General features: G+C 41.3%; 1 protein-coding gene across 1 annotated transcript; it reads right to left on the minus strand.

Annotated features, from left to right (window-relative positions):
• Positions 1-12817: 12817 nt before the first annotated feature.
• Positions 12818-47821, minus strand: TACC2 (transforming acidic coiled-coil containing protein 2). Its single transcript, XM_009979705.2, has 13 exons — positions 47427-47821; positions 42239-42299; positions 40999-41206; positions 36892-36953; positions 35945-36060; positions 34986-35157; positions 26641-26784; positions 25635-25711; positions 21607-21650; positions 15378-15538; positions 15098-15204; positions 13861-13981; positions 12818-12883 (listed from the first exon to the last, which is right to left on the minus strand). The coding sequence occupies exons 1-13, from the start codon at positions 47819-47821 to the stop codon at positions 12818-12820; spliced, it is 1734 nt and encodes a 577-aa protein (XP_009978007.1).
• Positions 47822-72089: the final 24268 nt, after the last annotated feature.

Here is a 72089-nt window from a genome sequence, read left to right on the forward strand (position 1 = left end):
ACCCAAACCATTCCATGATTCCATGAAAATGATTTTGTACTCTGATAATTCAAGAAAAATACTAAATTTTTATACATTCATGCCTTATCTTCTAGTTTAAATACCAAACCAACAGGACTTATATCATGCCTGCGATCAATATTTGTTTTCATGTACTGCAGCAAGGTGTCAGAGACAGTAATTTTTTGCCATTCTGTCACTCTGGAGATGCTCGGGGTGATGCTCTCCTGTCGAGAGACACAGAAAATAAACCCTGAAAAGGGAAGTAAAGTAAAATCTGGTCTGCAAGTCAAAATACTGTTTGGTCATCAAGGTCACTACTGTGAGTAAACAGCAGTACGAAGGTGCTGGCACAACTCAAGTAGCAGCAGCCTAGTGTGCATCTTAGGGATAGTAACATCTAAAAAGCACCATGTGCGTGATGGCGGCCAAATTTGCAGCCTCCTGGCTGCAGTTCAGTTGGAAGAACCGTGTCAGCTCAAATATGATGCGAATACCGTTCACACTCACTTGGATTTAGTGTGGTTGTGTGGAAGAGCACTCCCAGGAAGAAGGACACCCACACACATGTGATGGACACCTCCTTCCTCCACAGTAGTGCTGTAAAATGGCCCAACTGTTCTTCAGCCCAGCAAGAAATTTTACAGCTAGTCTAAGGATAAGCCATGCAAAATTCGGTTCATTCTCAAACTAATTCAGGTGTTACGACACGCCGAACGTCTGAAGCGTTATCTGAATCTGGTCACTGGATTCAGAGCGCAGAGGAGTGTTTCCACTGACACCTTCACGCTACAGACCAGCTCATCCCCTTCCTTGTAGTGAGATAATTACTGTAGGTGGAGAAAGTTTGACAATATGCAGATTTTCCTTCTATTGTTGCTTTTAATTTATTTTTTTTTACGTTCAAAAATATTTAAATTCAAAAGATCCTCAGCTTTCAGAAACAAGACGTTGCATCCCAACTATTCAGGACATGAGATGCTGAGAGGAACACACACACTATGGCAGGGATTACTTTTCCTGCCTGGGATATGGATTTGTAGACTGCTTTCATTCCTGAGCTAGCTTTACCGACGTAACAGTAATTCTATCATCACATATAGAAAATGACACGCTTCAGCTGTCTCGAGAGAACAGCTTGGCTGCAGAATTGAAGGTATTGCTAGGGAAGTGGTCCAGCAAAAAGCATTTCACGGATGCTGAGCAGCAAACGCACGGCTGGCGCAGCTCCTGCTGCCCGCCAGCCCCGTCGCAGTGCTGGGTTAGTGAAAATTGGTTATTGCTGCCATAAACGGCCCTCTGTGGCATTTTTCTCATGTGTGTGCGTGTGCTGTTCCCTTGCCATCAGTGAGATCATTTGACTTCTCATGGGTTAACACGTTGCTTTGTGCATACTGCTATTTTTAAAAGCAATTAAAAAGCTGAGCGGTATCGCACGGCGCGCTCCCGCAAGTCTCTACTAATCAAGGTGGTCACCTGCAGCTAACTGTAGTGTTTTTGATTCCGCTGAGATATGCAATTCTAGCTCAAGGAAGCACATTTGAACTATATTTTTTGGTACAAATATACTACAAAGCAAATAGCCCTTCCTGAGAACTGCCTTGATTCACCAGAGCCAGCGGGGCTGAAAGCTGTTTTCGTTTTGTCCTTTCTTGAAGCCCTGACCATGATCTGGAAGGGCTGCAGCTTCTGTATCACCCTCCTCCTTCCCAGACCTATTTCTTCTCCCGGTTTTTATCACAGCCCAGTGTCGAGGATCAACAAATCAAACATGGAGTAACACCTCTGGAGGTTTTTTAATGGATCCTGTCCTTCTGTGGGTGTGAGAAGCAGGGCTGCTCCCGTTTGACTAGATGATAATGCAAGAGCAAGTGTTTGACATGACTTGCAGCCAATATTCCAGGACAAGACCCATCATGACCCACCACAGCCAAACCTCCACCAAAACCATGCTTGAATGGGCGTTCCCAGACCACAATGAGCTTTATTAGTGAATTCCTGGTGAAGTGAAGGTGGCAATTCCTTCATATGGACATCTGTGTTCATAAATAAATCGTGTAGGAAAGCCTATGGAGGTATGGCTTTTACGGGTGGTCCTTCTCTGTCTTGTTCCAGCCCTGCTTTAGTCCCCCTTTTTTCCACTTTTTGAGGAGCTAGTTAGTTTTCTGATGTGTTATTGCTCCACTGCAAAAGAGCAGAAATGCAGCAGCAGTGATAAGGTTGATGGCAAAGGGAGGTTGGCACTGGCCAGCCGTTAGGTCACTTGGTCTCCAGTGCCCCATGACTGCTCGAAGAAGCTGAGATTGAGATCAAGCTTTCAGGAGCACATCTACAAGCAACGCAAAAAGCTCCCATAGTTTCTGGATTTAAAGAATTAGATCTGATGAAGATCCCACAGAAAGATCACACTTCAGGAACACTTATAAGGAAAAAGGAAAAACTTGCATTAAAGTCCTGCTCGGATCAGGGAAAATAAAGTGCAATTTCCAAGGTTCATCTCTCAGGTCACCATTTCTGACTTTGACCAGGATCTTCTGTGATCTGCATGTGGGCAAAAAGAGTTCCTTTGGATGGGGTTTCTGGGTATTTAACCTTCGAGAAGAAAAAAGAGGAGGAAAACTTAAATATTAAGAGTTTTCAGATCTGCAGAAGGACTTATGTGCCTGTTTCTTTTTTCCAGTTTTCTTAGCTGACCTCAGTAAACACCCCCACCTCCCTCCAAACCTTCCCCCACCTCTGCCTTTAGCCTGTTACTGTTGCAAGAGCATTATCCAAAGCTCAACATATTTGTACCATTTTTTTTCCTATTGTAAATTTCTATTGTTTCTATTTTTACCCAAATAGCAAAACCATAAGATGTGCTTGTCTTACCTGTCCAGCATGCCACCCTTTTTTGAAGGCCACAGTGGTAGGAACATCTGAGGAGCTCATCCCATCTGCCCCAGCCTGGACCTGCTGTACTGCCTGGAGACACTGGCGTGCCTCAGCTAAGGGGCTGGAGACAAGTTTTCTGTTGACTGAGTGGAATTACATTGATTAGGTGACACCCTAAGGAGTTTCCTTCATAAATTATGCAGCAAAGCGGTGAAGGTGATTTCACTGCAGAGAGAATAAAGAACGAACGCGCTGATGCTCAACAAGAACTCCCTGAACGAGCCCCTGATTTGGCACTGCGGCTTCTTTAGACTTTCCATGCAGAACTAGCAGAGTCTAATCCGATTTAAAATGCATCCAAATTCCCAGCAGCAACCAGCAGGAAAGTGGGACAAAGCTGACATCCAGACGGCCGGCTCTGAGAGGGGACCTGGAGCTGGGACAGGGCCGAGACACCTGCGGGTTGGTGTCTGTCTGCAGGCACCTCGCTTCAGCCGGGGCAAGCTTCCAACCACAGCAACATCGCTAAACCGTGTCCTAATTTCAGCCATCGGCTCCAAACCCGTTCCCTCTGCCTGACTGGGGCTCGTGGCCACCTTGACCTCAGTTTCCCAGTTAGGAAAATAACATGAATGAAAACGCTTCCATAGTTACTGGGCAAATCTAGTGCAGAATTGTTTAAGGGGGGAAAAAAAAAAAAGAGAGAACTATTTTAAGGACTATTTTAAGCGCTGCAGCTGACTCTGTATTTCTCAAGACCAAAGCAGCCCGCAGACCATCTGTCTCCTGGAGAAATGGTCTCTGAGACTGGGCACAGAAAGATCCTCAAGCACACCATGACTTGGAAATCAGCTCCAAGATGGGGAGGACTGTTTTATTTGCTGGCTCGGGACACCCCGTCCATGGGCTAATAATCCTCTCTTCATCCTCCTGACGAGAGCAAGCCGAAAGAGAGGTCACCGGGATTTGCCCCAATTAGCTCAGGTTCTCAGCGTGGTCTGGAGCCAAAGTTTGGATAAGCATGAAGAGCTTTAACATGGATAAGCCATGTTAAAGGAAAGGTCAGGTGAGATCACTAGACTAGATGATATTTTATGAGAAAAGTATTATTTTCAGTTTCCACAAGGGATCCTGATTTTGGAGCAGGCAGAAGATGGCTTTTTCTGCGACTGCTTCTCTCTAATGGTAACAGGAGGTGTCAAATCAAAGTTCTCTTTTTTTTCCCTACCTGTCATCATCCTCAGAAGAGCCTCATCGAGGCCAGCTCTGAAAGCCTTATAGGCTTGCACAGTTCCTAAAATATCACAGCTGAAATTGCCAGCAATTGGTGAAACCAATTTTGAATGCAAAATCGTCCTCGTTTCAAGAGCAACACCAGCAACACACGCAGAATTTTTTCATGCATACATCCATCTTGGGGCCAGGGTTTTGACTTTCATTCCTTTGATTCAGAAGGAATAATCATAGAATGATCATAGAATGGTTTTTAGAAAGGGACCTTAAAGATCATCTAGTTCCAACCCTCCTGATCTACTAAACCTAGAAAAACCAACAGAGCAGAGCTGTGGTGGGAAAATGCTTTAGCAGAAGCTCCTCCCTGTCCTAAACCTTGGGGACACCTCACCAAACCAGCCCAGGCACAAACCATTCGTTTTCATCTGCTGCACAAGCATCACCGAACGCAAAGCAGCCAGGTAGATCTCTCCTCCTACGCTTGATTACAGAAACACTAATGAAGCTGCTGCCAATGCCCCACAGGCACAGCCCTGCTCGGATGACTTCCCCATGAACATTTTTCCTGGCTCAGTTAACTGCCCCTCTCATGGATTTGCTTCATCCTGGTGACTGATTTGCTCTTTCAAGAGTCATATTCATCGAAACTGAATATTTAACAAAACCAGACATGTTTATCCAATACGAGGATTGGCTGCGAGAACGTGGAAACTGAAATGATGGAGACAGCCAGATACCCATAAGCACTGTTAATGGTACAGTACAAGAGAAATGTCCAAAAAGATGGCTCCTGAAAGCAAAGCTTAACCCTTAGAAGGACTAAATGAGGGGAGAGACATCAACTCGCTGCTCTTACCTGCCCACGTACAGCTGATGGTGACACATATATATGAGAACTTGGAATTAATAAATACACACTTTGGATATTTTCTTGTCATGTGATAAAAGTCCTCCAAAAGCTGCAAAGGGAGATAAGATCAAGTTGCCAAAACTTGAGGTGAAGAACATCCTCAAGACGACAAAAGCTCTGTCAAGGCTGGGAGAGCACAGGAGCAAAACCACGCATCAAAAATTTGTCTTTAAGCAAAATCAGGCTGAAGAGACGCCAGCCAGCCCAGCGGAGGTCCGGGGCCAGTTCTGCAGACACTGACCCTTTTGCACTGAAAATCAGAAACTGAGGATGTCCAGCAATGCTTCAAATAACATTATAGATGTCTCAAACGAAGGTGGTAGGAATCAGCGACTGCATTTGCCTTGATTTTTTTTGGCCAAGTCTCTGCCAATGTTCAAACACCTCCCACCTTGAGTGTTTGAAGCAAAAAATGGAAAACATTTCGGTGGGGATGAAGGGCAGGAAAGTCTTTAGAAAAGGGAAACGACTTTGAGTGGGAAATTCCCCTTCACCTTTCAAACATCATCTCCTACTTACAAGTCTTTCGAGCTAGCAGCTAAAGGGTAGGTTTTGAAAGAAATATTGCCTGCGGGGCTACACCAGGTTATTAGAAAAGGGGTAAGCAATTTTAGTAATATTTAGTAAATTCACAGACCACTGGTGCAACGTGCGGAGCAGAGGAGGGTTGGCTGGCTACAAAATGCTCAGCATCTCCTCCCACTCTCATTCCTCTGCTTTAGTTTTGTTCCAGAAATGTGCATTACCCGTCTCCCTTGGAAACACGTCCCTATGGCAACGTATAGGAGCATCTTGACGTAGACATGCTGATACTTTGACAGCCCCTTCTTTTTGTGACGCTCCTTATGGGAACATCCTGAGATTGTCAGAAAGATGATGTGCCATCACCTCTATCCAAGACACCATTTGGATGATTTTCTACTGAGAACTTGGGTTTGCAGTTTTTCGCTCTTCTGGCTCTTGAACTCTCAGCCTGTGTATCATGACGGCAATTTTATCGGAAATGTGTTGCAAAATCTATGTGTTTACCTTCATCAGCAAAATTCCACAACCTCAAATGAGATGTTTTTCACAAGACCTACTTTCCATAAAGCCACGCTGCCAAGTACCACGTGCTGCTTCTGTAGTTCTTTCTAAACTCAATCCCATGTTGGCTTTTCTCGTTTTGCTCACAAAGTTTACTTGCACCTACGCCACCAACACGATGAATTTCTAGCTGCGCTCTCTGTACATACTCTTGCTTGGATTAACACCGTTATCATTTTTTTCCACTTGGTTGGGAGTAAACATGCTAATTCTAAGCACGCCATAAATTTATGGATTAAAAATACCCCATGCACTGCTGGCGTTGGACGATAAGAAGGAGTGTGTGTGTATGCAGGGTGATAACCTTGAGCTCCATGAATTGCAGTCAGGACTTCTGATTTCTAAAGCATAAAATTCCTCCCCAAGGGCAGTCACCAGCCACAGCCAACAGCTCTGGGTTACGTCCTAAACATCTGTAGGTTGAGACCTTTTGGAGTGATGCTCACAATGCAGTCTGTCACAGCTGGGCTTTCATTGCACACACAACCATGACAGCACAAGGTACAAGGGTGTTCTTTGTTGTAATCCCTATGGAACAGAGCCACATGTCTAACACTTCACATGAAAAAAAGGTTAAAAAAGAAGCTGTGGTCTGCAGCACCAACATGTACTTAAAACTTCTGTCATTAAATAGCACAACTGGTATTGAGGTCATCTTATCTGATCTGGTTTTAAAGCTTACAAGCTTCCAGAATTGCTTATTCCGTACCAAGAGCAAGAGACAACTTGGACCCTTGCTCTCACTGTGGGAAAAGTCAAGTGTGGATGAATATTGACACAAATTAAATAGTACATTTGCACAGTATAAGGGGCCCTTTGCTCAGATGTGCCCTCCTGGTAGCTCCCCAAATACTCTCGTCATCTTTGAAAAGACTGGGAAAATAAGGAAGCGCTGTCTGTACTGCCGAAAACAAGAGGATATACAGAAATCATGGAAATTATGATTTGAGGCTATCTATGTCCTACAAGCTACAGTTATAATTGAGAGTTTCTCTCAGTTCTAAATCAGAAATTACAAATCTCTTGCTCTCGAGATCCTTTCTTGAAGGTGAGAGGCTAGCAGTAAACTCAAACCCAGTACTTACCCAACTGATCCACTACACAGATCCAACTGCTACAACAGACAAAAAAAAACTCCTATCATTTTTAGTTGCAGCAGAAGGTGCTTCATTACCAGTTTCTGGTCCTTTTGTCCCAACTGTCTGTCAACACAAAGGAAGGCAGAAAGAGCATGTCACTGTGCTGGGAATGATGAGTGGGTTTTGAGACTTCAGAACAACCACGCTAAAGACAATTACTTTCCATTTTACGTATAACTGGGAATAGCTCTGCACAGTCATGGCAATGGAAACTTTAAAATATTTTCTGTATTTTTAATGGGGTTTAAAAAAATATTCCTTCTATTTTGATCCACTTTTTCTCTGCTTGTCTTCCTGTTAATGTTTATGACAAGACAACATTGTGAAACACCTCTGGTAGCAGCAATCCATAAATACGGTTTATCATTCCTAGATATATACATAGATGAACACTTCAGGTTCATAATTAGGCAGGGAAAATGTCAGACCTGTAAAAAAGCAAAACACAGCCCGTTACGTGCTGGGTGGCAGAATCAAACGGAAGCGGTGGGAGGCCGTGAGCTGCCTGAAGATCTGCGTCCTGGCTGTAGTCAGGAGCGACAGATGGTGTTTGTCAAGAGGATAGAGCCTTAGCTTCTTATTTTATCGTGGAAATATCACAGTGAGGAAAGTATCAACATTCACTATTTTATCTACCAGATTTAAGAAATACATCCCACAGTAAAAAAGCCAGCATTCCTGCGGGAAAACAGATCGCCAGATGCAACTGGAAATTCCTGACTAAAAGATGCTGTTTTGTTTATCAAGAGACACTGTCAGCCATTGCATACATTTTATTTTCTCGTTAAGGAAATGCGCTGAGCATATACAGAGATTACATTCAATACAGATTTATCATTACAGAACAACCAGAAAATAAACACACAACCAATACCTAACTCTTGTGGCAGAGCAGGTGGAATGAACTGGTTCAAGCTGAGAACGAAATGAAAAATACTTCAAGAAACTCCAGTGATTTGTACACAGATGAGATATTTAAGTTGAAATTAACACTCTCAGCCAAGATCTGTTGCATTGCTGCAATCTTTATATTTATAAGCAGCTTTATCAGCCTCGTGCCTAGAAACTAGAGCGTAGACCAGAACTACCTTGTCTGGGAGCCCTTTCAGACAAAACCAGAACAGTCCCAGTCTGAAGCCACAATCTACAGGAGATGATGAAGGATTCAGACAGAGGAAAGAGTATAATAAAACAAGGAGACAGTTTGGTCCCTGTGACAGGCAACAGCTACAAGGCGGGCTATAGTTACACTCTACATGGAGGTTTCACTGATTATTTTACTTGAAGAGGCTCTCTAGAGTTTGAAACCTTACTAAAATTTTTGTGAATGTGCAGAATTCTATGATACGCTGCCTGGAATTGATTTTTCAAAGAATTATACTGAAAAAAAGTCACAACACAAAACTAGTAGAAAAACTACTTTGCCACGTAGTTTGTGAGTTCCATAAACTTGATGAGTAAATCTTTTACCAATAGTTTGTGAGTTCCATAAACTTGATGAGTATATCTTTTTCCACATGGGTAACTAAAACTAGAACTGGAAAGACCACCTCTGCTTCAATGACACCAGCTGGTCTTGAAGCCAGTCTTACGCATGTTATGTGCCAGAGATTGGACCAGATCATCGCAGCTGGACATTAAAATCTACAAATATCACTCATCTGCTTGTCTGTCCCTCTGAGTTTTGAATGAAAGGAGGAACCACGCTGCTCTCCGACATCATAGACCCAAGATCCTGCTGAGTGCTATCACATCGTGTGTTACTTCTCCTCTTGCCTAGTTTCAACATGACCACTTCAAAGGACTGTCTGCCTACTAGCTAGTGATGCACAATGCCTTCTAGGATGTGGCCCATTCTGGACATTTACTTGGTAAAACTGCTATCAATGGGCTTATTAAAGATGTTGATTTAGTTCCTTACATCTCTAAAGATCTCCAAGTAATTTCATTCACTTTTCAAAAGGAAAGGGATGTAGAAACTGCCATAGATTAACTCAATCACGTCATTGAAGGGGCAGCTATATACTGTTACTCCCAAAGAATGAAGTTGAGGATAGTGAAGAATTAACTACATAGTTGAAACTGCAAGAAGAATTTGGATAAACGAAAATGTTATCACTCAAATTATAATTTGCCTGCAAGACACGGATTAACCACTTGTTCTCAAAACCAGCAGTAGAGATAGAATGAGGTGATTTTTGGACGGAGTTTACCAGTTCAAAACAACTTCCAAGCTCTTTTTTTTTCTTCTTTTTTGAATGTTGTGGTAAGATTCTCAAAGGATCAGAAAAGAGAAGAGCGGAAGGTGTTTTTTTTTCCAGGAAATATACATAACATAACATACCTCCATGCATTGTTCTCTTAATGACCTTCTCTTACCAGTTTGCATTAATACTAAATCATCTTTATTTCAAGTTTTCTGGCTTTGTCCAGTTCGCAAACGTTCTCTGAAAGACTAACTTGCTTGCTAGAATTTTCAGTCACTTTGTGTTAGAAAAGTTTAGCTTGCTTTTCAATGTCTGCCAACAGTAAACACCATTTGGAAGATTTGGTCCTTCACCCTACTACAAGGCTACTTGCCGCTAAGATTTCTCCATCTCTTTGTACATACTGTCTAAATTGTAGGAAAATGTTATATATTTGCACAATGAGCTCCTTATGATGAAGAAGAAGAGGGCAGCATTTCTTCCATACAGGTCAAGACATATTTAACAGATGGAACAACTTTTATCTGAACGTGTCAGGTCTGCCTACTGCTTTTTGCCTACCAAGAAACATGGTAAATGGAATAACGTGATTAGGAAACATAATAAACTCTTTCTATAAAGGCAGACTTGTTGCTTCAGGATACTCTTTTTCCCTCCCCCTCATGTCAGCTTCAACAACGGGTGCCACAGCAATGTAAAGCCGAGGAGAGAGACGTAGCTCGCGGAGGTGGTGACTCTTGAAGCCAGGCTTTTTGCATTGCAGTTGTTAGAGTAGCAGCAGTGAACGCTCACTCCAGGCGCTCTGGATCCGTCCCTCCTTGCCCGCTCGCAGAAGGACCTGAACGAACAGGACTTCATGATGCCACCTAGAACAGAGCCACGTTGAACCCAGACGGACCTGCATGTCCATGGTCACCTGCTCCTGTCTGCATCCCCTCAGCACGAACCTGACCATCCAGTACTGAGCAACGACATTAGGTTTGGCCCTTCTTTACAAGTAAATGAAGACAATTGCATCACATTACACTAACAAGCTTCCACTTAAGTTAAATAATTGTAATTGATCTTAGGTACAACTGATGCACCTTAAGTATCTCTGAACTTGCTCAAGTGCGGCGCCCCATTAGTTTCTTTCCCTTCCTAATTCCTGGGTAAGTAATTTAACTTTAAAATGACAGATTTAAGTAAGAAGTGGGCAATACTTAAAGTGCTTTTTTACAGCTTTCACGTAGAGTGGATAGGAACTGTTTGCTACTACTTACTTGCTTGTCCTCTAATGACGGCACACGCATCTGAATGCCCTGGACATTGCTGAGTTCCTTGTCTGTTACAGTCTTCATCACTAGAACCTACACAGGTGTAACACTGCAGTGCTCCGCCTGGCATTAAGGAAAAAAAAAAAGACAACTTATAACAGCAGTGTTTTGAGTTTACAAAAAAATATTTTAAAACATTGGCCATGCACTCTTTCTAATTTTGTTTAAAGCACATGCAGAAACTGGAAAAAGGTTTAAAAACTAGAGATTCTGCAAATACTGTCGACTTTTCTTTTTTAGAAGTGGTCCAGCTACTGATTTTAAAGGTATTTTAAGAAGCCACTTATGTTGTTAAAATTTGCCCTTAAAATAATCCAAGAATACCCATGTTCTGTAATTGCATCCACACCTTCCAAAAAAACATTTTCAGAGCAGAGCCCACTGTAACAACATGGAGTATCATGGCTTTTTCCCCCTCCTCATGGTTTTTGGTCCACAGTACCATGAAAAAGTCCATTGCAAATACATAAAATCTTACTATGATCCATATTTCATTTTCTCCTAGAGTATCGATTCAGCTGGAAGGCACAACAGTGTACCTTAAGAGTTTTGCTTTTGTTTAAATGTTTCAACCATAAGTCAATCCTCTTTCTCCTCCTTGGCTCAAACTACATGGTCTTTCCAAAGGCAAGCATGAATTTGAAGTATATTTACAATACCATACCTAAACATGCAGAGCAGACGGCATGTTTGCTGTCCATAGGGACATGTGCATTTAAATTTGTTAGCACTCATATTTATGTTTACATGACATAGCAGAAGTGAAACTCTGTGCTGCTAACCACATACACAAAATAATCTGCAACCAAACCAACCCAGGAGAGAAGCCCAGAACAGCAAAGAGGCTCAGCCACACCTGAAGTAGGAAATGAAAAAGCAATAAAAAAGGCAAGAAAAGGGAGTCGACTTACTTTTGAGTACAAAAAGGGAGCTGACAAGAACCAGGCTGAAGACTGTCCTCATCATGGAGATACAAGAGATGTACCATTAGCCAAAGAAAGCAGTTTGTTTGCTATTAAAGCCTTAATGCTTATCTTACATACCTAATCCTCTGCAGAGGATAACTTATAGGATAAAGAGGTGTGCGAGAATGCTACTTATCTAGCTTATTCTGGTTGTACTTCTAATCACACCTACTTCATCTCCACAAACCCTGCAGGCAAATTCTTCCAGCAGCAGCAAGAAGAAAATGTATTCACCTTTCAGTGACAGATATGCTTAAAAACCACCATCCCATCATCACCTGTCACAGCCTCCGACTCCTGCAAACAGTCTCATTACATTTGCCTATGGGATTTGCTGGATCAGGGTCAGAGTATTAAGAATTTTGGAGGATTAAGTCTATGCCTGAGACCTGAGTGGTCCAAATCTAGCACATATATATATATTTACAGAGAGAGCAAGATAAAGACATAGATATGTGCACATAAGTAGTATATTCTTGTGACCCATGAAGTGCTTTCTGCAAAGGAATTCATTAACAACAGCTGCAGTAGCTGGCACTGCACATGAAGAAGGCAAGTGAAGTACATAAAATAGAGCCATACTTATCTTCAACTTTCAACGAAAAAATTTATTTACAATAGAGAATTTCATTTAAGTGACATGCATTTTCTTTTTTTTTTCTCATTTTTAATTTTATTTTACAAATCAGCAAATGCAGATAAAGTTTACACTCCTTAAGGCAAGAGTCCCCATGCAAGTAATACATGTTTATATTAAATCCAAAAGACATCCAACATGGGAACTCATGTACAAAGGGAAGGCTAGGATCAGCAATTTGTAATTTCTTAGAGAACTTGACAATCTCCCTGATACAGGAACTTTGAGATCAACTTGCTATGAATTATACTATGAAAATGCAAACAATAGCAAGAAATTCTGATAGTCATCTTAGTACTGCATACAATTAAATCAACTTTTATTTAGAAAGAAAATACAGTAGTGCATACGAAAAAGTGAAAATATAACCTGTCCACATAAATGTATGGACATCAGTGTGCCAATGGTCATATTGCACTCAATATCGAAGTCCAGAAATTTGGTTAAAAGTTAGCTTTTCCCCATTTTGGCAATCAGTTCATCACAAATCTTTGTTAATTCTTCTATCTCTTTATTCTGGAAAAGAAAAAGCAATATTAAGTATTACGAAAAATACTGTTGCATTAAGACAAGTTGTGGGGCTTTTTTTAATTATCCAACCTCTGGGAGAAGCGTGGGACAATTAAGTTTTCTCCAATACTGAGAACAGAAGATCTATACATAGATATATGTATATACAGAGAAATATATAGTATATATGAATACATAGAACAGCTATGTATAGTGCATTCAAACAATATGCTGACTTATTTCCACATACAGCTCCTCTGACTGCAATAAATACAATTTAGCACTCACGCAGACAGCTTTATAGCAGTCATTCCTATAATGATAATACATAGTGTAAATCTGTTTCTAGGCTGCACTTTTATAGCATTATTTTCACTCTGTTTCCCAGGGGCTCTAAGCAAGGATGAGCTGTACTACACTGAAAGCAAACTTCCTTGATGAGCTAGAGAACATGAGATATAAATAGGGAATTCCTGCAGTCACTTTTGCCCTAAATCATAGACATCTGTATCTGATAATTTTGCCTATATTAAGAGTGGATGGACATAAGGTAGGATTGGAATTATAGCTAAAACTAAAGATGGAAGCAAAAACTGAAATAAGAACTAAACCAGAAAGATGTTAAAACAAGAGAACCAAAGCAAACCATGGGCCCTGCTTGGTACACAGGTGCACCATGAGCTTTGATCAAGCCTCAACTGGCCCCGAGCGCTGGTCAAAGCCTGGCAGATGGGTCCACTTGCCTGAACTGCCTGGTGCAGGCAGCTGATTTTGTTGTAGGGGTCTGGGCAAGGCTGCTCTCCCTGGGGCCGGGGAGCTGCCAGGCCAGCTGGACACGAGGAGCAAGACAGGTCCTTGGGCTGACCTTGGCTGTGCTCTGAGCTCCAGAGGAGAGCGGGATGCAGCCACTCTGGGGAGAAGGTTTCACCAAGCTCTGGCCATCCCGTTGACTTCTGCGGGAAAAGAGCTGAATGGCTACTTACCTTTTGTTCCAGTGTTCTTTCCAACGCGTCCACTTTCAGCTGCTCTTTGCGAAGGCTGGCCTGATACGCCGCTTGCTCTTGCTGAGCCTTGCCTCTCACTTGTGCAATTTCAGCGTTGGCTCTAGAAAAACACAGATTTTTGACATGTTGGGTTCTCCGCAGGGAAGGACAGCGGGTACCGAAGAACGGACTGCACCTTAGCAGATGGGTGGTGAAGGCACGGCTGCCTTGTGCATGTCTTTGAAAACAGCCTGAGGCTTGTCCCTATAGACTTTTCCTGACTCCCTCTCTTGCTCAGCAGAGGCTGCAAAGTCTTTTCTTCATGTCTGTCGTTCCCTTCATGCTTCTCTCAGATATCTGTGCTGGGGTCACAAATGTCACTGACGTACAAGGGTTTTACGGCAGTTTCTAAACCTCATCTCCAGTTCTTACTGACTACACTCGCAGTGGGGACAAGAGCTGGAAAGCAAATCCAAGCCTCACTTGTCTTTAGGCACTGATCAATCCTAGTGACAATTTAGAGACACCTCTTGGGTCTAGGTGACTGTAATGAGAATCCAGAATGTAATCCCTAGAAATGCTTACTTGGTCGTTACATGGAAGCACAGAAAAAAAATAAAAATAAAATAAATCAGCTGGAGCTGCCTGTCTTAAGCCACGAGTTGATGTTCACTCCTTAATGGTGTCTTAAGGAGCTACTATCCAGGCAGATCTGGCATGATCTTTTGTGCAACTATTCCTCGTCACTCTCAGCACAAGTTGGGCTGATCCAGCTTAGATAACCGGTGTTCCCAGGGAGAGAGCGCCCGACTGATCCTGTGCTGAAACAGCCGGGTGGGACTTACACGTCCTGTTCTGCAGATTGATGCAGGGGCAATAACACTGCACGGGGGCAATAGCACATCTCCTGGGACAAGGAATACTGGCTGCAGGTGCAAATATCTGAGCACAGCCCTCCACAGCTGCATAAACCTAGCTAATGGCTTCTCTCTTGATCTTCCCTGGAAAACGAAGACATTTGATAAAGACAGAAATTTAAGGTGTTCTGTACACGGTCAGGAGCTGGAAGAAACACCAGCACACTGCAGAAATTCTCATTGTGGCATTTCATTCCACCCTCCATCACAGAGCAGCCTGTGCTCTGCAGTTTGAAGGAACAGGTTTGGGATGCAAGGTCCAGCCACGGGAACTCTCCTGCAGCTTGAACTCCTGAAAAGAGATGTGTACAACCAATTACCTGTCCAGTTTTTCCTCAGCGTGAATTTTGAGGGCTTGATACCTCTGCTCTTCCTTCTTCACTCGTGATAAATACTCCTGCGCGCATTTCTTTAACACTTCTTCATTCTTAAATGAGAAGATTACATTAAATTTAATCCAAGAGGTTGAAGTATAGGACAGGCACCTATTTGCAGGAGTCACATTCAGATATTTTAAGGGCTGCAGTCTAACTCTGACACTGGTACGTGAGAGCCTGCTCAGCTTCGCTCTTTAAAGGAGGGGACTTTAACACGACTCACCTTCCGAAAGCCCTCCAATACTTCTTTCATTTTTTCGTATCTCCTGAAAAGATCTGCCAGTGATTTCTCCACTGAGTTCAGATCTGCCAAAGCTTGTTCCTTCTCCACTATCAGCTGCTGAACTGTGTGATGGGAGACAGATTTCTCTCTCTGTTCATCCTCTGTTAGAAAGAAGAGAGGAGGAGGAAAAAAAAAGAGATTTTCAGAAGGGTAATAGTAGTAAGAACACTGATGTCACTATCATCTATAGCTTCTATTATCCTGTGCTCTACATGGTGTATTATTAAGTGTCATTTTTATATAAAGACACAGTCCTATTTTGAAAAAAAAGGTTGCTAAATACAGTGATATTTAAATACTTTGATGTTGGGGAAAAATGTAAATAGATCTCTGTACTGATGACTTATTTCACTCTGAACTCAGCTGTTCCCATGAAAAAGGCAGGTGTTGGATTTCCCTCGTTTGCCTGAAGATGCACTAGCTGAAGGAAAGGACGTTTATGCATATTACTAGCCCTGGCAATATATTACTTGCCATTGCTGATATATGCTTGTCATTTCCTGGCACCTCTTCTAATCCTGTACAAACAAGGCACTTTTTGTTTAATGGCATTCAACTCGAATTCTTCCCTTGGAAAAACAGTGTTTTACAAACTCTCTTTTTTAGGATTACTGTAGCAAGTGCCAGAAAGGAAATCTAACATTAAACAGACTTTCTAAGTTCTGGTCTGTAGAAAACATCTTCCCATCTTCTTCTGTGTATAGTTAAATTTGAGGCAGGGATGGTGGGAAGAACACAAGAGGAATCCAAATCCATATGGAAGACAACTTTTCAAAGGAATTGACCTAGTAATAAATTGGAATACCCCTTTAACACTGGAAGGAAAGGACTGGCATTGTCTTCCAAAATGCTTCATTGTTTGCTTCATATCCTAAAACATGATTCTTGTGTCCGTGTTTTAAGGGCTACTTTGAATGACACTGAAATGAAAACCAATCCATAAAACACAGCAGTTTTATATTACCATTTTCCTTGTCTACAATGGAAACTAAAATAAAGTAAGAAGTTTCCCATGTAAAAAGCACGGGGCATTTCAGAATCTACAACTTTTCATTCAGGCCTTTATATTTTGAAATATAAAGAACTAAACAAGACCTTATTTTTTTATTTGCATAGAAGTCTTCATCTGAATTCAGTATTTCATAGTGCTGGGCAGCTCTGAAATGTCAAAGTTGATACTGTCAATTCCCAGATGGAGATTAATCTCTTCCTTTCACACATTCAATCCTTTCATAGGCTTTTGTCGCTAGCCTAACTAAGCCCAGAGCAGCACGATGTCACGCCGTGCCTCAGCTCATGTTGGCTATGTTCTGTTCTTCTCTGCACGCCCCCAGGCAGCATCTTGCTGGGGCAGAGCCTGACCTGAGGTCATTTTGCTCTATGTGATGCAGAAGATCGAAAGAAGCAGAGATGCTCTAAGAACCTGCACTGAGTTTGTTGCACTGGAAGCTGTAACACCTTTATTTTGCTGGTGAATAAACACCTTTGATACGGCAGAACTGAGAAACCCAGAGCCCTGCAATGCCACATCAGTTTGGTATCATTTAACATCTCATAAAAAATAAACATTCTTTTCTGTTCTGCCTTCTTAAAGACATTCTGTGATCATCTGTAATGTCAAAATGAACGTATTCTCAAGGAAAAGGAGAAAACTATTTGTCATCCTTCATTTATTTTTCTAAATCTGAGAGGATGTCACCTTGTGCTCCAGCACAAGATTTGTTTAATCACGCTGGAGATTACACACTGACTAGCTCAATGCCGAAACACTCACAGCCAGGATCCTGTTCTTTGGCAAAACCTCTGTCGTCGCAACTCCACGCAGGGGGCAGGGTCCATTTGTGTGATCACGTAATGTACTTAAATGTATTTAATGTCACAACTGCACTTTTTCTGAGACTGCTGTCTGCGGTATTTTAGCAACTTCCTTCTTGTTTCTAGGGCAATCTAGAAAGTTAATAATTCGTGACCGTCCTTCACAACTACTGAGCAATTCTTCTTCCTCCCAGGGCATCGCGGTGCCCTCCTCTCTCCTCCAGCTCCTTCAAACTCATCCCCAGCCCTGCTTCAACTCGCACGTGGGAATCAGGAGCAAGCGATATCAGATGCTCCCTTTCTCCTCTCCGTTCCATGACGAGCTATCGGTGTCCTCGGACTGGGGGGGCGAGCTGACGCTTCATTAGACTCCAAGTGAGAAGAGGAATTTATATTGGGGAAGCAAGGAGTGACAGATACATTTTTCTGGAAAGAGGGAAAGTTTCCAGTGTGCTGTAGGCAAAGCGCATCTAACAATCTGAGATAGCAGTTAAGATGTATTTAAAGCCAAAGGGGCTACATACTACAGAAAACAGGAATCTGGCTGGAGGGGGACTGCAAGATCCATGAGATATTCTCTAAAACTATGATTTAGCTTTAATGAAAAAGCTGCTTAGTAGGACTGCGTAAAAGTCTGCCAGTCAAATCTTAGTGAAGCAGCTACAAATACTTCTGTCTAAAAATATTTATGAGGTTACATGATTAAAATATCTTAATTAAATGGCTTCCATGTCTGCGACACACACTGTCGACGGCTCACCAACAGTAACAACAGTCTGCTCAGGACTAACACTATCCAAATTGACAGAATCAGAGCACCACCACAGCAGATCTGCTTTCAGGCTCAGCTCAGTATTACTTAACGTTACTTAATGGGAATGCAGCAAACAGAGAACAAAAGCAAAAAGAAACTAAAAATGCAAAATGCTGGTGTGAAAGTTGGTGAAAAGCTTTACTTACCAGGCTTGCCTGTTTTGTTTTTGCAAGCAAATAGCAAGAAGCAACAAAAACGGAAGCAAAATAGAAAATCAGGAATTGTTAGGAAAGCAGAAAATAGGTAATGCAACAACCTGTAATGCACAAAGCATAACATCTGTTTGCTTTTCATAATGAGATTTAATCATGTATTTAAACGTACAAGTACAAGGATACATTTTTAACAGAAAACAACCCCAACATTACAAATCCGACACTAAAAAGGAAATCCACGACAGGGATTTTGGAAGGGAACTGTGGATGGCTGTGACCAAGGCGTGTGTAGGGTGGGGTGGAGTGAACATTGGGGTTACGCAGGCTCCGTTCCATACGGCTGGCAGTGCCACGCAGTCCTGAGCTGCAAAACTTGGGCAACAGTCAGCGAAGCAGCAGCACAAGCAGCAGGCCAGCCTGGAAAGCCTGTTCTTTTTTCTCCCCCCTCCTCAATACAAACAAGAACGTGTTAGAGGCCGAGGCAAGTGTCAGAAAAAAGGAAAAAAAAAATTAAAGCACCAGTAAAAAAATATGCAAAGAGACACTAACAGGGATCTATACCCTGACAGCTTGCAAGCTCTGCCTGTACAGAGTATGGCATGAAACTAATTGCATAAGCTAAGTGGGGTAATATTGGGTTCTATATGCATATGACAGCAAACACTAGACGTGCAACAGCCCTTGAAATCAAAGGCAATTACTGTTTGCAATGCATGGTTCTGGTGCCTTCATAAGCAAATATACACAATTATATATTGTTTATATGGAATATTTTCAGTATTCGTTATACATACACATGACAACTTATAAAAAGCCGAGCAGGATCTATCAATCACACTGAATATTCATTAAAGGGGTTTGTGAAATTGGTTCACTCATAATGCCCTCCTAACAGGGCTGTATAAATAGCTCAAAGGGGTTAAATCATAAATAGAAACAGCACAGGCATTTATTTTGTTAAAATGCATATTTTGCTTTAGCAGTAAGGCATTATTGTGATAATAGTTCATGGAAGTATATGCAAATAGCACACAGACAAGCATTTTCCTCCAAAACGTGACATTAGGATGAGTGGATTCCTTTATCAAAAGGGTCAGTAATTTACGACAAATGACAGGAGAAAGTGGGACAATTAGATGAAAAATTTACATTAAATGCAGGGAGAGGAAGCCTTGCATTTAATATATTACCATGCTGTAGAATTTGCATATTGCTCTAATTAACGCTTGCTTTCTGTGTCACTGTTGTTTCAGTTCCTTTGCAAATGGACAGTAAATTACATTATTTATAGCCATAGCTCTTAAAAACTTGCCATAGATCTCTGACTGATGCTCGGAATTTGGAGTTTAAAAATCTTTCAATTTCCTCAGTGGTCAATGGCTCAGTGCTTTAATTATCCTTGATTTCTTTCCAGCAAGACGAAAGGCAACTGTAGAATTTACTATGTATGTCATGGCTGTGCCTCTGCCTTAGGACCCCTACTCTATACCTTCTTGTTGCACTGAGGTCTCGCAATTTTAACTTTTTTTTTTTTTTAAATCTGTTTCTCAAAAATGGAATTGGAGTTTGTTATCAAAAAGAAACTTCTGTTGCTAACTACAAGCACATGCTTGGGGAAAAAAGGACAGGTCCTGTGTTTGTACATATGAATGGCCAGGTTCAGTGACGAAGCTGTACCAGAGCATGTTTAGTGTAAACCAAAATCAGTTAGGTTCTTTGCATACTCTAATCACTCTTATTTTAACACTTGCATGATGAGAATGACAGACGTTATGTCAGAAGGCAGGCAAATTTGCTCGGGTGTACATACAAAAGGCAATGGAGGCATCACACCATAGAGAATGAAGCCAGGCATACTGTTATTACATACTATTCATTATTATATAATTATTATTATTCTATCTATCTATCTATCTATCTATCTATCTATCCATCCATCCATCCATCCATTTATTCGTAGGCCCATTTTTCCCTTCACTTGAAAGGAGGCTGGGGTGTCTCCCAAGGGCTGAGAAATGCAGGAGAGTAACAAAAGCACCACTGACTTTGGGCAAAAATAAGTAAATCTACTACAATTGTATGTAAACATAACTCAAGCGTCAATTAAAAAACCTCAATTTATAAGAAACCAAAAATTTGAGGGTCACACAACACTGAATATGAGGGGACTGCCAATTTTAAAAGGGGCAAAACACTATGGTATGGTGATAGCTGTAATAAAAATGTTTCCCTGTTAAAAACCTGCTAGGAAGGTGCAGGTATGCTGCTGTGTGCCTGTACTCTCTGTGATAGTTCTCTCAGTGGGAGTAAGAGGAACAATTTCTCTCTTTTTATTTGTCAGTAAATAAACACAGCACTGGGTTCACAACACTCCCTGCTCGCAGATACCATTAGCTGGGCTGGACTTTCTCCAGATTTAACTCCAAGCCCAATCCTAATGGCTTTTAACAATATCTCATAGTTCTCTGCTGCTTTACTTGAGCTTGTCCAGATGAGCTTGGTCCTGTTTTCTCATCACCCACTGATTCTCTTCCTGCTCTTCCCAGCAACAGTGGCCATGGCAAAGCCATGACCCTACTCAGCTCTTTGCCCTTCTGGGAGACGGCTGGAGCTGAAGCAGCACAAGGCACTGGTGCTTTCTATAGCCAGACTAAGAAAAAGAGCTTTGGAAATCTTCTGAGGAGGCTTTAAAATCACATCCCAGGGGCCAGACCTCCCGTGCTAAGGAAGCACATGAGTCCTGCAACCTTCGGTTTTGAAATGCTACTGCACGTAGCGTGTCTCATTTGCAGGGCATGCTGTTAACAAAGGCGTTTTCTAATTATTGCGAGGCAAAACATGTCATAATTCAGACCTTAAAGGAGACCCCTATGGCAGTAAATAGCTGGGGAGGTGGACTGGCCACTCATAATCTCTCAGCTGGGATTGGAGTTAATCTAGGTTTTGGTCTGACCAATGCACTTAGCACAGATAATCCCTGTTGTTGTAAAGAGCTAAGTTTGGTATCTCCCAGTAAACAGTTGGGAGCGGATGACTAAAGGGTTTTTAGGTCACTGAAAGTCTCTCCTGGAGATACCCATGAATTCTGGGCAAAGCGTTTGAACACGCTTCCTATGGGACAGTTTGCTTTGATGCAGAAGAGAAAGCCCTGACCTTTCTGCACTACCCGGTCTGCCTCGGGGGCTACTTTCTGTAAAATGAAGCCTTAGCTTTTCATCACAACCTGGCAGTGCACACTGGTGTCCTCAGATGCATTCACAATTCCCAGCAGCATCAGCAGATGCAGCTGGCATCAAAACGAAGCCCACAGACTTAAATCATGTTTCCATGCTCTCTTCAGAAAATCAGAGTGGAGGATAGCATCTTTCAGAGTAGAAACACCTACCTATCATCTGAGCGATCGTCTTCTCATATTCTGAAACTATTTTCCTAGAAGAGAGGAGAAAAAGAAAAGCTTTTAGCAAACATCATAATTGCTAATGCTTGCTGAGAAAATAACGCTGCTCAGTAACTGAACTATGGTATTTTAAAAGAGATACAGAATCCCTTCACACTTTTATGTGCTCCTTATTACCTAAGTAACAAATAAAACTGACAGTTTAAACATTGCACCTGATTTTTAATTCTCCATGTAAATCAACAGAGGTGGGGGGAGGGAAAAGAGATTGCTTCGAAACAAATTCTGCCATTTGAAACATGCCCAAAGCACATCACCAATCACGATTTAAATATAAACACAATCACACTGGCTAATTCTAGAACTACAAAGAGTCTGATTTTTCCATTACTTTCTCCCCTCTTCTCCATGTTTGTGTTTGCTTGTTTTTAATGTAAATGTTAAGTAAAGTTACAATTGGTAGCAAGTAAACCTAACAGAAGTATAGTTGGCCCTCATCCAAAATATATCTAATCTTCCACCCTCCAAATGCAACTAAACGATCCATTACCACTTAAGAGAACAAGACCAAAATATTCAATTATGTAGCACAAAATCCACCGCGTCCTGTTTCCCAAATCTGTTGTTGAAACAGAGGTGGCAAAATGCTACTTTTAAGACCATTTTATTTCACACACTCACAGTAGGCTTTGAATTTCCTTCTTGAAAAGAGGTTAGCCAAAATAAGCAGATTAAATGTGATTTAGAAAGATGATCATCCCTTTCCAGAGCCAAATAAAGCTAATGCAATGAGACTAGCTTGATCTGTGCTTTGATTCATGAGCCACGTAGGACTGCCTATGAAAAACAAAATTACCCCACGCTTCATCTGAAGTGGATATTCGAAATAGTTCACTGGTGTTTGAACAGGTCTCTTTTGAAGTCCTCGCTCACTTTCACTTGCTCCATTTTAGAGAAGTCTGCTGCAGTTGGTGAGGTTACAGAAAGGACGTGGGAAAATCCCGAGACAAAAGTCAGTAGGGAAAGGAGAAACTTGCGGAGCTCCCAAAAAACTAACGCAGTAACTCCAGCACCGCCTGTCTCGAATCTGAATCACAGAGCCCAGAAACCCCTGAGAAGGCCACTGGCCCCAAGGGTCAGGAGCATCTCCTCGTCCTGGTCCCGCAGAGCACTCAGCAGAGGAGGGGCTGAGCTGTGCATCACCCTGACCCGGCTCAGGCTTCAGGTAGAAACAATTTTCAGTACTGGAGCCAGAACAGCAGATCCACTGGGATCGGCTTGGATGCTGCTTTCCCTGCTGTCGGTCCTGTTGGTTTAATTGGCTTTTTCCTTTTTTTTTTTTAATCCATAAACGACACTTTCGAGAGCAAAGACAGCCACAAGGATTTTCCCCTAAAAGGAAGGGATTGGTTTCATGTCCAAAGAAGATTACCTCAAAAGCCTGCTGTAAGCAATAAGGATTTCAAAGCCATGTCATGTCCTTGTAACACCAGGCACCTTTAGGAAGTTTTATCATCCAAGAAAACAAAGCCATGGACTTCTTGCAATTTCGTAAGTCTTAAAAACACCAAGATCTAGGGCTACAAAGGATCTCAGAGGTCATCTGCTTGAATTCCCCTACTGAGGCATAATCAATTAAACCCCCAAATAACCGTATTTAAATATTTCTCGCCTGCCTCTGGTTGTACCCTCGGATTATGGTATAGCCCATCCTGGTTTAGCTCTTCGATAGTTACGACATTATTCTAACTTCTCATCTTGGCTACTGTTCTGTGGAGTGGAATTTCCTGTAGTCTGATGTTTTTCTGGAAACTTAGCTGAACTCAGGATATTCCAGGTAGAGAATGCGGGACTTGGGCAAAGGAGCATCGCTTCTCCCTCTGTGGAAAGTGATGCTTTTGTGCTTGCAACCCTAGATAATCCCTTTGCTCCTTGCTTATCATGATGTCATATCTACTTGCTGGATCTCTAATTTACCACACATGGACTATTTCAACATTTAATCTTCCAAGAGAAATCTTTCTTTGTGCACACATGCATATTTTATCATTTTGTGACAAAATAAGTCAGATTTTTTTTTCACCCATGTGTTCTAGGGATGTGCCTGTAGGAAATTTGGCTTAGATAATGTGTTTTTTTTCAAATCAAATTTTATCAAGGGCGTAAACACACAAGCAAATCACTGTGAGGAGGATGAAGGAAGATCTACAGTGTGCCAGCTGCTCTGTGTCACCCCCTGCTCTCCTTTCATTAAGGAATAAGCAGCCTCTGTCAGTGCCCGTTCGCAGCCATCAGGCACGTGCACCCAGGCAGTTTTGAGAGAACAGACCAAGCACTGCATCCCAGCGTGTACTGAACGCTGAGACATTCCTTACACAATTCCTAATTTTATTCATTCCTTGTTTTGCTTCCTTGGTTTGAGTGTCTGCAGCAGTTCCTTTCGCTTTGCCTCATTATACATTTGAGGGCAACGCCAGGGTTTTGTTTCCTTTCCCGAGCAGAGTGCAAGAGAGGTGGGAGAGCTCAGCTGGGTGCTGGGAGATAGTCTTCTGAAAGCAAGCAAGCAAGCAGCTGCCCTTGCCTTTTGCAGATGCTTCTCTTCAGATGCTTTGGCTCAAAGCCCTGCGCTGCTGCTGTTCGAATCTGCCACGTGCGACTCCTGGCACCCACACCAGTGTTTGCCGAGTTCAGTACCGCAGCTCCCTTTTACCCTACTCCCTAAGGATGGTTTTCCTGGATATAAGCAGGAATTGTATACGCAGGTCATCACTCGATACAGCTCGTTGGCTTTGCCTTTAAACCACCGAGATGTTTAATTCTGGGAAGAAGCTGGTGCTAGAACAGAAGCGATTTTGAAGGAAATTCAGTTTCAGAAGTGATTGCAGAAATTACTACTTAAAAGAAGGATGGCAAAATAATCTGACAGTTTCTGTTTATGAGTTAAGGGGTGGGGGGATGGTTTTTCTGTTTGTTTGAAGGTCAAAAAAAATAAGCTTTAAAGACCTCATGAAAGTAGTTTTATACATCCTCTTTTGCAATTGGTGACTTTCTCAGACCCAGATCAATGAGCAGGACAAGCTCATTAGTATGTCAACCTTACAATATTACCACTGTAAAAAAAAAGGCTGAAACTTCCAACTGACTAAATGAGAGGCAATAGTGATTCTTCGAGCAACACCGCTCACCTCATCCACTACAGTGATTTCGTTGTCACCCTTGCAAGTGGTAGGACCTGGGCTGGGAAGGAAGGTCAACCAGTTATGTTCCAGTATACAGATATTTAACATAATAGAGGCAGGTTTGCAAGGAGAAATAGAGTAAAACAGACAACTAGAATACATTGAAAGGCTCAGGGTCCTCTGTCAGCTCTCAAATGGAGCAGCAAACTCCAAGATAACTATTGCTTAACTACAATCAAGCTTATTGTGTACAGTAATTAAAAAATCAGCTTAGTTCAAAGAAAATGGTGTAGAATCTCCTTGAAAGTCAACACTCAGAGGCCAGAGTGGTTCCTTTGCAAGAAATGTTTTTCTACTGGCAAGTGGGGTTTTCTTTCTATTTTTAAAGAAACTTTTTACAATAATGTCCTGGAGGGAGTCTGTACTACTCCTACCTGTCTGCAAATCTTCACATTCTTTCTTCTGTTGGCAAAGCTAGTTGTGGAGAGTGAATTTTAAATTAGCGCACGCATACGTCTGCCAGCTCTGCAGGCAGGCTCAGTCAGTCAGCAACTCACAGCACAAACTGGAGGAAATTCTTCCCCTACATTAACCTAGATTAAGACTTTTCTTAGATCAGTATTTTGAGGATGTAAATGAGATTAGCGACATAGAAGTTTTCAATGATTACCCTGAACAGGGATGCCCACCATGCAGAGCAAAGACGAAATACCAGTTTAAGATCAATCCAAAGCCTGCAGTTAAAAATAACAAAACAAATTCAGCTAACCTGTGTACTACCTGCAGGCTGAAATGAGACTCTCTGTCAGTGTGATTAGTGACAAGTTAATAACGCACCTCATTTCCATCACTTCCCTTCTGCTTTCTTCATATTTCTCTTTCCACTCCGATACTTCTCTTTCCTTGGCCACAATCTGAAACAAAGCAAAGGAAAAAAAAAAAAACAGTAAATCCAAGTGATCCATTAAAGAGGAAATTAAATAACTGTACAATATCTGATTTAATATCAAACTCTAATTAACAGAAGTATAGTTTTCAAGTGCATAATGAGTTCAAATATAAGCATCTCCAGTGATCTTTTTCAGACTGAGGGGTGCAATTAAAAAAATTCGGATGTGAAATCATACTCAAGTTTTGAAAAATTAACTTGGGAAAATAGATGCAATGTTCTTGTTTCATGTTTCGTTCCCGATTACGACAAGGACACTTTTCAAGAAATACTGTATTACACTACACTGTGTCTGATTTGACCTGGTGCCAAACCTGAAATACTTCTGTACATGGGTTTGGAATATGGTCCCCTGGTTTGTCCTCTAAGGGGTTCTGCTGCTTCTGCATGCCTACTTAGGGCTGACTGTTCAGGAAATTCTACACCCAAAGGACTGCGTTCCTTTGTGCTCCTTTCGTTCACACAATCTATCATAAAGTTTGGAATACTTTAGAACACTTTGGAACACTAGATTGTACCCATTCTTTGATTGTTATTATTAGCCAGACTACTCTTATTTGTAGCTTTGTAAAATACATAATTCCATTCCTATTTCTAGACTCTTAAAATTTTTGTATAATTATATAGCAACGTCAAGATGCACAGAGTACACTTGAGGTCAAAAAAAAAGAAGAATTATTTTCATATAATGTCTGCTTTCTCTTACGTCAAAAAAAGCAAAACTTACAGTGTGGCACCTGTTGCTTTGGCAGCCTCTGGCACAGCTTTAGCACGGCTGAGGACACTTTCAAGAATAGAACAAGCGTTCATCATATGAATCATTTGGGAGAAAACAGGAAAGAAGGAAACCGCAAAGGGCACACATTTCCTTTTCCAAATTCTGAAGAAAATTACCTCTGCTCTGGCGAGTCGTAGCGCAGAGTCCAAGTCTTGCTGGGGGTAGAGAAGACCTGTGGTGCTTTCCGCATCCGAGGTGCCGATCCGGGAGTACAGTGCACTTTTAGAGATGGAAACATCTGCTGGGATAGCAGGTTCTCTCTGTGTGTTTGTTTTTTTAAATACAAAGAAATGAACCATTAAATATGCGTTTAGCTAATATGTTTTCAGGGTGTAGTGCTGGGCACCAGGGTCCTGAGCTAGGATTAGAATCCTGTGCACTACTAAATTATAACAGCAAAAACACTGACAAGGAACTTTGAATTTAGCCATCATAAAAGAGACATTTAAGATCCACAGTAAGCATCAAGGAAGTCATATTACCCTTACAGAGAGAAAACAAAGACAGTGCTTTGCCGCCAATATTTTAGGGTCCTCTATTAGAAAATCTATTACTTTCTGATGCAGAAATTTCACCAAAACATCCTCAAGAACTGCATGTCAGCAGAGGAAATTAGAACTGGGAGGCAGGGAGCCTGTTAAGGGGAATTCTGCTTCCATAAAAACAGATGAAGGAACCAGAAGCAAGAGGACAGCTCGCTTTCTTAGGTCCGACCTGCCAATATACTGTATCTATCATAAACAGTACGTCATAAAAGCGTGAATATCATATAGAATCATAGGATATACAGGTGATGTTGCTGCCCCACTGGTATGTAGCATGCAATTAGTAAGTTAAATGAGGTTTTATTTGCAGCTGCCAATTTTGCTCATGTCAGTGGCCCAGATTAAGGCAGAAGGAAATGAGGAATAGAGCAAAAAAAGAGGTATTAAACTGAGACGCATGAGATGATGAGTTGCAAACAACTCTAGATACAAACAATCCAAGTAACAGCACATTACAACCAAGGAGATTATAAAAGAGAGTTAGGTATATACTCAACACAAAAAAAACCACATTTTTAGACACTATCTGTGGCAACCCCCTGAGAGCAGACGCACCAGCACAGCTATATGTCCCCGTGTCCCCCACCTGTGTTTTACATCTCGTGATCAACCAGCTAACAGGCAGGTGCTGACCACCCGGCTGGGTATTGCCTCTGGCGCTCTGGGAAACAAACTGTTCTCTCTCTCAGCTGCTGGTAGGTCACAAAATAATTCTGGAGGTGGATGTGACCATATCCCTATTGCTGGGGTTTAATGTTTCGCTCCTCTGTTAAACACGCACGAAACTGGCCAAAGGAATGAGGATTACTGGGGATGGGGAGGAGCGGGGCAGGCAGTACAGACACCACAGCGATCCCCAAAACTTTGCTTCCTTACAACACTGCACTAAAACAGGCTGGAGAAGCAAAATGTCACAAAAAATTAAAATGCACTTTTTTTTTTTAAAGAGGAAAATCTTCACAGAAACCAAACAGGGTAGCAAGTTAATGGTAAGAGGCTTCTCTATGAGCTCAGCTGTGTTTCCAGGCTCCAGAGCAGTGCGGGGACCCCCGCGACTACACTGTGCAGATAACGTTGGCCTCAGGATAATTCTGTGAGACAGCAAGAGCATCTCCATTTCATGGGCCAAGGACCAGCTCTGGTCCCTGCATGGTCCAGAGCAGTCCCAGCGAAGCCCCACCTCGAGGAGCACCGTGGGGGAAGATGGGCTTAGCCCTGGCCAGCGACATGTTTTTGCATTTATCAAGTATTTTCCTTTCTCTCTCTGAAATCCTTCCACCAAAAGAAGTTTCACAGGAAAGATCTCGCATCTGAGTATGGCTGAAATTCCCTGAATTCCTGTGACCTAAGAAGATACTTCACACGGTACAGAACAGTCAAACACACTGACTCCAGCGGGGAGGACACAAATGCCCAGAAACCCCTCTCTCGCTGTGTATGTATACACATGTCACTTGCTAAGTTTTTATTTTACTGTAAAAGACGGTTGGGATTTTAGTTGGGTTGGTTTGTTTCTTTTTTAATAAAATAGCAGAGTCCCATTCTACTGCTTGAGGCACAGGAATGTGACAGTGAGTAGATAATATCTGAATCAAGGTTCAGTCCTCCTCTCCACAACCTGCACACAAAGAGACCTCATTAATTTCAACACCACATGCTCTTGTTTCAACACAGTTAAAAGGAAATTTTGTCAGATGCTATTCCATAAACCATTCACTTGCTCTCAGTTGTTCTCTCGTAGCCTAGAATAATAGAAAGGATCCAAACCCACTTCTAATTTTGTTGCAATCCCTTCTGAGTTCTCACATCACTCCTTATTGAAGAAGCCATATTAAAAATTACATACTATTCTCACTCAAGATAAAACACAGGACTAGATGTTCTGGATATCACATCTGTAGACAACATGAAGAAACCACACCAGCAACATTAAAAGACCACGCAAGAAAATTTAATCAGAGCAAGAATAAGCTAAACAGTACTTACAAAACACCATACTGTACCTTTATTTATGTAAGAGACTCTCACTAATTTGGTCTATATTTTTTTGTTCATTTTTAAACATGAGAGTCAATTGACTATTACTTCTAGCATTTATGGAGCAGGCCATCTCTTCTCTTTTTTGCTACATTTAACCATGAACACACAAAATAATGATCAATTCCAATGTAATTACAAGGTGCAACCTCAAATCCAGTGGATTCTCTTATCTGAGCAAAGAGCATCACGAGATCTATCAAAATTACATTGCCTGTATTCTTGAAAGTATCTCCCAGTATACAACAACTATACAGGAAAAAATACATCTGGGACCCAAACTCAGACATCTATGTAAATGCATACAAACAAAAACACATGGTGCTGTTCACAGATCTAAGTAAAGGTAAAATAGTCAATAAATGAGACTACTGCTGGCTCAACTCAGTATCCTAGCTTCAAAACAACATACTTTAGTTCCATCTCAACACAAGGCAAGAAAAACTGAGAGATAAAAAAGAGCCATTAGATCATCAAAGCTGCCCTCAAAAGAAAGGCCATCCTGAAAATCAATCTGTTGAACTGTTTGTATCATATTTCAAAGCCTCCTGCAGCTTAATCTGCTGGATCTCATGAAGAGACTGCTGGAAAATATTAATTGTAGCATTAGAAACACAGATTTCCTTAAGCTCATACAAAACCATGTGTCAAAGTAACTGCCAGGATGAGGAAAATTTTTAAGGAAAAAAGAACATTTAGAGCATTTAATACATACTTATGCTTTTTTAAATATAGTGTTCAACACCCCACTAATATAAGTATGTTTTCTCTAGTTCTCCTTTGCATTTGAGTAAATTGAACAAAAGAATAGTAATAATGACCTGCAAAACAACTTAAAATTTCCAAAAATCACTGTAAAAACAATTGGAATTTAACCACTGAGCAGAAATACTTGTAGTGGTCTGACCTGTATTGTCCTATCTCTGGAAACACCTCACAGGAGTCACAATCAGGCTGCTGGGTTCTGTCTTTGGCAGAAGCAGTGAGGACAAGTCTTTGTGATTTTATTTCAAAAGCCAATTTTACACAGCTCCAAATTGATGCACAATTCAGTAACTGTTATTTGCTGTCTCCAAATATTCCTATCCTGAGAAAATAACATAACCTGACCAACGGGATGACGGCATTACCTAAAATAACTGCGTCAATGCTTTAAGTTCGACACCTAACTGCTGAGAAGGTAAGCAGTTAATTGGGGTAATAATAAGCGTAGGGATTTGTAAGTCACTGAACCTCGCACAGAAAGATTAAAGTCTGCAGGGGAATTACTACTAAATGTAGGTCACTGCCATCTTAGTGTAAATATTTGAGAGCCCAACACACTTCCTCTTGTCCTCCCAGCATCTTTTACAGAAACCAGATATCTGACCAGAGAGGGAATAAATCCCCATTGATTAACCAGCTGCACTTCTCTCACTTCAAGAAGGTCAAAGTGAAAGAAAAGAGAAAAAGGTTCTGCAATGAAAATGAAAACTAGTTTGTATCATACTGCTCAGAGGAATAGGTATTTAGCCCTGCTGAAAATTAGCTTGTCCTTTTGCGAGCACTCAAATACTGCCTGGGTGCGTATCAAATGACCTACTCTTTTAACTAACTGATGTGTGTGCAGACAGGTCAATGGAGGCAGAACAGGACCTACCTGTGCTTGCAAATATACGGAAAGGCAAGTAAAATCCAAGAATAAGTTCTCTACTTATAAAGTTTTCCTAGAAAAAATGGTATCCCTGTTTGAAGGAACTATTCCTCTTTCACCACCATGAGAGCCCCCCAGAGCTGTTACGCACTAATCCCACTCGTGCCGATGCCTTTCCTTTCAGCTTCTCTCTTTTCCTTGGATCTTATTTCAACACCCAACTCTACATCGCCTCAGCATCTGTAGGGTGGCGGACACAAACCCTATAGCCTGTCCGTTCACGTTCCACTGATAAAAAAGTGGCCACAGGACATCCTAATGTAGACTGATTAATAGAGAAGCATTAATTCATCTCGAAAATGGAAGACAGAAATCTTTGCCAATGTAAAAATAGACTAGTCCTGCTGTTGTTGAGGTGTGTGACAAGAAGTTTGGGAGTGGCTGAATAACTTCCCTCTGTCTGAGAACAAAGGGCACATCCTTATTCTCAGTCCTAGTGCTAGTAGAAAAGACTTGTATTTAAACTTAATTTCAGCTGACCTAACTTGCCATAACAAGTGTTTGTGTCTTTATTTAGCACCCTATTCTTGTTACCCATCGCGTAACAGTTTAGCAAATGCTAAATGTAATTGTACAACCTTAAGAAAAGAACCGTGGCTGGCCAATGAGAAGGGAATTCTGCCAGTTAGTATCCGAATTTAAGTCACTGCAGTCGTCTGGTGGATCCTATTATACTCAATCCAGGCCGCAAGTCACTGTAGGTCACGCAAGTTGTCATCATAGGCTAATTTAACATTAGCAACCTCCCACTGAAAGAGTAGAGTTACGCAAGGACAAAAGTCCTTCCCAGCCTAACATCACACCCACAGTATCCAGCTAAAAGCGTTCCTATGACTGGACCAACACGGGGCTTTGTGAATGTCAAAATGCAACCCATTCTCTGTCAGAGGGTGGAGTTTCGCTTGTTTTTCTCTTTTCATCTCTATTTACTGTTTTTGCCATCTTTGTTACACAGATTAATGGCTTTCTCTAAGAATTCACATGAAATCCATTCCCCATTTCTAAATTCTAAAGAGTTCATAAACTTATTCTAGATAAAAGAAAATGCTGTAATGATGTTAATGCTGTAATGATGTTAAAAAGCATCTTTCAAATATAACTCCACATACTCAAATATATACTATAACATTTTTGCAGCTCAGAATCTTCCCTGGGTAACACACAAGAATTCACAGACATACGAACCGATTCTCTCCAGTCTAAAACAGCACAATTTGTGAGTCTCTGAATTGCTGGCTAGAAGCAAAAATGCAGACATCTAACTGAAGTTTTTTGTATAAGCCGTGAAGACCATCCAGGTGTTATTACATGTTACATCTTGAGTGTTTCCTGGTGCTAGAGAGCCCGACTGCTGCGTGTTACAGCAAAGTGTTGGGAGGACAAGGAGGTAGAGAGAGAATAGAGGTAGAGAGGATCTAGAGAGGATCCCACCTCACCCTCTTCTGACACCTGTCACTGGGGGCAATGGAGCAAGGAGACACAGTCACACACAGGCTAGTACTCACGCAGGAAAATGGTATTTATTTTTTCCTCCTTTGTTCTTTTTGTTCCTAATTAGAAGGTTAAGCTTCATTTCTGATGAAGACAACATCATGTTTTTCTTGATCAAATGAAAGATTATAGTCACATATTTTAAAACACCCATAAATCTGCATGGAACGAGTTTACTTTGGTAAGTACACGTGCACCATGGAAACAGGTGCTCATGGGCTATTTAAGGTAAGCGAAATAATCATTATTTTTTCATAAAAGTACAGTTAATCTAAAAAACCTAAATCTTTACTTTTATGAACCAGCTACTTTATGACTGGTCTTTAAATCACCAAAAAATTCTACCCTGTAACCAGGCCAGATGCTGTTACAATGCAATGAACTCAAGATGATATAGGATCGGGCAAAGACTTCCCACTGACTTATTAATGGACAGTATACGAAGAGAAGGACGTGCCAGAAGCACATTCTCCTCATTTGGAATAAAATGTTTCATTGCAGCAGGACACTGCCATCCCATCAGCATCCCATTCAGCCAGTACCACCTCCCAAGAAAGCCACTAACATTTCTGGCTTGACTTTTTTGTTAAAAGTAGCACGAAGGGCATCGTAAAGTGGCTGTGCAACTGGCTGACCACCCAGCTCAGCGCATCAGAGCAAGCTTTTCCGTTCTGTTCCAAACACAGTGAGGACCATGTGCACCCCTAGAGCAGTGCAAAGCATCGCTCTGAGGCGGAATTAGCCAGCACAACCTGGAAGTGGCAATAAAAACCCAAAGGTTTAGATCTTCACGAATAAAGACACATTCTGTTGGGAGGCCTTTTTTCCTGGGAGCTCTACAGCCCTTCCAAACCTGCTGTAGTCCCTTTCTTCAGATGCCTGAAGACAGGGTCGATTCAATTTCTCACTTCTAAACTCTGAGAGTTCAGATGTCTGATTTCAAGCTGAAAATACCAACAAAAGGCAAAATGTCCCTACAGTCAAAATCCATAGAGTCTTTATAAGAAGTAGGTTTGGTATTGTTTTGCCATCAAACATTTTAGGACAAATCTTGCTTAGATATATGACAAACAGCCACCTGGCTTGCAGAATCTGTCTCCTGAGAAAGGTATGTGCCTGCTTCTTGCCTTCGAGTTTGCCTGGTGTTAACTGGGACATAGCGGTACTCTGTGAGCGGAGCAAGTGACGGCGTTTCAGCATGCTCTTTGGTGTCACTCGGAGGTGCACACAGCTCAGCACTGCACTCTGAGAGCCTTAGTCACCTTGTTAAAGAAAAAGCAGCACTCGGTTTCTTAGTCTGTGCACACACACACACGTGGCAGGCACAAAACAGGTACCTCGGAGCAGAGAGAAGACAGGGTAATCTGCCTGGCTAACTTCAGCGCTTCTATCCTCATTGCAGCAAACTCTAACTCCTCCTGTCAAGTGTTTGGTTGTGAGCAATCCACAGAAAAAAAATGGATTAAGAACACAGCAAAAATGTTTAACACATTCGAAAAGGTAATGTTATATTTTAATGTATAATTCTGACAGCTCCTGGGTGACAAACACATCCCATATTCCTTTCATGACTAGAACATTGATACGAAACTCCAGTTTTTGGTTAGTTTTGAGGTAGCTGTATTGACAATTTTTATTAGGGGGTAAGCACGAACAACACTTTGGGTAAAATAAATGTTTTCTGGAGCTAAAGATGTTTTTCACAGACTCCTTTCATTTTCATTTTATACGAATTTATGCCAGCTGCCACTCTCCATTCAATCTTTGCTGTTTTAAAAATTCACTATAAATATTCTAGAAAATATGTCATGACATACAGAAGTGGTCTGCAGATCAATTTGCTTTCCCTAGAAAAAGCCATGCCAAATTCTGCATTAGATACATTACTAGAAACACAAAGCCTAATTGTCATTTCAGCAGAATTAGGGTCTTAAATCTCTGAAAATGAGCCTATGCGTACAGACCTACTAAGGCCAGGTGCCAAAATAACTCTCCACACACCAAGTCCTGTGTTCAAGCTTAAAAGATTTGCTTTATAAAGACTTTTGCAAAATATATACATCTGTGGTAGAGGATAGTTGAAAGTGTTGATGAAATTTAAGTTTATGTATTACATGAATTAAAATTAAAATATCTCTGTTCCTTAAGTTCCTGAAAGGCCAAAGTTACTCTGGAAAGAATCAAATCATTATTTTGTTTCTTTCGCACCTCCCCTCCAAGCTTCTCCTCCCCCACTCCTTTCACATGAGGCAAAGCATTCCTCTACCCGTGTATAGCAAAAGAAAAGTGACATTTATATTTCTGCTACAAACCTGAAGTTTCTGAGCAAATACTGGGGGGTTCTTTTCTGCTAAGTCAGGATCGAGATATTCAGGCTGATCACATATGGAGGTTTTCTTAGATATCCTATTGAGAAGAGCATCAGCAGAGACAAAGGAGTCTTCAGGAGATGTCTGAAAGGTAAGGAGGATATAGGATAAGCAACAGAGATTTTGCCCAAGTAGTTCAGGCCAAAAGCAACATACATGTCTGCAAATCTTTGTTTCCTAGTAATATCACACCTCACTGAAGATTACTTTTGAATATACAATTATAGATTCACTCTACTTTCAAGACACACCCTTGCTATCTCTTACATGACATGAGAAATTTCTGCGGGAAAATGATTTCCAAACTCTTATCCTATATTACTTACTATTTCAATAGCCTCTGGAGTTGTTCCTAGGGTCATGGGCTCTAGGTCTTTCTGCTTTGACTTGTCAGGTGACTGTAAGTGTGCCTCTTGGCTGGCAGCTAGGACGCGGGAAGCTGGATGTTGTATTTTCATTCCAGAGGATTGCTGGGCTTCAGGGTCTTCAAAACTCGACCTGGGAAAAGATTGTGTACATGCTTTCAGGATGGAGCACAAGGCCCTTACAATTTTGCTTCTGGTAACAACTAAGCAAGTCCTCTTCATTCCTTTCACGTGTACATATATGTGTACACACACACACACACGCATTGTTTCAACCCAACTTTGTATCATTATATATCATAACACTTTCCAATATCCTTTCAAAGCAATGCACCAGTCATCTAAACAAAGCCAGTTCCACCAGAAATGTTACGCACATTCCTTAAATATTTCTCACTTGCCTTTCTACCCCTTTCTCATTGTGACCTACATCTCTCCCAACAAACAACTTTTACTAACAAGAACAGATGTCCTTAACGAGCAAAATTTCTGGAAGTAAACACAACCCCCACATCCTGTTCTTATGAACTAGCTTCCTTGTTCAGAAAATATATCTAGGAAAGGCCAAGTGAAAAGTGGCAATTAGGAGATTTCTAGATTGACATGAAAATGACCTCAGTGTTTGAGAAAAAGAAGTATAAGTAGGAAGCCATTGTCTAGTGAAACAGTTGCCACTGTGACTCTATTTACTAAGAATGAGAAGGAGAAATACATGTCCTTATTCCTTTCTATTATAAAACTTCTGTATCTTTGCCCTTTATTCTCTATCATATGTGTACACAGATGGGAATATATTTTTAAACAAACAACCCGGCAACACAGAGGTAGAGAGAGGAAGAATTGCCTGTTGTACGTGCTATGATGGTAACCCATTTCCCAGACACCCTTCTCCGTGGCTGAATTTGCTTGCAGTGACATACCCTGAGCATGGTGTTGTGGAATCAGACAGCCTGATGGGAGGTGATTTGACTGGGCTCTCCTGCTGTGCATCAAACATTAGGTATAAAGATTGTTTCTTCGGGGTGCTATCATCCTGCTGGCAACAGGAAAAGAAAGACTCATTAAGCAACTCAACCATTCTCCATTCAAGCTAATTCAGGTCACGGAAGCCCTAAGTGACCAAATGACTTGACAGACAACTAATAATACAGGACTGTAATATAGTCTATGCTAACTGATACTGAAATGATCCCTTTAAGGAAGAAACCATTAAAGAACAAAACCTAAACAGTTTACTCTTTGTAATGGCTCTTCTTCTCTCACTCTGGGGTTAATCAGATTTCTGGTCTTGTCAGGCAGGAGGCATCCCTTGACTGAAAGTGTTACTAAAATATTCATTGAAACTTCTCATCAGTTTAAGCACCTGACATACACGCTTGATTTTTCTAACTTCCCCTGTGAATACACCCCCCTTGGATTTAGTCAAGCTATCAAACTGATGAATCAAATAGAAGTAAGGTAAAACAAGTGATAAGGTATTGTACTGCATTCCATATTTCACATTCATTCTGTATTGTCTCCTGATTCCCTCCATCTTCTTAAAAGTTTTGCTCTCAGTTTCTTAAAATAGTTAAATAGCTCCGAACTCTGCATCGCTGGCAATACTGATTTGCTTTTCATCTCCAGAAAGAACTACTATGATGCTAGCTTAAAAATAAAATAACAAAATGGAACACGCTCTGCAGGATATAGGACAACAAAGCACATGCAATTTACCCCAGTTATGCCAATTTAAAGGAACTGGTTTTGCAAGTCTGCTGCAGGCACATTATAATTAATTTAAAGGGTAGTGAGGCTGATGGCATTATCAGGATAGTATATTCTGACAAGGAAATGCAAATGAATGGAAATGGAAGTGAGAACTTACAGGCACAGAGGAGCCTATTTTCTCCATATATTCTATTTCATATGAGTTGCCATATTCCAATTCTGCAACAGAAACAAAAGAGAGCTGTTAAATACATGCCATGAAATTATTTTTGCAGAAGTAAATGAGATCTCATTTACAGGGGCCAATCCCATTCTCCTCAATACTTTTCTATGAGATATTAAAAATAGAATATACAGAGAGAAAGCAGAAGGTGCACTGATTTTCACTGATTTTCAACAATGAACCTATGACACATTTCAGGCAAATTAATTTGCCTGAAAAATCTCAGCTTTCATCAATTTGCTGAAAATTCTGCCCCAGGGGCCAGAATATTAAGAACGTTTCAGAGTGCTTTCAGAGCACAGATAACTTTCCTCTATCATGTTATTTTATCACAGAAAACACATTTTTCAATAATTGGCAATGTTGATGCCAATTTCCTTTAATGTATGCAAAAAGATTTTAAAAGCTGTTGAGAAATGAATTTCTATTTCTTAATGTTTACCACACAATTCTTAATTAAGAAGGACTACTGTAGTATCACTTAAGATAAAATGATACATAAAATACCTGTATGCTCATTGAACAAGGGGTGAGACAACAACCCAGCCTACTGGGCTGTTTTCACATTTTAGTTTCAGAGGAAAAGCCTAAGGCAGGAAGATTTACAAAGAACCCTAAATCTAAACCCTAATAAAAATGCAAATCTTTACCGCTTCTCTACTTCTAATCTCCTAATTACACTGGAGGGAATAACCAGCATTTCTTTCCAATCCATGGTCACCCAGTAGTAGGCTGATGTAGAGGCAAACAGATAAAACACAGCAAAATGGAAAAGAGAGCATATCCTCCTTCACTGAAATAAAAACAAAGACTTTGTTCAATGATACCTTAATTTAAAAATTAAAAACATAATTAATTTGTCCTAATGCTGTATTTTACTCTGTTTCCATGAGTTAATTCAATAAATCTCTTGTATAATTTCATTTCCATTACAGATAAGTTCTAATGAATTGCGCACCAGCATTTACGTTACGATAAAGCATATGCTGAAATTCTTCTAGATTTGGGCAGCTTTTGAAAAATAGAGCTTGCATCAGGAAGACAGTAACCATCATTGAAACATTTATTCTTTAAAAATAAGCCAACCTGAAGATACTGTCTTACCTGTTTTGTTAAAAAAAATGTTTCAAAGGATGCAACATGAGTTTACAATGCTCGAAATTTTTTTTGAACAAAAAGCACTGTAGAGTATGAGCACTGTAATTCCACAAGTTTACATATTTTGTCAAACTACCACTGAAGAGGAACAGCCACAAATCCTCAGTACCTGACTTCTGGGAGCTATTAACAGTAAAAAGGCTAAGCGAAGAATCACAGAATGGTTTGGGTTGGAAGGGACCTCAAAGATCATCTAGTTCCAATCCCCCTGCCATGGGCAGGGACACCCTCCACTACACCAGGTTGCCCAAAGCCTCATCCAACCTGGCCTTGAACACTGCCAGGGATGGGGCAGCCACAACTTCTCTGGGCAACCTGTTCCAGTGCCTCACCACCCTCTGAGTGAAAAATTTCTTCCTTATAGAGAATGCTATACTAGCAGGTTCCTCACATTTAAATTCCTAGCATCATATATTTTTAATGGTAATAGGGAGCCAGATAAGACAGACAACCTCCTGGCATCAGATACCAGCTTCTTCCTAGTGAAAGCCAAAAGAAAACCGAAACGATGAGATCCAAACCACCTACTAGAGGCAGAACTGCAGGAGAAAGCAGGAAACACCAGACACCAGCAGCCAGCGTTTAGTAAGTGCCTTTCTGTGTTTCATTTACGTACACACGGCCCAAAGAGGTGCATCATGAATGCTCGTGGGACAGCTTGCTGACCCCAGAGAGCGATCAGCGAGTGAGTGCAGAACTGAGCTCACGGCAGCAGACGTACCGGCACCGTCCTCTGCCGGCACAGCCGGCACTGGCCTCCCATCTGCCTACTGGGCCAGTAGCAGCTTTGCAATCACAATCCAAACTGACTTCTGGGACAACACGTATTTAACTTTACCGATTTAAAAAAGGCAGAACACTTCAACCAGAAACAAAAGGAATAACATGGCTGGCTGAACGCAGTTGGATTCATTACTCTCAGAAGTTTCCAGCATAATTAGACGCTATCTCCTCTCCTAGGTATCTCCTCTGAGACATCATCTCCCCTCCAAAATCTTAGGCTCTGGTTATCTCTCTACATTCAAAATTACAAATTCCCAGGATATCACATGAAGTAAGATAATTACCTCTTATAAATACATATGATACACTTACTAAGTGATGTCCTCCAACTCCTCCCACAAATAGCTGCAAGATTACATCAGAATTTTCTGCTAATAATTACTGCTTATTTCTGGTCTGTGAAACACGAACATGGCAGCAGTTGTAAGCAGCACATGCAACAGCTGAGAGCTGGATGTACTGGCTGACTCAGTAGTTGGGCTGTATCTGTACAAAAGCAGCGTTAGGTTACAGGACAACACACTCCTACTAGTATCTGGGAGGGGTAAAAATATTCGCACTGAGAAACAGCCCTGGAATTACTCAAAAATGTCTCAAAGCTGCAGGAGCAAAACTGTCAAAGGAAAAAAAAAAATTATTTTTAAGAGATCTGAAAAGCGGAAGCATTGTTGATTATAATTAGCATGTAATCTGAAACTCCGACTATACCATGCAGCACACATGAGACAAGACAATTAGCATTTAATTAGGAGCTTTGCTCACTTTCTTCTACCCACTTTGATAGCTAAAATGATTGCCTTAGAGTATTTCTCACTATTCTTTTGTTCCATTTCCTTCCATATAATTTCCATTTCCCAGATTTGGGGGGCTTGTTTTCTAAAAAAGATTTCTTTAAATTATTTTTTAAAATACCAGTCAAGTGAAGTGGATGTCTAAAATTTATAATTTGACAATAAAGCCAACTAGATTTATCCAGACTGAAATACTTCTCTGTACAGAAGACAATAGATTTCCAAAAAGCCCAGGCTATGCAAACATATAAGCACGTGCATATGAACATGTGGAGTCCCATTAAAACCAGTCATTATTAATGCCTTTTAATGTCAAACACATTTGACCTAAAAGCTTAGCAGTTCTTAATTAGGCAAAAACTCCTCAGATCCAGTCTAAAAGGGCATATAGTAGCTTTAATGGCAGACTGGGACATGGGATGAAAGGTTAGGGAAAAAAAAGTTCTGAACAAGAAGAAAAAGTTTAAGCCAAGTTAAACTCCTACATGCTTCCCACCCACAAAGCTGAAAATCTGCCCTGGAAGCAGATGTTGCAAAGCAGTGTTCCCTCTGGTAAGCCTAAGGAAGGCCACACACCAATTTCCTAAATTCTGTTTTTTTCACGTTTCACTGACCTGGAATGACAGTTCTCTTAACAGAAACTTGCAGCTTTAGCTCAGAACTGCTTATAGGAAGGTTCGACAGGGAAAATCTTAGTAAATCTGGCACACGAATGGTAACTGTCTTACATGGGCGATATCCTGGATGTTTTTATGCATAAAGATACCTGGATCCTAGAAGCTCGGAGGAGAGATGGCACGTTAAGGCTCTTAATGCAATACAGAAACTTTGAGCAGAATTTTAACCTGGGACCTTCTCCTATTCGGGCTGGAGGAACAGGCTCAGGCAAAATCAGTAGTTCAGTGACTCTGGATCCAAGAGCACTAACCGAGAGCGGTATTAGACCCCAGAGTCCCATGAAAGCACAGAGAGAACAGGCAGCACGTACAGAAGAACAAAGAGAACAGGTAGCAGGCACAGAAGAACAGAGCATGTCTACAATTAACCATGCAAAGGAAGCAAAAGTCCCTTTCATTTTCCTCTAAACTTCCTCTCTACTCTTTCCTGAAAACTCAAGGTGGGACTATTGGGGTCATACATTCAGCTCCCCATAATTGCCAAGTTCCACAGACTGGTCCAAAGAGCATCGTTTTTTAGGGTTGCCACATAATGCAGTTCACATTCAGCAAAGCACCCTTGAACGAACCAAACCCCCTCTCTCAATAAATACAACATTAGCTGGATGCAGACAGCCCTTTCTAAAGCATACCCTCTGTAGGAGAGCTGAACTTAGTCTCGTTAACAAATGTGGACAGATCAGACGGTTGCGGGTAATCCTGCTTGTCCGTGTTCAGGTCCACAGTCATGCAGGTCCATTTCCGACTGGTCACCGAAGACGCCAGTTTCTCCTCATCTGTCGCATGAACCACCGTGGATATAACGGGAGGTGTTTCTGGAGTAGGCAGTGGAGTGGGATCCTGCAGAAAAAAAGTGCCAAGTAATTCTGTTATCTTTCATTAACACGTCCAACAGTTAACTCTCTGAATTCCTTTGCACGACCACAGTCACCTTTTTAATTCCGTACTCTTTGATGCAGCTCTGTATAAAATATTTAATGAAAAATACTCAAGTACTTCATTTAGAACTCTACTAGCAGCAAGTTTTCCCAGTGTAACTAAACTCTTTGATGATAAACAGTCGCATTGCAAAGCTGCTGTGATAACAAGGAAGAAAGAAAATCCAGAGCCGTTTAGATCCGTGAGGCACTTGACACAAGTGGCACACATCACCCATGACTACCAAAACTGACTCTTTAGGCTTTCATGGGAGAAAGACGTCGTTGGTCTGCAGGGTCACGAACCCGTTCTTTGCTTTTGGGCTGTCAAGTGGCATAAATGACAGGGTAGGCTGGATAACAAGGAGATGAACAGCAGCATGGAAGGAGCTGTGCCACATCAAAGCACTGAGGCCTTTGTAGGCAGAACAGCTTTTGCTCACTTCTCTTCCAAGAAAAGCACCTGCCAGCAGTTTACAACAAGGAATAAAACCATCCAAGCACATGTTCCTGGTAGATCAGCCCACTTGTTTTATTTCTATTTCCCTTCTGGCCCACCAATTCGATGCATTTAGTTTTTTACTTCCTAATCTAAAAATTCCAGGGTGGATAAGTTATGTCTAGTTTTTCAGACAACTGAGTGAAGATATTTATTCATATTGTGACTCCATTGTAACATAGGACTTTCCAAAGTACATTTACTAATAGTCTAACTGGAATTCCCAGAGCAAACACTAGATCTAATATACATTGCATACATGCTTCTAGAGACTAAAAGGTTAATATCTTATAATTATAGCACAATGTGCTATACTTAGACACCAATATGCTTATATTCTTTACAAAAACCTCTTCTATTATTAAATGCACAATCTACAACTAAATAAATCAAATTTCCCTTTTTTGTCCCTATAAGAACACAAATTACATGCATCAAAATAAGGCAGTACTTTACCTGAGAAGGAGGATCAGATAGTGGAGATCTTTTTGGTGATTTTTTCACCCTAAATGTATCACTGAAAACAAAGTTAAAACAGTTAATATGGTAATACCAGCAAGAATCAGGTCATTTCACACTTAGCAAGAGACAGCCACAGACAACGCAGCCTCTGTAAGCCCTTCTGCTTTAAAATCCCATCCATGAGGCAGCAGCACCACAGAGAAACATGCCATAGGTACATATTCTTGTCATGCACTTGGAACAGGCCTCGATTCCCAAAAAGCCGAGAAAAGCAGGATTGCCATATTTTTCACGCCAACTACTGACACGTTTACAGAACAGAGCTGCTGCTTGATTGCAATTCAAATCCCAGCTCCACCACAGGCATCCTCAGGGGCCTTCAGCAAATTATTTAGCTTCTGTCTGCTTCAGCTTCCCATCTGAAAATTAGGTCTAAACCACATCTTTAAATGAGAATTAAAACTGTGATAAACTTGGGGCAGTAAGCTCCAATGACCACATAAACCACTACGAGAAAAACTGGTATGCTCTGGATGAACTACATAAAAAAAGCTGAGGCAGATGCTGTTCCCAAGATGCCAGAACAAAGCTCTGTCGTTACAAATGTGCACAATGGACCCCCTCCCTCTTTAAAACAAATACAACAACAAATATGGCAATTCTGCTGCCAGTTGCCCCGACAGCTCACAGTGCAGGCTGGGGGCACGGATGCTGTAGCCCTTCAAAATCAGGCAAAAGGAATGAAGAACAGAGAGTATGTCTTGGTGTATAATTCTGAATGTTGCCTTTATGTTTATTCACAATGGGTTAAAAATATTTTCTAACAAGGAAATAAACCAATTATCCGCTTGTTCTCTCGATGTCGGTTGCCAGGATTATTTAAGCACATTTTTGTTACTAATTAGAAGAGGGAGAAAAATATCACAACAAACTCACTCACTGATAAAGACTTAACGTTTGAGCTGAGATGCACTGGTAAAAATTACTGCCCACCAGCTCATCCCTGATCAATGTCAGGAAGATCAACACTAGAAATTATAATGGGTTTCAACCAGTAGAGGGTAAATCAATACCACATCTAGAGGGGACAATTAATTGGACAGCTGAATATTGGTGTGCTCGATGCTACTAATTATATAGTTACAATGCTAGAAGTAATTAGGATAACTTGCTCCTTTAAGAAGGAGAAACACTTTATGCAGTATTTATGAAAGACTGATTGTACAATGTCGTTGTACAATGGCAGAAATAAAACTTTCATATTTTAGCTCAAGGATACAAAATCTATATAGGTTTTAAAAGAGGATCTTCTTCAATAGACAAACAGATAATGAGGCAACAGATTCCTCAAACTCATTCACAGTCAGGCATCTTACTTAAAATAGCTTTCACGTGTGCCAGTGAAGTGACATAGTTAACATAAAAGCTTCATGCTGAATAATAACTGATCATGCTGGAAAACAAGTGAGTAAAATTAAAAAGGCCATAAATCAAAGTGGAAAGTTGAATTGTTAGCTTAGAATTACTTACAACAGAGAACATACAGACATCACATCTTCTACCATCCTAAGACAAATAAGACAAAGAAAAGAGAGACAGACAGAAGGAACTGACAAAAAAGATAAACCTACAAATACTCTGTTAATGTGTTAAGGCAATCTGATCATGCATATTTTCTACCTCTATAATCTTAACCCCTACTTTTTATTGTGAAATACATGGGGAGAAAAAAAAATATTCATCAAGTCCTTTAATGTTTCCAAATTCAATGTTACACTTTTGACACGCTTTCATCTTACAAAACACATTTTTCAAAGCCGAGGCCTCTGAGTTGAGTTCCTACCCACACACCAACCGCCCTTGCCTTGCCTGATGGTAGCCACCTGCTTTCTTTTCAAAACACAGTATTTGTTATTCTATGGGATGTAAAACCGTTCTTGAATGGCAGCTAAGCTTAAGGGAAGAGCACAATTATGCCAGGCTTTTTCACGTCTGCTGATTTGTTACGACAAAACAGAAAAAGTTACCTGACTGTTTCATATCATTTACCTAAATCAAGTAAGAAAATGACATTTCTTTCAATCTCGTCTATTTTTGAAACCTAGCTTTGTGTTTGTGTTCTGAAAGCAGAAGTACACCTTGCCAAACAATCAAGGCTAAGAAAAGTTTTCATCTACTTATGAGCTTGGCAGCTTCTGTTCGGCTCTTCTCATGTGCAATGCTCCTGAAAGCACCTTCCGTTCCTAAACACAGCCTCCAACCATCCAACAGTTTGGAGAGCAATGTTTATACAAGCCACCTATTTTTACTCATCATTATAAGCAGGCTCTTGGGTAGCATCAGCTGCTCTTTGTTCAGTATATGCCAGCAAGATGATCTGTCTCAAAACAGCCCAGCACTTAGGTATATGAGCAGAGAGTAATTTCACAGAATCACGAAATCATAGAATGGTTTGAGCTGGGAGACCTTTAAAGGTCATCTAGTTCAACTCCCCCTTGCAATAAGCAGCAACATCTTCAACTAGATCAGGTTGCTCAAAGCCTCATCCAACCTGACCTTGAATGTTTCCAGCAATGAGGCACCTACCACCTCTCTGGGCAACCTGTGCCAGTGTTTCACCACCCTCGTTGTAAAAAATTTCTTCCTTATAACCAGCCTGAATCTACCCTCTTCTAGCTTAACGCATTACCCCTTGTCCTATCGCTACAGGCCTTCCTAAGAAGCCTCTCCTCATCTTTCTTATAAGCCCCCTTTAAGTATTGAAAGGCCACAAAGAGATGTCCCTGCAGCCTTCTCTTCTCCAGGCTGAATAACTCCAATTCTCTCAAATTTGTGTTGAGTTGACATCTCTTCTAAAAATCTCATCTTTTCACATGGAGGTTAATGCTTAGACTGCTGCAGGTTTCATTTCAGAATAAAAAATAAATATTTTTTTTTTATTTAACACACGTAAAAGACCTAGTATATAGCACAGATCCAAAGCAGACAGGCTTAACAATGGCTTAAACTCATGCCTGGTTTCTTCACCTCTCATAGATCTAATCTAGAAATCACTGTCTTTCTGTATAAAGAACACATTTTCAAAACAGTCCATACAGTTGTATTTCTGCACCCCTCAGTAGTGCTAATAAAACCGCCTGGCTTCACAAAATTATGCATTATTTTGTTTTTTCAAGTCCTGGTATATTACAGTACCATTTCATAATTCAAACATCCTTCTTTCTACCCCTTGCAGTTGAAGCATTTTGCACCAGCTTCTCTCTCCCATCCCACCAAGAGAGCAGCACCAAGAAGGGTCCTACACCCCATCTCCCACCCTGAGCAGGGGTTCTCCTGCACTGGACCCCACGGAGGAGTCATATCAAGGACCCTTTTTGTACAGAGGAGAGATTAGAGACAGGCAGAAGCAAATACAGCCACTGCTTCCCCCGGCATCCTCCAACAAGCCTGAGGCTAATTTTCTTCTAGAAAGTATGATGGCTCCAGGCTGCACTGGGTATTAATATGCAGATTCTCTTCTTTATTAGAAACCACTTGCAGAAGTAGGTTACGGGGCTGCAGCGAGCAGACACATAACACAATGCCATGAAAGCAGTCCCAGGCAAGGGCTGGGAACTCCTGCAAACCTCCTGACCTAAGAACCTGTAAGCCCTGCTCCAGGGTAGTTTCCCTTCTTCTACCACAATAAAGACCAGCAGTGAACTTTGTGACTGTAGGACAGGGCCTTCCCGCAATGGGTTTTCCCAAAGACGAATGTGGTTTAGCAAACTCTTTGTAAACTCATGTTGCTCCTAAATTAACAGCTTTGGAATTGATTCTCATATTCACAGCAGATGGGTGGACCCAAGAGGTTTGTAATGGGTGTCTGTCAACTCCACTGTAGCTACTGGAAGACACAAGGAGACTCTGGCTGGCTGCAAGTACCAGATTCAAGGATCTGGTGATATTAAAATTCCCCTTTCTCCCTCTGCACTTCCCCAGTAAGATTTAAATTGGTCATCTCTTGCAGTCAGGCTTTTAAGTCTTCTTGTTTTGGACAAAACCAGTTTGGACTGTAGGCTCAGAAAATGTTTCAGCTTAGCATGCATCTTAACTCCCACCTTAATTTCCTCGAAATTTCAGGCATACCTCAAAAAGAAGCAATATCAGAACAACTCAAACTCGACTCAACTATAGAGTAGTCTATAATTTTCATAAGTAAGAAATGCCCCTAAAAAGAAAAAATGGCACAAGCTTCCTCACATCTGGCATGGGATGTGAATTAGGTGTCTAGAGGGCAGTTCAGAAAAAACTGAACCATCTCACCCCATAAAGTACTCCGTTTTGTACTGTTTTCCCTTAACTATCCTATGTTCAAATTGCCAGGCTTTTGTAATTTTAAGTCATGTTTTTGTTAGTTAGGTGAAACATTTAAATCATAAAGGGACATGCAGTGAGATACTTTCTTATAGATACACACAGGATACTAATTTCAGATAAATGGGATATAAACTTACTGATTACCAACTCAAAACAACCATATCTGAACGGGTAAGAAGACACACACACCAGCAAGTCAACCGGGGAATCAATTCAAATAGCCATTGAAACCATTAACCAAATATCTAAACACAACAAGCTACAGAATTCATCCTGCAATTTGTCAGCTGTGTCTAAAAGCTGGGTATTTCCCTAAGATGGAGCAGTCTAGGAGATTTTAACCTTTCTGCAGAACTGTAAGCTCTGTCACAAAAAGGAAATTTTTCACATTTTTTAGTCTTGTATTTAAAAATATGTATTTCAATACTGCGCTCTTCTGTTTCGGGTTATTTTCTTTTAAATACTGTAAGTCACTAGATAAAACCATCTTCCTGATGTGTGCAACAGGAGATTTGTTGCTGCCTTACTATTTCATGTCCCACCCTCAAAACCAATAATTCCCAAAATAGTCTTGCCTGGAATGAACACTTCCATCAGCAGCTTAAACAGTATCAGTTCTCCCCTTCGGTCTGGTACCATCAAGCTATTGAGGAAACACGTGGAGGGAGAGCACATGCAGACCCCCACCACGAGTCTAGTCGTGTGGCTACCAACACTCAACAGCATCTTCCTTTCTCTATTCAAATATAAAGCCGGTGTAACTGTGCTACGGGGTGGGAATGTGCTGCTTCTAACCGAGGAACATCTGTGCCCTTTAACTTACGTTTTTAGTGGCGTCTTCTTCTTTTTTGCAGGTTTATTCAAGTTGTCTCCTTCAGTTCCGTTCGTTTCATTGGCACTGGCTGGTATCTCAAAGGAAGCTGGAGATTTAGAGGGCGAGCTGGCTATCTTAGAAGACGACTTGAAAGGGTCAACAGAGTCCTCGCACATGTCTGGCTCAAAACTGTACGTTTGCTGAGGCAGTTTGGGTGATTCTTGCATTTTTGTACTAGATGAGAACGGGTTAAAATTGGGATCATCCCACTTGTCAATATCAAAAGTGTAGGAGCCTTTCGTGATAGGGATTTCATTTGGATCAGTGGGTGACTTGGTTGGTGTGGTTGGAGCGTTGTCAAGCTTTTCCACTGACTTTTTAGTCTTTGGCCTCCGTAGTGGCATTTTAGCACCAGGCTTTTTACCTGCTTTTTTGGGAGGAGGGGTACTCTCCTGCTGGTCTTCGCTCACTCCTTTTTCTTCAGAATAATCAAACTCCAGCCTCACGGCGATGCCTTTGACCGGAGGGTCTTCTTGTCCTCCAGTGTCCGGCGGAGTCACTTCCACAGCCTCTGGTGCCGTTGTAAGAGGTAGCGTTTTCTTATTGGCAGGGGGAGAGTTTTGTACTTTGCTGCCTCCAGTGCTAAATGCACTAATCCCTTCAAAACTGTCTGGATCCAAGGGGTAGGATCCTTCAGGCACAGGCAGGGCCTCCTGTTTCTCAGCAGAGATTTTAGAAGGTTCAGTACATTCAGGCTTTACTGAGTCATTCTTCGCTTCAGATACTGGTTTATCCTCACCTGGGGCACAAGCTGCTTGGCCAAGGTCAGACGGTTCTTGTGGTGTTTCCTTCACTGGTGGAGCATCCAGAGATTTTTTTGCTGACTGCTTCTTTTTTATGGAAGCTGGTCTGGATTTCTTTGTTCTCTTAAGGGTACTAGAAGCACTACTTGAACCAGTACCGTACACATCTGCTGCCGGTGCTAATGTCTCACTATTGCCAAGATAAGATGCTCCATCAAAATCACTTGCTTGCAAGCTAAGAGATCGAGACAATGTAGATTTGGAAACTGGGACTGAATCGGTAGATTTTCTTCGAACATTCGCTTTGGGATCACGATTCTTCGATTCTGGAGAGCTTGGTCCTAAGGCATGGAGAGAATCAACCAACTCAATGTTATCGAAGTCCAGGTTGTAAGTTCCACTGCTGGCTATTGGCTTGTCCTCATCGAAGACCGTGGAAAAAGAATGGGAAGGGGGACGGAAAGGACTTTCTTCAACTGATTCACTCTGTGACACATCAGTTACGGGTACAGTTTCTGAACATGATCCTGTAGGAACAAACAGAAAACTCTGTGAATTTTAAACACATTTTTAAAACTGGAGCTTAATAAATTTTACTATAACCTAATATTACTATAAGTAAAATAAAAAAAAAAAAAAAAAAAGCTTAAAATCATATAAATGGACTAAGCAATGATTAAAGGACATACAAACCAAAGCGGAATTTCCAATATATGAACTAGATTAAGGGAAAAAAATAGTTCTTTTCTCCCCAGAAAAGAATTCAAGGCAAGTTTCATGAAAACACAAAATACGTATTTGCAACAGCCTCTAGAGCATCTCTTCTAAACTAATTATCATCCAGTTAAAGAGATGGATATTTCCACAACATGCTAACTATGCCAAATACCAGAAAAACTGAACATCGAGCACTTTATTACTCCTGTCTTCTACTCTTATAGAGTTCACAGAATTGTGTCTGAGCTTTTATGCAGTAAATTCCCTGTAAATTGACTGGTGCTTCAGCAATTACACGTTGATCTAAAGTTTTGTTTCCCATGTGCTATTTTTACCAATTTCCCAGAGGAACATGGCTTCCTCTCCACAACTCATCCACGCTGCTCCTCCCTCTGCCCCAAGCAGACAATACACTCCACTTTGACCTCATAATTCCAAGTTTATAATGAGACATGAATCACTGAGAATTTCACATGAAACAAATTATGGTAACGGTAAGAAAATTAGTCAATTGGAGAGCCATACAAATATTCTCAGTTGAAAACCTTCCTTAAAAGAGACCACTAGAAGCTGACTACAAATTATTTAAGACAGATTTCTCAAAGTGTAGTTCTCATAGATTAAAAGAAAATTTTATAGAGATAATTATATGCTAAAACCATTAAACTGAGAAGCTTTTCATTGTAATTAATGATTTGCTTACTGAACGGAATCCTAAAAAGATTTCTAGAAGTCTCTTGACTTGGGATATAACAACTATATCGGACAAAGTAGAAAAATACACAGTGCATATTGAAAAGAGAGACAATATATAGGTAGGAAAGGATTACAGTGATGGTCCTTTCTGCCTTCCAGCTCATGCAAATTAATTACTAAAATGTACAAATATATGGTTTACTCCTGCTGTCATTGTACTGCTCCCTGTCTGGATGTAACACAGCCACCTCCACCTATGTGTGCGTGTCCCACTCAGGGTATCAGAGACCTGGGAAATGTCTCTCCAGCTCACAGCTCAAGCTCTGAGCTCTCACTGGTACGTACTGGAGCAAAACGCCCCAGAGTTGCCTATTGAAGCAACGCAATGTTCTTCATGCTGCCTTTTTTTTTTTTTTTTTAATTATACAGTTAGAAAGAAAAACATTAAACCAAAAATGAATGCTTTGCTCATTCTTAAATGATTTCAGAGAAATTTCTACACGTCTTTTTCATCCTAATCTTGACATGTTTTGCAAAGTAATTCCCATTTTGCCCAGCTACATTCATTAACGTTGTTCACAAAAGCAATACAGGCAGAGAGTCAATAATTACTTTTAGTTAGAGTCTATGAACGAATTAAGAACAGAAAAAATAGATTTTCTTTGTTTCATAGGACGTTGTATGTCTGCACAGAGATTAGAATTACTATTTATGGGTGTAGAGGACAGAAGAGGCTTAAGGAAATTGGACACATTTCCCAAAGCAGTACCTTAGAGTGGCACCATGTACTTCCAGGGATTGTCAAAGGAATGACAGCCACAGTTTTTCTTTTAAGACTGTGGAATTTTACTGAGTTACATCACTTAAAACAATATTCTAATGTGTTTTTCCACTAACTGAATGCTAATAATGCAGCAGTACTGCAGGACAGTTTATTTTTCTCGTTAATCTCCACTGGGTTGGGCTTGGTTTCAGCCTGGCTGAGTGGTCATTACCTACACTTGATTTCGTGGTCACTTCACTGGGATTTCTTCTAAGAGTGCCATAAAACTCCAGCATTAGACTGATCTGTGCATTTTACACTGAAAGGGGAATGGAAGACACTTAACAGGAACACATTAGAATAAACACTGGCATAGCTCTAGTATGTCAGCAGAGTACAAATGTAGGTCAGCATGAAATAAAAGGGGGATCTGAACAAGAAATCATCTGTAATTATGCGTTGTTTTCATTCCAGCGTGCGCCAAAGGCCTCAACACGATTGAGGCCCCTTGTTCAAAGCCAGTACAAACATGCATTTTAAAAAAATAAAATAAAGTAAAATAAAATAAAATAAAATAAACCAAGTGCAGGACTTGGACTGTAAATAACAGGCGTGGTAGAGCTGAGGTTAGGGATGCATCACAGCAGCAATGAGAATGTACAAGCCTTTCCAGCTGCTCAGAGCAAAGCAGCATTCGAATTTGGTGTGCTCCACATCGTGCAGAGCTTTAATCTTTTTTAACTGCTTATTTCACAACTTCCTCCTAATCAAATCCTTTACTTAGAGTACGGATTTCTGCTGAACGCCGCTCGGCTCATTACCGCGGTATTTTTATTGTTTCTTTATGAAACAAGATGTGAAACTGTCTCAGAAAACATGGGTTTTGGCAGAACTGAAACGCTGCTGTTAGGATTTTGTGGCATTACAACAGAATTGGCTCAGTACTAGTCACAGCAGAAATGCCGGAGAAGATATGAACGGTACTCACTATTCCAAAACAGCATGGCTTTATTACTACAAAGAGATATGAAGCTCGTGCTTTCCTGACATTAACAGCACATCCAGAGAGCCATGTCATTTGTCTTTCCTTTTACATCACAGAATTAAGCAAATCAGTATTACTAATTACGGTATTTCATTAAAATGCGACTTGATCGCAAAAGAACGTACTACAACAAAAGCTATGGAAATTAAAGCAGGACTTGTCCTAGAGAGAGGCCAGCACAAGGTTTTAAATAAGATTTACGCCTTTTATTGGTGCTGGCAGTCACTCACAATTTCTACTGGTAAGATCTGCCCACAGGTAGATACTAAGTTTTATAAAGCATTCCAAGAACATGAGCGATAGCAGGGAAACTTACGTGGCCATAAACACCAGGCAATCCCCGAAAAAACACTCCCATTCCACTCATTAAAAAAGAAAGTCCAAGTTCTGCTCCTTCCACAAGGAAATTTCTCTGATTACAGAGAATTTTTGTCTGGATCAGGTATGGAAAACAAAACGAATCCCAAACGTAAAAACGACAACAAAAGACCCCAGACTTCTTGCACCCAGATGATGAGACATCTTGATGAGAGCTGCATGACATGTTTAATGCTTGGGATTGTCATCTGTCACCTATTATGCCAGAAGCAAAAGTTGCTAGAAAGATACCGTAAGACTGTTTGCATTAATAAACAACACAAATTTCTCTTGTGAGTATCAAGAAAAAGGAATCAAAGAAATCAAAAACGTTTTCTAGTCAACTCCAGAAATCTTTTTCTTGTACGTTGTAAAATACTTAGATTTTGATGGCACTTCAGATGCCAGTAAAGCTTCAACGACCCACAGGAACAGTGAGGTAGACACGTGCCTCACTTAACTCAGCCTTCTTTAAATAAAGATCCATAAATGACCTGAACTGCAAAAAATCCCATACATGTGCTCCGAACTGTCCACTAATGAGGATATAAAATTTTTACTACATTGCTACCACTGCTTTATATCGAATATGAAAGGATAGGAGGCACTCGTAGGTTTCAAGCAAGACTGGTATTAGGGGGCCTACAAGAAAGTTGAAGAGGGTCTTCTGACAAGGGTCTATAGTGATAGGACAAGCGGTGATGGCTTTAAACTGAAAGGGGAGATTTAGATGAGATCTAAGGAAGAAATTCTTCCCTCTGAGGGTGGTGAGGCACTGGAACAGGTTGCCCAGAGAAGTTGTGGCTGCCCCATCCCTGAAAGTGTTCAAGGCCAGGTTGGAGGAGGCTTTGAGCAACCTGGTCTAGTGGAAGGTGTCCCTGCCCATGGCAGGGGGGTTGCAACTAGATGATCTTTAAGGTCCCTTCCAACTCAAACCATTCCATGATTTCCATCTGATAGCCTATCTTTTTACAGCCTTAGGAAAGAAATGCAGAAACTCAGTGGCAGTAGTTGCACAAGGAGCTACAGAAGGAGCCAAAGCAAGGGTAGACATGTTTTGTTTTGCTGCAGTATCACTGTTCTCTTCCTCCCCTGTGGAGATCTCCATGCTCTGGTACCAGTGGGGCAGGATGCGGCTCCCCAGGGCATCCCCTACCACAGAAAATGAAAAATCTGCACCAGCTATGAGCGTATTGAATCTAAATCTGAACTATTCATGAATAATGAAAATATATTCAGGAGCTGGAACATGTAAAGTACTCCTAAAGTATTTTTAAATATTTTTCCCTTTACATTACAACAAATTCTTCTAGAGGGGGAGCTGCACTGTGCACCAGGACAGTTGAGCATTTTTTCTTTTTGATGTATCTCTAAAAAAGGCGGAAACCCAACAGGCTGAAAACAGAAGGCCTTAACACTGCTGAGCTGGAAACAAAATGAAACGCTATTTCGAAAGGCTTAGAAACAAAACTTAACCAGTTCTTATACAGCAAATATGGAAGAAATTAAATTCTAGTTGTGTTTTCTAGAGAAAAATAAAGAGAAACCCTTGGAAAACGCATACAGCCTGCACCCACATACTCCATTATAGTGAAATAACTCAGGAGACAAGTACACTTTGCCTATAACATAGAGGAATTGGAACTACCTGTACTAGAAATGCTGAAACACAGTTTATTTCAAATTTCTGCTTGTTATGAGAAGCCTTTGAAGTTATGAAATCAATTAGTAATGCTATTTTTTAAAGTACTGTAAAAATACTTTTGCCATTTATTCTGAGAGAAAACTTTGGATATAAAGTTTATTTTCAGTTTTTCTGTGTTAGGCTTCAAGAGGAAAAACACTGAAGAAGAATGTTTTCCACCCCAAAAATCCAGTTTGTTTTTGTCTGGGTCATCATCTCTCTACTGGAAAGCCTGACCTCAATTTCCCTGGCACAAGAAGGACCTAAATATAGGTCTCATGTCCTGATCGGTGGGCTGTAATGCATAGAGGGGACTTCAGCTCTCACATCTCCCCTGTGTATATAGTCTGAATTAATTAATTAATTGGGGAAGGCAGCAGGGGGACAGAATAAATGCCCTTGCCCAGGCAGGAATTCCTGGCCAGAAACAGGGGTTATTTGGGAAAAAGGGCCTGGGGCACTTTCTCGTGCTCAGATGGCTGCAACAAGGGACAGAAGGCCATTGCTATGAGAAGCTGATGAGACAAGCAACAATAATTTAAGATACTATCAAAACAAAAAAAAATAAAAAGCACCCTCAAAGTAATTTGCCTCGAGAGTATAACCCACGTTCCTCACCAAAAACGAAGTATTTACAGAGGAATGGAAGAGTTCATTAGTGACACTTTCTGGGGTTCAGAGGTGGTTTCCATATATGCTCTGTTACTCCTCTTCCCCTCCAGACTCAACGTGCAGACCGACTCCCCCTCTTCTGCTCTGCTGCTGATGGACAGGAGCCATGCGGCAGGTTTTACCCCACCAGGAGCTGGCACAAGCCCAGGATGAGTCTAGTTATATTTCACTTTCATCATATTTATTAAGCTAGCATTGAAGTCAGCCTAATTAAAAACTCTCCTCTTGGCTTTCCAGCAGTGGGGTCCAGCTGTTGCGCTAATGATATCATGCAGCATAACTGCAACCGTCTGCATAAGTAATTATTGTCAGATATAGATGAAATAATCCTTTAAAAAACTTACTCCCACCCAAGCACATGCTCCGTCACCAACCTCATGTAGAAGAAGACAAAGCCACGCAGCTGGTGAACCAGGAACCCAGCTGGACGTCGCTGCCTCTCCCTGTGCGCGTGCCAGGCTCTCCGGTTGCCCGTATTCCTTACTTCTCTTTTATTGAAATCTATTTATTTAGCTGTGTGGTACCAACGAGGAACTCTGCTTCAATGGCCCATAGTCCCTGAGGAAGGGACTCATTCTCTTTGTGTGCAGCCACATGCATAACCCATGAGTCAAGAAAACTACAAGATAACTATTACTCAAGCGGTTTATAAACTACAAAATGTTTAGCTGTTCGCATTTCCGAAGAAGCATGCAAACACCTAAGCCATAGGCTTAGTATTATTAATTTCTTCTAAAGATTTCCACAACAAATGAATGCTTTGTGTTGCCTTCCTACATTTGAATTTTTCTACGTTACATGTCGTCTTTCCCTCACGTAAATTACTCTGTTGTAGAAGAACTGTGTTTTGCATAATTTTGGAATGCTTAGCAGAGCTCTGTTAATTTGCGATAACTTGCCTCCCATGGACAAATCTGATTTGCAAATGAAATGTTTTCATCTCTGTCATCCAATGGTCTTCAATATAGTTCACACTGGCTGTCAATAGATATATTCAGTTTCCTACCTTTCTTCAGAAAGATCTGAAAGAAAGGAGGGGGAGATCTGGGATGTAGGGAGACAAGAATCACATGAGCCAGGGAAACACATGTGTAATCAAGGGTTTGAAGATAATCCTCTGCGGTAATTAAAAACACACTCCAATCCTGTTTAGCATATGCGTTCTTTTGTTCTCTCAGCACTTATTTTGTAATCATTAGATTGCAAAAGATTAGAAAAAGGAAAGAAGATGGAGAATGAGTAATGTTTGCTACAATAAAGAGGGAACAGTAACAGCAGAAAGGAAAAAGCGTCAGGATGTCTCAGGATTTAATTTTTATTTGGTGGTATCAGTTTGTTGAACATCTTTCTGGCCTGTTACAAACTTGTATCATAAATCATGATCTTAAAAAGCATTCCTTAATGCACAACTCCCAGAAACGTTTTAGGTGGCTCGAGACATTTGCAAGACTTATTTATGACTTTCCTGAAGGTATATATCAAAGCTGGACAGCTTTTATAATACACACATCAAGCTTGGACATTGCTTTGCCCACTGCTAAACACAGGCACTTCCAGAGTGGAAATGGTAGCTTTAAAACACTGCCTGGCAACGCTGTCCATCTTTCCAAATGAAATACAAGTGAGCTTTAGTCTGCTGAGAGTCAAATTACCTTTATACGATTTAGCCAGGTGATCAAGATGACTTGATTTTTGGATGGGGAAAAAAGACAGCCTAATGGAGAATTCAATCTTAAACTGTTGAGCTGTCATCTGACAGTCCAAACAAAGCTTTTTTTTGACTAACAGAGTGCTTTCTACTCCCTCATATTCCTTTACTCAATTTGGAGAACAAAGAACACTTTTTTGGGGGAAAGGATTTATTTGTTTTTTTAAACACAGTATTCTATTTTTAAAGTTTATTTTTCCAGTACGTACGAATTTTTATGCATGTATATTGTACATTCATAAATGTATATATACATACATATTCTTTATAAGAAGCTAGAACGACGTTCAACAAACTGATTCCACAAAATAAAAATTAAACCTTCACACATACTCCCATGTTCCTCCTATAAAGCTAATATAAATATTTCTATTGTTCTAATGGGCTTTTTGTTCTCCTTCTCTTTCAGGTGACAATATATTTGAAAATAACATTTTGTTAATTGTCAGAGTTAACAGTGCTCACCCAGGTACCTGCATCTGCATCTCATATCTCCTTTTTCTACTCATCCAACTCTTCATTCCGACGGAACGAAGTTTGATTCAAAAGGAAGGAAGGTTTTTCTATAAAACTCCTCTTTTCTTTTCAATTTGTCAAATGTTATGGACAGATTCTCCAATACTTTATTCCAGGAGGCAACAGGGTTTTTCCTCTCAGCATGGATAATGCCCAGCATACACTAACTAACCTTCCAGAAGACATTTTATTAGCATCAATTCCTTGCCTGCCTTTACACAAACACCTCCCTGCAGCTTCACCTTCCTCAGTAACCTGTCCCACTCATTACATGCTCGTTACCTGTGTCTTCCAAGGGCAGCTGGGGTTTTATTTCTTGTTCTGCTATGTCTGCTACAACTGCTGCTGCCACCGCTTCGGGGGGTGGCTGCGGAGGTGAAGGTGGTGCCTTTACCGGTGTGGTGGACTCCGGGGTCTCAAATGCTTCTTCAGAGTCAGAGCTCCTGGTGAAAATGAAACGAGAGGCTAGTGAGCAGAGAGAGGATTCATGTTTGCAGGTCATATTTAGAGATGCAGGACTTTCTGAGCTGATGGCATAGACCTCAGCTATTAGGCTGCATTTCCCAAAAGAGATTTTACATTGCAGTATGGTTTCCAGAGCAGAATATCATGGCTATGGTCTTCTCCATATAAGTGTCTTCCTAAGACTTCTTTATGTCACAAAAGCAAAAACACACTTGGAAATAAATCTGTCCTGCAAAGCCTGCTTTCCAGTGTGAAGGAGGCTCAGCCACACAGACACCATCACTGACACCTCTGTGTTAGTCTCTAAAACTCTCCTCGGCACAAGTGCACCTAAATCAACTGAAAAAAAAAAAACAAACCAAAAGGATCTTCTCAAGAGAATTTCATAGCTTCACCAAAAAACTCATCTAGAATGGCATCAAATTTCTGTGTGTGCTCCTACAGGTGAGAAAGCAGACTGGAGATACGTGAGGTGCAGCAAACCCTTGTGCATCCTGCTCCCATGGAAATACTACATTCTATTCTGAATAGAATTTTACCATAGCCCTTTTTGAACGGTAAGTGTACGGCTTTGTTACACAAGGTAAGACAACGGAGTCCTGCTATTAACAATAATTCTTTTCTGGCACTGTGTGCTCACACAGACATAAAAACCCAGCAAGAAAAGAGCAGCACCCAAAATGGAGTCAACCAAATGAAACACAAGCTTGAGAGGCAGCAACTGTACAAAATGATGGGTAACCTAAACATAAAGTGAAGATCTAAACCACACAGGGACACACAATTTGCTCTTACAGGAGTACAGCACTAGGAAACTGTTAGGTCTGAGAACTATAGATCTTACTTGTTTTCAAACCAAACTGAGACCAAATTTTAGCTTTTAAACATTTCTTCTTGAAGCCTTTTGTTGGGAGCAAGGAATGCGGTAACAACGGTGTCACATTCAACATGCACTGAACATATGTTCAGTATAGGCTCAATAAGCATTTCTGTTGGTCAGATGCAGATTTTTAGTGCTGCTCTGTGATAAAGTGAATTGAATGTGACAGCTTCCTAAAGGACAGGACTGATTGGCCTATTTCCAGCGATTCTGTGCATGGCTGTAGTCTCCACTGCTCCTCATGGCTGTCCACATCCCGCACGCCAGTGCAGCGGGGGCAAAATTTGCCATGAAATGAAATGAAAAGCCATTTCATCCCCTAGAAGCATTCTACAAGCCATCCCGAGTCGAGGACTCCTCGCACTTTGCTCCTGTTAAAAGATAACTCCGAGCTGCCAGATTCTGGTTGGCTTCTCAACTCTCATGATTCTTTTAAGCAGCTCGATGTCAGGAGAAGTACGAGTACAGGATTTGCTTTCGATTCCATTCGCCTGAATCTATCACAGCATGAAGCCTTCGGCGAGCTGGGGAAGAAAAGACCCCGATGTCACCTCCGATGCCTCGAGGAGCACAGCAGACCCGATTCTCCCCGCTGCCTCCGCAGAATCCCAGTGAGAGCTCCCAGCTCCTCGCATGCTGTCAGGGCTCACACCACGGCCCGGCACAGACCCCATCTCATCACCTCTGCCCCTGTGCAAAGCAAAAGTTTTTCCACTAGCTAATAGCTTTGGATGTTTGCCTTACTTGGGGATTTTTGGAGACTTTTTTTTTTGCCCAAAGTTGTGTCACTGCCTGGGGAACTGCTCAAAAATAGCACGCCTGGCTTTCGATTATATCTATAGCTGCAGCTCCTCAAAGTACCTTCTTTGTGTCATTGCTTAAACCACACTCATTCATCAGGCCACAGAACAGCCTAATTGGAAGAGGTAGGCTGCAGCACTTTAAATTACATCCCTTCAAAGATGCACTGTATTTTAAGTCAAAAAAAATTTAAGCTTAAGAACAGCCGCAAAGAGCTTCTGTAAATAAAGCTGCACAATAGGTATTCAACAAAATAACACTTTCTCTTCCTTCCACAGAGCTGGTTCAGCAAACTTTTAAGATGAAGAATCAAAGAGAAAGAGAGTTGTGTGACATCTTCCCAGTAGAGATATGTTTCTTGTGTCATCAAAATACACCTACAAAGTTATCATTTAAACCAACAATATGCAAGGTAATTCTGCACCGCACTGTACTTGATTACTGCTTTACTCTCCTCATTTCAAACCCAAAGTGTTGCTCTGTTAATACTGAAACAGTAACAGTTGCACACATTTGGACCCCTTTTTTACCAAACTGTCTGTATAGCACATGTAACATACACAGTGAATATATAAACAGGCAGGAAATATATAGTCATAGGTAATATAACTGAAATTATAATAAGTCGCTATTTTCATCTCCTACTTGTATTTGTAGCTGCTTGGTAAAAACTGGCTTGATGGGGTAGTTCTGTGTCCTCCTCCTTTAAATGATGGGAAGACTCTGTGCATGTTTATCTCTCTTTTAAAGGAGCTACTTTCATTTACTTGGTCTCTTCCTTGGATGAGGTGGGTATAAGCATTTGAAGTAAAGAGAAAAGTCTGCTCCTTTTTGTTCCTTGTACAAGCTTCCACTCTGAAGAACCTCCCAAGTCCATGGACAGACAGTATGGGTGCCTGAGCTCCATCACAAGACTTTGTTTGCTCATATTTAGTAATTACCAAAACATTCTGATGCAATACTCTTAATTTTGAGCTGGACTCCTCCATAAGCAGCAGTATAATCAAGTAAGAACTCTTAACTATAACCCAAATGGTGCTGAGTTTGTTATGAGAAGCAATAGTGCAGGCAAAATACAGTATTTAACAAAGACATATAAATATAGGGAATCTCAATATCAGAAAAATGTTCTCTGTCATAGCCTGGGATCTGACAGAGAACATAAAGCCTGGAAGTACACACTAGGACTACGCTCCAAAGTCTACATCACATATATCCTGGAAAATTTGATCCTATGTTCAGTTTTCCTTAGTGAAAATACAGATGGTCTCTCTTACATATGCTATTTTTTTAAGACTACAGTCCTACTTTCAAACTGTAAGAAAAGATTTTCCCAGAACAACAGGATTTCCTGTGAAAAGGAAATTACATATTTCAGCCAGTTCTATTCATAATGTCTTTTCTCCGAGAAATACAGGGAACACACAGAACAACAAAAAAATAATGCTGCCGTAAAGTCTGTGGGGTAAAACAGGCTGCCAAATTGTGATATGCTGTGAGAATCGGCACCAGTTCAAAGCTGCACAAGGAGCAGCCTCCATGGATCCAGCTGCGGGCAGGCTCTCACGAAAGGAAAAGCCCTTGTATCATCTAGAATATTATTCTGAAACTCCAGGCAAGGATGAAGCAGGATGAGGCAGGACACGCGGGTTTTAGAGACGGAGAACTCATTTACTGGCCCCAGCTCATAATGTTGCGGAGTTGGGGCATGCAAGTGCAGAGTCTGGGTCAGGACTGGTTTGTGGGGCAGTGACAAAGTAAAAGCTACAGGAAGGAATGTACGTTCCAGCTTGGGAAATTAGTAGGAGCTTGCCTTTGTAACATATGTCCTATCTTTCCATCCGTATCCTTTGGGTTTTGTATGTAACAGGCAAAATAGGTATAGATTGTAGGAGCCACAAAACAATTAGGTGATAGTAACTGAGTAGAAAATGACCAGAAATTTTCTTTCAGTCAATCTCTTTCATCTCCCTTCTCGAAAGACAGCCAGTAAACAGTGAACATAACTCATAAAGACGGGGTCGAGGAGCAGGGGAGAACCAAGAAAAGCAAGAGTCATACCAGACAAATACAAATCTGGCAACGCTGCATCAGCTTGTGGAGCAGAAGCACTCCCACTCTCAGCTGGAAACTTTGAGGTCTTGCCCAGCCTGTTACATAAATCTCCGGAGGAAATACTGAAAGGAGTCACTAGGGTTGACTTCTCTTCTTCACCTTCGGCCTTGCGGAAATCCAGCCTCATAAGTTACATTACCTTTTTTTGGAAGCCACAGACACTTAAAATTATAAGTTCTCCCTGATTTCAGAATGAAAAATCGTCTTTTTGCCACTGTAGCTGGAAAGCACTCGGTAAGGAAGAATGAGATTTCTTTGTTCCACTGCTTCTCCTCGCTGTTTGCCCTCTTCGGGCACGGCAGCCACTGAAGCGGGGTCATCCCAGTTGTCGCTTGGAAACTCGATTCATTAAAAAGTAGTTTGCAACAGAGCTGTGACCTTCAGCCGCATTGGGAACCCTGCCATCTGTCTCATGTTCTTCTAATATTAATATTAATATTCTTCTAATATTTACACTCCAGCAGTATAACCAATGCAAGTGTGCACTTTGGTTTTATTTCACAGGAATGAAAGGGATGTCTGATATATAAACTCGTCTGATATAGGTAAGAGACTCAAAAGCAGGGCTTTGACACAAGGATTGAGGTCAGCAGCATCACTTCCTATGGAGGGGCACAAGGGAGCAAATCTGGAACCAGTACGTGCCAAGGGAGCTCCACGGGCTTTTGTAGAGTCACTTAAAGTTAAATCTATATAGATTTTTTATTTAGCGTATAGTCTGTTTCAGAGAAAAAAAAACAAAACACCGTGCCTAACTACTTATGGAGCACTGATCTATTGGTGTGCAATATGGACAGCCCGGAGAGGAATGGGTGTGTGATATTTCTAAGTTTTGAAGCCAGGAACTGGAGTTGAGTTATCGAGAAGTGCTGCCTGTGCTGGGAGTGGGAAGAGGGGGACAGAGCCAGAGGAGCTGCTGGCCATGAGCCGGGTTGTGATACCACTGGTAAAAACATCAAGATCAGCTTTGGGGGCACCTGCTCCATCAGAGCTAAGGTGAACAGCCTCTGTCCACCTGTACTGAAATTTGTGTATTTTCTTCCAAACTTTGCACTTAAGAAATTAAGTATGTAAAATTTGCCTTATTAGTGGAACGTGTCCCAGATTACTGGAGGTCTCTCATACCTGTCAGCGATACCACTGATGCCCAGCTCACACTCCATAAACTCATCCTTCTTGCTGGTACTCAAAGAAGTTTATCCGCTAATTGTTTTGCCTCTGTGTACTTTTGTTTCATTGACATCAGACCAGAGGTGACAATTTCATTCTCATGGTGCATTTGGAAATATGACATATCGGGAGGAAAAAAGTCAGGTCACCTTACGACATGCACACAACAACAACAAAACCAAACTGTGCCAAGTGTGCTTGGAGGGTAACGAAACAAAAGCAAGGACTCCAAAGCTTTATTAGAGAGCTGTTGTTTACAGATTGTCCTCTAATTGAGACAGTTGGAAACGTACTGAGAAATTGAGCAATGTCTCAGGCGATGAGCAAGTCCTTCCTGATCAATTTTAACTGGCAATAACTCTAAAGTCTTTTCCTGAGATACAGCTGTACTCCCTGAGGGGAGGAGACAGAAATGGATATTTTGTCTTTTTTTTCCATCTCATCTTTAGATCCACATGTTCTTTACAACTGGCTAGAGCTGCCGTTCAAGGGGAAAACGGCTGCCCAAGTACATCCATCACCTCCACGCCACGTAAAACCACACCAGAGTTATCTGCAGAGCTGTTTCCCTGGGCCTGAAGAACCAAATGCCAAATAAGAGTGCACAGGGCTCATGCATCTGTTCCCAGAAGGACATCACACAATGCTCGGTTCCCATGCGGAGGTTTCTGTGCAGCAGAGGCACTAGCAGGGCCCTGGGGACAACAGGGAGTCCAAAGCCACGTGATGGAAGGACTCAAAAGAGCAAACACCGCAGGGCTGATACACAAGCACCACCCGTGACAACACCCAAAGGCAAGGCAGATTCCACCAGACCTGGCCCTCCAAAGCATCTGTAGCTGTTAAATCATAAAGTTGAGGTATAACTTTCGTATGGGTATTTACTGAACACTTTATCATACACCGTGAGAGGGATCTAAATCAGGGAAGGGAAAAAAAAAAAAGCAACTTCTTACAATGTTCGATCTAGTACTGAAGATGAGTTTTGGTTTTCATTCTTGTAAATCCCATGGGGAGATGAGCTGGAAATAAAAAGGAGGAATAAGTTCGGTAGTCTCACCTCCATCGATCATTGTCAGAGATGATCCTCATAAAACCTGCATGAATAATTCAGGTCTGGTTTGCTGATGAGATCAGAACCAAGGATGCAGGACTGGCTGTACACTTCTGAGGTCAATCTGTTTTGCACATTACTGAAGCAGGCACATATACTGCACTGGCAAGAGCCACACAGGCTGGCAGATTTGAAAAGACACTCAGTCACTTTGAGCTTTAGAGTTTCTAACAGCAGAGAGGGAAGGCACTCAGAGATGTACATTAATTTCAGTCCAAGCTCTTTCACTGTAAACAGTCTGATAAAACCTTTTCAGATGGATTTCCTGGTGCCACTTGCAATGGCTAAACTGATTTTTCCATATAGTTCTTAAAAAAATCAAAACCAAATACACAACAACAACAAAAGAACACCAGGGCAGGTTGTTTCAGCGATACATCTCTCCAAACGAAGATGGAACCTATCAACTCTGCCACTGAACTACTGCACATACGTGGCTTTGGTCAGGTCACTCCTACATCCACCTGGAGCCTGTCTGACCCACTCAGGCTGGGATGTCTTAATGGCATGAACAGCTTCTTGCTGCGGATGTATGCTGAGTCCAGAGGGGGAAAAAAGACTGCTTGGTACACATTACATTTGAGGGATTTTTCCTTCAGTTAATATAAAATTCAATAACGGACAATTGCTTATAATTCATCTTGTTGTTCATCAACTCACATTGCAGTTGCACAACCACAGATACATACAACCATTCCTTTTTGTGTTTTTCTTCAGACTCTTACAGATACAGCTCTGGATCATAATTCAAAACCACCAAGAGAGCCCAAATGGTAATTCCTTTCCTGGAGATCAAGTTACCAATTTAGGCCAGCGGCCGTTAGCTGACCCGAGGGCCTACTCACAAGGACCAAGAATATTCTACAGCTACAACAAAAGGTCATTTTTTTCATCCCAGCACTAGGTTAGGATAATATCGAAGACATGTCACCTTTGCATGCTATGATTTTTGTACAGTATTTGCCTACTCAGTGACTTCCAGCTAACATGGCATTTCACAACAATTAGCTGCTTTTAACATGATGATTGTTAGCTTTGTCCTTGTTCACCTACATGTTTTGAATATGAAACATCCCTATAGATTTTAAAATTTAATATTAAATTTTTCAAGCAACATATAGAAAACATGGATTCAATGGCAGATTAATCTGGTTATTTTAGGTATTAAATATTAATATTTGGTGTCTGACTTAGTCTATCCGTCAAACCTACCATCTGAGGATCTGCTAAATGCATGGTATTAAAAACCAACACAAATACAAACAGTGATAGGCATGAACCTCACAAACAGTATTTCCCTTCTCTCTAATAAAACACACCACTGAAATGATGGAACTTCTCAAAAGCATTCAACAGCACAGACAGCTCTGAAAACGTTTTGCCCAGGGAAGAGCAACAGCAGTAACCTCAGCCCAGCTGACCAAAGCTCAAGGGTGGGTGACTTTTCAGGGACCACTGAAAGTCATCTGCCTGGCTGCCTCTCCTCCCATGGGGAATGTTCTCAGTGCTGGATCTACATTTATATTGAGTCAGGAGCCGGGCGAGGTACAAACATGTCACTTACATGTCACTAGACTTCATTTACAAGACAGTTCCTTTAGGGACACGTTTCTGACCATTAACTATTAATGGAGCACTCTCACACTGATTGTAAGGGTATCCAGTGACAAGATCATCTATCCTATAATTAAATAAATTTATAACAAACCTATTCCATGAGAAGACAAACCGCAAAACGGGTCATAAGAAGAGGATATTGAGAGGGAGACAGTCAGGTCACCCAGCTCACACCCTGCTCCTACTGGCATGATATGCCTGTCCCACTAGAACATTACTACGGATTTGCACAAACAAGATGAGAATCAAGACTTGCAAAGAAAATAAAATAATCATAGAATGGCATAGGCTGGAAGGGACCTTATCATCTAATCCAACCTCCCTGTCATGGGCAGGGACATGTTTGGTACCTTCAAGGTAGCCACAGGAAAATCAGAGCGTATTGGTCTCCGAGGGTCTGCTCCAATGAAATGCAAAATGCCCCAGAGCACACCAGAAGCCAGTGGGAATTCACAGCTTTCTAGTGCCGAGTGTGCACTAAGCAAGCACATCACCTTATGGGGGAACACTTTCACCTGCTATCTGACACGTATGGATATGCACAGAACACTCTACTCTGCTCTCACGAGACCCCCCCTGCAGTACTGCATCCAGCTCTGGGGCCCTCAAGATAAGGACATGAAGCTGTTGGAGCGAGTCCAGAGGAGGCCACGAAGATGACCCAAGGGCTGGAGCATCTCTGCTATGAAGACAGGCTGAGAGAGTTGGGGCTGGAGAAAAGAAGGCTCAGGGGTGATCTTATTGCAGCCTTCCAGTACCTAAAGGGGCTACAAGAAAGCTGGAGAGGGGCTTTTAACAAGGGCATGGAGTGATAGGACAAGGGGCAATGGCTTTAAACTGAAAGAGGGGAGATTTAGATGAGATCTAAGGAAGAAATTTTTCACTCAGAGGGTGGTGAGGCACTGGAACAGATTGCCCAGAGAAGCTGTGACTGCCCCATCCCTGGAGGTGTTCAAGGCCAGGTTGGATGAGGCTTTGAGCAACCTGGTGTAGTGGAGGGTGTCCCTGCCCATGGCAGGGGTGTTGGAATGAGAGGATCTTTGAGGACCCTTCCAACCCAAACCGTTCTGTGATTCTATGAATATGTATCACATGTGTACCAGAAAAGGCAATTATGCTGTGTGTTGCTCACCTGTGTTGCAACATTGGTGCCATATTTTATAGGTTTCTGACTTGCAAAGTCTGATCAGCAAACCAAAATCATAATTTCATCACAGGATTATTTCAGCTTGAAGTATAATGCTGGACAATAATTTTAGTCTATAAGCATTTTTATAATGCTTACGATTGCTGGCCTGTAGATCTTCTTTCTTTATATTTACTTTAAAACTGAAAAAATACGTACAACTCCAGCTTCTTAAAACAAGGCAATTTAAAATAATTTTATAGAAGGGACTGGGATGAAGTTAATTTCCTAGGTATCTGCATTCTTTATCCTGCTATCTTTCAGATGCATTAAAACCCTTATAAAAACAATACTGCAGGACAGAAAAACAGGTAGTATTTTTTTAAATAGGTTTTCGTGAAAGAACGAATTGCAATCAAAGTTGGAAGGTTTAAATAGGAATTATGTTTTGCATTTATGGGTTTCTGCAGCAAGAGTAATATTCCACAAAATCATCCGTGGTTTCTTCCTCAGCAGAGGTATTTTGCCCAACATAAAAGCAGGATAAATGTCACGTGTTCATTTTATGGCCTGAGCTACAACACGGCAGAGAAGCATCCTTTGCAGTTCTCACTTAAGAATAAAGCTTTTATCAAATAAATCCCATCCCATTGAAACAACAAAGACCTACTTTAGTGCAAAGCAATTACACAAGAACTCCTATGGACACTGATGTGTGTGGAAAGCAGGGCAGGCACTCCCCCCCAGAGAAGGATTTTAATATTACTTCAGCATAAATATTCCTACAAGATCCACAGAAAACATGGCTACCCAGAAAAACAATCACTAATACATTGAAGGAGATACTTCTCAGCCCACAAGCGATGTGTCACGACAAGCACAAGGTTTAATTTAGGGACACAAGGGAGGAAGATCGTTCTGCATCATGCTCAGGAGCAGCCAGCATCACTGCCCTGCTTCATGCAGCTTTCTGCTTCCCCTCCACACCACGAGCCCAAGGTTGTACCATCCTCTGCTGCCCCAGCGCATCCCAGACAGTTCAGCTCAAGTGTTAACGATCTACACCAGTGAAAATTTGGTGTGAATGGGTAAACATGGCTCAGTTTCATACTGCTACTGATGTAAAACTACGGAGCGACTTCACTGCTCTTCCGATCGTGTTTGACCTCCAACGTCCAGTTCTTGGACAACTTAGTGTCTGAGCTGAGATACGAGAATCTGGTTTTTCTTGTTTAACGTAGGTGAGATAACAAACAAAATGCCATGGCTTCCCTTTTCAGATCATTACGTGAGACTTTAGCAACGGAAAATAATACTTATGTGTTATCCAAACCACACAGATCAGCTTGGAAATGTGCCTTCTAGAATAGATTGCCAAAGGAAACCTATGAATCCCTTAAACATTAATCACTTACCATAAAAAGGAAAATTTTTCCTCATAGGAGGGTTATATTTAGAGAATAGGATTAGAACTGCAGTAGAAGAGAATTGAAAGGGCATAATCACCTTAAAAATAATGGTAAATTTTGGTTTTTAACCTATTGTATTATAAGTAATCTTCCTACCATAACTGATATGGGAAGAAGGAATTATTTTTTTCCTGCTTTTTCTGTGTGTTTATTCAGCGATTTTGAGAGCATTTTGTGCAGAAGCCAAATTCACACTCCCCCAACAAAAGCCATTTCCTGCTTTCACACAGCGGCCAGAAAGAAATGTCTCAAGCTGTGGGAAGCCACATCTGAAGGGAAAAAGGCTGAGGGATATAACACGGCATACTTACAGCAGCACTTCAAACTACTTAAATCATTTTCCTAACTGATTAACAAGAAGTTCCCCATATTGCTTTAAATCATGTTAAATTTTTCCTTTTTATTGCTTTTCCTGAGATGTAACAGGGTATGTTTTTCAACACTACTGATATAAATGAATAATGAAACAAACCCCCATCCTTTCTGGCCAGCTTGCTTTCCCTTTTACTGGCTTCAGTGTGAATAATGAAAATATCTACGTTACAGAAACGGGACTCAGAATTGAAGACTTTTTAAATCCCTATGCTCTTTTCACACAGATGCTTTATTCTCAGAGGAACAACAGGAAAACACCATTTAATTAAAGGCACTCATCTTCAGACATCACAACAGCAAATATACTAATGTGTCCCTAAGTCACCAGAGGCTGCTAAATATCCAAACACGCAAAGATCTTAAGAGATAAGAAGAAACAGTAAAGATGTAGGATACCCCAATATCCAAGGTAGAAAATACCACAAATATAGTTATAATCAGTTAACACATAATAATCCCAGTCAGTGATGCACTTTGTTCACCTTACTAGGTTAAGGTTTGGTATTTGAAGCAGCAGTTGACGTTTAAGTATTTAATACACGTAGGGAATATCTTTCCTCTGCCTTTAGTACCAAGCTCTGGAGTTTTAATCCAGGAAACAACATGCTGTTAACTATCTCCTCGGAAAGCATCCGTGTGCCTGTGGTCCCTGCTATACAGCATCAGGCAATGGCTTCAAGGGAAAACGATCAATAATTCATTGGGAGCCAGAGCCATAGGTTTGAAATTGCTTTGTTTACTGGAACTAGCTTTTAAATGCAACAAGGCTTTCCAGAGCCACATCTCTGCTCAGCCACACTGCTCCAAAGCAGGACCTGGGGACAAAAAAGCAACTGTGAAGTGCAAAGATGAATGCACGACACTCGTGATCCTTGGGGGATCAGCTTATTTTGAGAGGCATGGAGATTTGGAAAAATTGTGAGATGTGGAAATAAGGCTGTGTTCCCGTAACGTTTGTGGTCCTTCCTTTCAGAAAGATGAGGACTACAAGGAGGGTGGAGAAGAAGGGAGGTGGCGAGACCCTTTGCTAAAAGGGAACAGGGGAGAAAAGAGCCCCTCTGCCTCCAACCTGCTCCATATTCTGCCTATTTTACCCCGGCACAGCCTCCGTAAAGCTGCACGGAGCTTCGCACACATCCTCACTGACACTTCCTCCTCTGCTTCAACGTGTGAAGCAGCTGCATGGATAGAAACACGGCCAGGAAGCAATGGGAGGGAAGGACGTGAAAAACACCTCAACCTCTTAACAGCAACAATAAAATCTCTCATCGGGCTGTAATAATTCCATCTCCTGACTCGGGGTGGGTGTGATCCTTCTGCTGCCGCTCCAGCCGGGTGTAGCTCTGGGAGAATTCTTGTCGACTTCAGCAGAGCCGCAGCTTTACCTCTCCCGCGGGCACGCCGCGCTGCTGGGGCTCTCGCACAACGAAACCACCCCTTTCCGTAGGTGCTGCGGGAATTGCCTACTCAGCACCACGGCACGCGGGGAAAAAGCCATCCCTGATTTGCAGTGGCACCGCACCAGCTGGCAGCCAGCTGTGCTGCCCGCAGCTCTGCTAGGTGAGGAACAACGGCACTGCACCTCCCCTTCCCGGGCTCCCGCTCTGGAAGGGGACAGTCCTGCACTGGGGAAGTTAAACAAAGGGATTCCAATTCCATGCTCATCCTCCCTCTTCTTTAGCAACCCAACCCTTTTCCCAGCACAACACTGGACTCATTCCTAACGAGAGCAATGAACTGTTATTAACGAGACCAATAAATGCAGGTTTCTGTGCTGAAGGAAATCAAAACTCAAAAGCAGGAGCTCACGTGATTCCAACTACTATTGGGATTCAAACACAATCTGCTCTGTATTTAGCCCTAGAAACCAGCTTCTTTTGTTTAGAAAAAACTACCACCTTGTAAATTTGAACCCAATTCTAAGGATCCTGTTTAATCAAAATTAAAGAATGGAAAGCCCCAGATGTTCCCAAAGTTTACTTTTCATCCCAACAGAATCAACGGCCCCAGTTCCTCCTCCAGAAAGCAAGAAGCTCCCCAAGCACCCATTCCTCTCCTTAATCAGTCCTCGTAACAGAGGGAGAGGAGTTGTAGGAAACGGTACTGTGGGGAAGCAGCAAACAAAACTAACAGAGCTCTACAATCTCCCTGAGGTCTGTCTCAGAGATATCTACAGTTCCTTAGATCAAAATTCCGTTCACATGCTATACGTTTAGACAGTCTACATTGCAAACCTCACTTGAGATCTTACTATCTTGTCTAGTATCACCATCAATGAAGGCTCTCAGGCCAACTTGTCTCTTAAAAGCAACCTTTGAAATCTCAGACTGTGATGGAAAAAGGAAACTAATTCAATTTTTTTTCCCATTAAGCTGGATCTCTGGTGCTAATGGGAGCACAAAACATGATAGCCACAGTCTGCTACTAAATTCAGATGGTTGCTTCAGAGCATTTAAGGATCTGATGGGAAATGACGTCTTTTTTTCTTAGAAGTTTTTCCACAGGAAAAAATACATATGGTATGTTTCTTACAGCAAACATGCCCACTTTCTCAAAGAAAACGCAAACTGCGTTGAAATTCTAGCTATAAATAAAACTCTGCCTTTTGCCACTGAAAAGTCTGCTTACCTAGACTATATAAGAAATTTGTTACATAGCTAAATCCTTACAAAGCATCAGAGATGGATAAGGAAATGGTATCTAAGACATCAGCAAATGCAAAAACTCTCCATGGGTGTAAGGTCTTAAAACAAAAGAAATGTGTTAATAATGGACAGAACCACTTTTCTACGTATTACAATCATGTCAGAGAAACACTAAAAGCACCCAGACGATTACCTCTTGAAACACACGGGACTGAAGAGCATCTTTGATTTAAATTTAACAAGCAGCTACTTTGACTGCTGGGTCAAGCAAAGCATGAAGCAAAAGCGGAGAGGGAAACGGTTGTGACTGTAAGCGACAGCCCCGATCCGTGTGCAGGAATGCCTTTTCATTCATGTTTTTACTGCCTCCCATCAGTTTGTATTTTCCAATTTGCCCATATGTCATAATACATAATAGATGACAGCAGCTCCATTATGCATGGCATAGGGCACACCATTCACTACAGAGAGCTTTATAATATACACGTATTCTCCAGATGTGTGGCATGCCTTGCTAATAGAAGGGTGAGTGATTCTGGGGTCTTTTTATTTTGTTTTCAAGTCTAAACGTGACCTGTCTACTTCTAGTGACAGATGTAGCAGTTGATATAATAACCTCTCACATCAAAGGAAGCGCTGTCATTGACTTCAGAGATGAGATCCTTTGGACTCGAATAAGGAAGGCTGGAAGAAAAGACAGGGGAGCTTGACAGAAGAATTCGCTTGTTACTTCTGGTCCATTTTCTCTTAAGTAAAACACCCCCATGCCTTCCAGCAATTCACCCTATTTAGCAGACAAATCAGTAGCTAGAGTATGCTCTACTTATTGATGGGGATGTTACTGATGACTGTCAATAAGAGGAGGAAGAGAACAAATTTACATAGAATGCTGACAATAGGCAGAACTACCTGTCAAGGGATTAACTCACACTAAGCACCAATTCAGTAACAGAAGCCTTCCCTCCTCCCAAGAATCAAATTCTTTTCAATACTTTCTCTATATATATATATATCCCACTCTTCCACATATTTATTCATCGAAATGATTTTTCTGTTTGAGCATATAAAACTGTGCAAATGTTTTGCCAGACTAACTTCTTTCAAACTTTTACGAACCATACAGAGGATTCTTTTAAGTTTTGGAGACAGAAAAATAAAAAAATGTGGTAGCGAACAAGGGCTGCATTTTCGTACATATGCACAGATAACTGTTATGTATACATGTGTATATACATATATACACACAGAACAGCTGCTCCCATCTCTCGTGCACAAGGCTGAGTCAATACAGTTTAAATTTTTTTGAGTCTTTCCAGCAACCTACAAACAAATGAAAAGACCATGTAGGAGAAGAAATATTGAGAAACAACCCACAAGGGCACCAACACCTTGGCCTGCTACCAATGATCAGTAACGTTCAATTTCTTTCTTGGAGCCTAATCCAGCTCCTACTGAAGTCAGTGGGCATTTCACATCAACTTCAGTGGGAGCTGGCTCGGTCTTTGGTCATTTTCCTCTTGGATTGGCAAGGGACGAAAATGTTAGAGACGCAGCACGTAGAGCTCCTGATGGGAGGAAATAACAGATCATCAGCCTTTTGGCTGATCAAGAAATGGGCACTGAATGTAAATCCTCTCCAGTCGCTGCAAGGACAGCAACCATAACGCTCCACAAAAGGAAGGTGTGGTTCGTGCTCAGGAGAAAGGCAACCTTTACATCAGAGAAAAACAAAAAGATTCAGAGATGACAATTCTGAATTGGCTCAGACCTACCAACATTTGAAAACCTAATTAACGTTTCCAGTTCCCTAATACTTAAAAAAGCATTAAAAAGAGACAGAAATACGTTTCTATTAAAAAAAAAATCACTGATAGATAGGTGATAGCAACTGGCAAGCTGAATTCTGTTCACATCCTCATCAGGACCAAACTGGC

This window comes from Tauraco erythrolophus, chromosome 9 (assembly GCF_009769465.1).
Source record: "Tauraco erythrolophus isolate bTauEry1 chromosome 9, bTauEry1.pri, whole genome shotgun sequence".
NCBI lineage: Eukaryota > Metazoa > Chordata > Aves > Musophagiformes > Musophagidae > Tauraco > Tauraco erythrolophus.

What these genes read in the sequence shown, in the direction of transcription:
- TACC2 (XM_009979705.2), bottom strand. Translation starts at nt 47,821, where the DNA reads ATGCCACTACGGAGGCCAAAGACTAAAAAGTCAGTGGAAAAGCTTGAC. An exon ending in TATCTGATCCTCCTTCTCAG is followed by an intron (nt 41,207 to 42,238) that starts GTAAAGTACTGC and finishes TTTTTTCTGCAG; the next exon opens with GATCCCACTCCACTGCCTAC. An exon ending in TACGACTCGCCAGAGCAGAG is followed by an intron (nt 25,712 to 26,640) that starts GTAATTTTCTTC and finishes GCTTTGTTTCAG; the next exon opens with ATTGTGGCCAAGGAAAGAGA.